At 47.1% G+C, this 72,089-nt stretch overlaps 1 protein-coding gene, 1 non-coding gene and 2 pseudogenes across 2 annotated transcripts; 3 read left to right on the top strand and 1 right to left on the bottom strand.

Annotated features, from left to right (window-relative positions):
* The first annotated feature begins 33,807 nt into the window (after nucleotides 1-33,807).
* Nucleotides 33,808-36,518, top strand: LOC146180386 (uncharacterized; annotated as a pseudogene).
* Nucleotides 36,519-44,981: 8,463 nt separating this feature from the next.
* Nucleotides 44,982-45,054, top strand: TRNAK-CUU (transfer RNA lysine (anticodon CUU)). Its single transcript has one exon. It is a non-coding gene; the product is annotated as a tRNA-Lys (tRNA).
* A 3,039-nt stretch (nucleotides 45,055-48,093) lies between these two features.
* LOC146180384 (uncharacterized) lies at nucleotides 48,094-52,154 on the bottom strand (annotated as a pseudogene).
* A 1,109-nt stretch (nucleotides 52,155-53,263) lies between these two features.
* On the top strand, nucleotides 53,264-55,233 carry LOC146180383 (uncharacterized). Its single transcript, XM_084580378.1, has 2 exons — nucleotides 53,264-53,983; nucleotides 55,132-55,233. The coding sequence occupies exons 1-2, from the start codon at nucleotides 53,264-53,266 to the stop codon at nucleotides 55,231-55,233; spliced, it is 822 nt and encodes a 273-aa protein (XP_084436504.1).
* Nucleotides 55,234-72,089: the final 16,856 nt, after the last annotated feature.

Here is a 72,089-nt window from a genome sequence, read left to right as displayed (position 1 = left end):
AATAGGCTTTCCGAACAGGTCGTGTAGCTTCTGTTTGCAGATATCCCAAGATGTTAGGTCGTCTTCGTGGGTTTCAAACCACACCCGCGCGGTCCCAGCCAAGTAGAAGATTACATTCGCAAGCATGAGTGTGGGATCCCACCGGTTGTGCTTGCTCACGCGCTCGTATAGGGCTAGCCAGTCGTCTACGTCGACGTCGTCGGTCCCGCAGAAGGTTCCGGGATCACGGGGATGGGCCATGACAACAGCAGGTGCGGCGGCTGTAGAGGTAGAGGCGTCTGTAGTCATTGTAGTGGTTCCGACATGGCGGACGCTGCGGAGATCCAGCTTGTGACAGGGGATCGAATTAATTGACCTCCACCAAGAGATGTTACGTGGAAGATCTACAGTCTGAAAGCTCTCCGCACAGCTAACGTTGATGAGGGCACTGATTTCACGACATTCAGCGTCGTCGTCTTCTCGGAGTCTGTTGCACTTCTTCATGCTCATCACGAACAGCGAATACAGCTGAGTAACAATATTATTATTATTATTATTATTTTCATTATTATTATACGCGAGGTTTCTGTCCTCGCTGAGCTCGCCTTAGGACACCTGCGTTACCGTTTGACAGATGTACCGCCCCAATCCAAAGTCTCATTCCTGACAATGTTGGAAAGTAAATTCAAAAATAAAGCGGAATGAGAAAGAGCCTGCACCAGCTAAGCTATATCAGGCTTAAACCAATCAAAAATAAATGAAAAGGGCCCAGTTGGCCAAAGTGTTTGATTTAGTGGAAAAAGCCAATTGAGAAAATAAAAAGTGGGCACGGTAACACATCTGCATCCTACGGGTTCAACGAGCACAGAGGGTGGGCTTGCCTCGCAGAGCTGGTTTATTTAATTTTTTTATAGGATAGTAAACAATAAATGTGCCCAAGGACACATGCATACACATAGCAACATAACACTAACACTAACACACACACACAAAAAGAAAGGATAATAAGATTTTAATATCAGAAATCAGAAGCGAATAATTCAATGGTCGTCCAGAGGAAGACGAGAAATTGATGAAATCTGGAAGGCAAGAAAAGAGGGGAACAGAACAAAGGCAGGAAAAGAGCACAGAGAAATGGCAACGGAATAAAGTGGACAGAATGTAAAGTAGAGGAAATTTAGGAGAATTTACAAGAATTAAGGTAACATGAAAAATTTGCCGTGTAAAATACCGATATTTGCACTATGTACAATATGTACAGTATCTACACTATTTACATTGCTATGCAAAATAGCGGTATTTACACTATGTACAATATGTACTGTATCTACACTATTTACAATTTATAGAAGCCAAAAAAATTAACATGATGAATATAAAATAAAAATAAAGCATACAGTCAAATAAAAATAAAGAATTTACACCATCTGAAAATGGCATGAGGGCGAGCACATGTCGTGCCCACCTCATTTGGCTCGACGAGCCCTCAGCCAAAGTCAGAATGATGTAAAATGATTGTAATTATTTAGTTTAGATTTTTTGAAATTTTATCGTGTGTAATTTGGAAGTGTTGAACTTATAAAGTTAACCAATCTAATTAACCACGCACAATTCTTGTTACTGTTTAGCCAAATTCTCCATATTATGGGATTGTTTTCTGGTGGTGCAGGTGGGATGAGGTGTTGTCTGTATTGTAATGTTAATGGACATGTGGTGAGATAATGAATGACTGTACCCTCTTGGGCACCGCACGGACAGTGTGATGAAGATGATAGGCCGAAACGATGAAGATAATGGGGGAATCGGCCATGACCTGTGATGAGTTGTGGAATTGATTTCGCAGGTGGAAACGAGATGGGGAGATTATTCGCATCGGGAATGAAATTGAAGATTCCCGTGCCCTCGTTATTTCTCCACCAATTGGCCCATCTCGCGGCCACAACTCGACGGAATTCTGCACGGACCACTGTTTTAGAAGCTAGATCCAATCTGGTCCGGCCCGATGTGTGTGCTCGCGACGCAACTATATCCGCGAGTTCATTGCCAAGCACTCCTGCATGTGCAGAGACATGAAATAGTCTAATCGGCCTTCGTATGATAAGTGATTTAAGCAACTGTTTAATTTCGCGAATTTTGATGTTTGAAGTTTTAGGTGCGGCTAGAGCTGCAAGGATCGACAGAGAGTCTGTGTATATGTGCACAGCCGTCCATCCCTGCAAGCCGTCTACATAGCGGAGGGCTTCCTCAAACGCTATTTGCTCTACGCAATATGCACCAGTTGCTCCTTCAACTCTGAAGCGGCCTACAGATGTTATTCGGCCCGCTGGTGACAATATGACGTAGGCCGCTCCGGCTGAGACAGAGGTGTATGCGCCGTCCGTGTAGACATGGTAGACGGGTGACCGCGCCTCGGCCTCCGCGCCGTCCCTGTCCAGACGAACATGCGCAAACGAAATAACCTCTGCCGGGTGCACGAGCGAATCATCAAAAGGCGCCTCCACTTCCGATGCGCGATGAGGTCGTCCAAAATTGACGTTCAATCTCTGCATGAAAAGCGCGAACTCTGCATTGAACCTGTCAAGATCCAATGCTAGCGGCGGCGCATGCATTAGAATTTGGAGCGCCCTTGTGATCGTTGTTGAATATGCTCCCGTTAACGCCAATAACGGGGCACGCTGCACAGAAAGCAGCCTAGCACGCAAACCTGAATAGGGAGTTTCAGTCCACCAGACAGGGGACGCATATGCGAGTGACGGAAGAACGACTTGTCGGTATAATACTCTTCTGTGCTGCGGTGCCGGTGTGCCGCTAAGGCGCATGAAAACACTGAGGCGCGCAGCAAGCAGTTCGGATTTCTCCTTGAGAAAGTCACCATGGGGTATGAAGGAGAGAGTCCGGTCGAAGACGACACCTAGTATCCTGACGGAGGGTTGAATTGCAAGCGCACCCCGCCGAGGCGTACCACAGGTAATGTGCGCCCCATTCTACCCCTTGGGGGAGAAATAAGGACGCACACCGTCTTCTCCCTTGAAATGTTCATTCTCGCCTTCTCCGCCCATGCTGCCACTCTACCGAGTGTGGTCTCTGCCAATTCCGTCAGTGCTTTGCGGCCAGATGCGGGCACAAGGATGACGATGTCATCCGCATACGCCTGCACCGACACACCCTCTGGCATCGGGAGCTCGAGCAATCCACTCACCACTATATTCCACAAAAGAGGTGACAGCGGAGAACCCTGTGGGCTGCCTAAGGTGGGACGCGCGACCGCGTCTCCCGCATGGGAGCGGAAAACCACCTCTTGGTCGGATAGAAATGACCGGACCAGCGCGCAGAGATTTCTCTGGCACCCCCAGTCACTGAGAGAACTCAGGACCAAAGGGTGCCACACGCTGTCAAACGCGCCGCGGAAATCGATGGAGATAAGCAGTGCGTGTAGGCCGCTATTCCGCATATCTCTTAATTTCGTTACGAGCGCGTGTAGAGCCTGAACATCTCTGCGCTGTCGCGTAAAGCGGAATTGGTGAGGATGTAGCAAATTTGTTCGTGATAGAAAGGGGTATAGACGGCCATACAATAAACGCCCTAGCACTTTGCCGAGTGCCGAATTCATTACAATTGGCCTATAAGAAGTGGTGATCTCCGGAGGCCGACCTGGCTTTAGCAAGAATATAATGCGTCCCTTCCGCCAAGCCATTGGAAAATGACCCAGTTTCAGAGACGAATTAAAAATAAAGAGGTAGAAATTTAGATGACGCTCCCAGAGTTCGCGTACAACGCGCGGTGTTATGCCGTCCAACCCAGACGCCGTTCCCAACCTGACTCGGGACACTGCCATTTCAACCTCGCCAGGTGTGAATGGGACGTCGTCCGGTCCACCTAGGGACGGCCAAGCAGCCTTGACACGCATCGCCCTGTGAGCGTCGCTATCATTTTGGAATAAATCCGACGCAACCTGACTATCTAACAGCGTCTGTGATGTTTCCAGCACAGACGATGTCATTGAGCCGTCCGGTTTCTCGATAGAAGGTAAAACGATGGGTGCTGGTTGTTTTTTGAAAGCAATTTTATACGGTCGCCCGAATATGCCTGATTTGATTGATTTCCTAGCCAATTCTCTTAGGTACGAATTACGGGCTTCCGATACCTGAGAACGAAACTTTGCCAATTCGGTGTAATAAATTTCACCGTAAAATTTGCGAATTTGGATTTCCGATGATCCTTGATAGCGCCTTCTCATGGCGCGCACCCTAGAACGTTCGATAGTAAGACCGGTCGTCCACTATTCATTCGAATTGTTAATCTGAAATCGGGAAGTCGGACGAGTTGTTGTTAAATTTCTTTTCCTAAAATGATCGAATATGAATTGAAATTTAGTAATTATTAAATCCAATGCCACCTGAGAATTCAAATTTGCTCGAACAATGGCATCCATGATGTGGGATGTAGAAAGTGCATTTAGTAACCGTGTTGTGCCTCTATATTTTAATCTGCGTTGTTTAGCGTGTGTTGGTTGACCAAAGCGAATTTCAATGTGTGTGTTCAGATAGTGTTCTGGAGTCTGTTACTGTCCACGTGTATCCTGCCCTGACAAGTGTGGGTGAAGCTAATGTTATGTCTAACCAACTGTCAGTATAACTTGTTGAGTATGTTGGAGGGGATTGAGGTTCGTTCAAAATGACCAGGCCGGAGCTCATTGCGAAACCGAGGAACTCCCCTCCTCTGGCATCGCACAGCTCCGGACCCCAGGCGGTATGCTTGGCATTGAAGTCGCCTGCCAATACCGCCGGAATCCCCTCCGTTGAGATGAGTGTGTGTCGTATAGTGTCGAGTGTAGGAGTCATAGGGCTGTGTGGTGGTGCATATGCTGATGTTAGTGTAAATGATGCCGTTGTTTGTGAGCATTTGATTGATGTAACATTTGATGAGCTGAACAATGGGAAGATGTCGTAGCGTGTTGCTGTGACTATTATGGCTGTTCTTGGGTTGGATGGCGCCTTGAAAATTAACCAATCTGATGGAATCCCCGGTATGTCGCCTCCTCTCGTATATGGATCTGAAATTAATGCAAAATCCATGTCGGTCTCTTTTAGCCTATCTATTAATACAGGTGCAGCGTTTTTACAGTGGTCTAAATTGACCTGAATAATTCAGGAAGAAATTTGTGAATTCATTTTAAAATTTTAAAGCCGAATAAGATTTTGGAAAGGGTGTTAATTATTGGTTGATGGAAAAATGCCAATTGTAAAAGAGGCGAGAGAAAACGAGGGGAAACGACACAATCCGGATGACAAGCCGTGTATCCAATAGTGAAAAGGAATCTAAAAAATGAAAATAGTGATTTTTTGAATTTTTGATCAAGGCGCCATCTCTGCGTGATTAAGATGGTTTGGGGGCGAGAGGGAAGGCCGAGTGCAATGTAGGGTTTCGGGGAGAGCTGTAATTGTTTTTAAGAAAGGAAAGAAAGAAAAATAGAAGTCGGAGGGCACTCCTTTGCCCAAAGCGAGAAGGAAACTATGAGTGTAGTAATTAGATAGAGATAAAATAGGTTGTGTGAACCAGCTCTCGTCTATGCAGTGGGGACAGGGTAAAGAAAAGATAATGTGGTTTTGCCGTTGCATGTTGCAGCAACGGCAATGAAAAGAGAGAAAATAAGGAAACTCGGCCTCCCTCTCGCCTTTTTTCCAACCATGTGCCTTAAGGATCGGTATAATCTGTCCTTTGTCGCATCCTTACTACTCTCTCCTGCAGTATAGGGCAGGATTTATCTCCTGTCCTGTGCGGCTGGCATTGTCTTCCGGCACGGCGGCAGACCGCGCACGCGACCGCAGCGTCTGATGCGGCTAGAGTGCACACCGCCGCCGTGTGGTTTCCTGCACATTTTGTGCAGCATGCACGCGACTCGTCCGAAGCCGCCCGACAATTTCGCCGCGAATGTCCGTATTGGGCGCAGAATGTGCACATGGGAACGTTGAGGTCCTCGATCGGCCACCTGCGCCAAGGACCACCCGATAGTGACTCGCCCCTTTTGTATTATTCTGCGGAAGGCCTTATATTTTTCTCCCTGCCTGGCTTTGGGAGAAAAATTTAAGGCTTTTCTCCATATCAAAGGGAAATGTCCCAAACTCAAGGCGGAAGAAAATATGAATAATAAAAAATTGGGTTTTAATTTCCGTAACTCTTGGACAAATCGTGGCGTTATGCCGTCTAGTCCCGATGCTGCTCCTTGTTTCACTCTGAAGACTGCTAAATGAATCTCCCCATACGTGAAAGAAACATCACCGAGTCCTCCCAAATTTGGTTCGGCCGCAAGTGCTTGAATCTCCGAATGTAATGGGGTATCAATGTCCAGCTTATCTGAAGCTACCTGATTGTTGAATAATAGTTGTGCCGTTTTCAAAGTGGACGTTGTTAATGATCCGTCCTTCCTTTGTATGAGGGGAAGGATGACCGGGGCTTGTAATTTACAGAACGCGATTTTGAACGTATGACCGAATATATTGGACTTTAATGAATCCTAGGCAATGTTTCTCATTTCGGAGGTTCGAGCATGTGCGACGTTGATTCTATATATTCTTAATGCCTGATAATATTCCTTGCCAAATTGTTGCCTCAATAGATAATCCTTTGTTCTTTGGTATCTGCGGCGTAAAGCCCTGACTTTTAACTTTTCTGATGCCAATTCTTATGTCCACCAATTATTGAAATTTGTCGTTGAATTTGGTTTGTTTGATCGTAATGATAAATTCTTCCGTCTTAGGCGTTCAAAAATATCATAGAATTTGGTGGCGACTAATTCCAGTGACTCAGGCAAACCCAAATAAGTGCCAACTACCGCATCGAAAAAGTGCAATTTGTATATGGATTTCAGTAATCTCGTTAATCCCGAATTTGTTTGTCGTGGTTCTGTGTTTCGACGTGTGTTACCCAATGTCACTGTTATGTGTTTATGTTCTCAAAATGTGATCGTGTCTGACACCTGCCATGACGGCCCCAAAAGCATCAACGCTGGAGATGCCATGGTGACGTCTATCCAGCTGTCAGTGTAGTAGTTTGTGTATGTGGGAGGAGATGCCGGGTCATTCATGATCACTAAACCAGAAGCCATTGCGAATTCATCTCCGCGCGCGTCGGATTGGCTTGGGCCCCATACTGCATGTTTGGCATTAAAATTTCCTGCAACTATCACCGGCATATCCTCCGTTAGTGTTAGTGCGTGTGTATGATTTCACTTCGGATCCAAGGTCACCCTTTCAACATAACAGTTATCGAAGTCTATGCACCGACCACTACCGCTGAAGAAGCTGACGTTGAGAGATTTTATGCGGACCTGCAATGCCTTTTAAACCGCACCCCATCATCAGACGTTGTTTTTCTCATAGGAGACTGGAATGCTAAGGTCGGGAGTGAAGAAATATCCAGAATTATAGGCAAGTTCGGTCTTGGCGAGCCAAATGAAGCTGGGCAGAGGCTAGTAGAGTTTTGTCAAGAAAACAACCTGACCATAGCACATACTCATTTTCAACAGCACAAGAGGCGCCTGTACACATGGACTTCACCAGACGGTCTGTATAGGAATCAGATCGATTATATTCTTTGCCGGCAGAGATGGAGAAGCGCTGTACAAGCAGTAAAAACAAGGCCTGGGGCCGATTGTGGCACCGATCATCAGCTTCTTGTTGCCAAAATTAAGCTTCCATTGAGGAAAACGCAGAAAACTAGAAGGCCTTTCAGGTATGATCTGGATCAAATTCCATTAGAATATGCTGTGGAAGTGAGGAATCTATTTCAAAAATTAGATCTAGAAGACAGAGAGCCCGAAGAGATGTGGACTGATGTTCGCGATATAATACAAGAAGTTGCTACTAAGGTAGTTCCAAAGCAAAAGAAATGCAAGAAAGCAAACTGGTTATCTGAAGAGGCTTTGCAAATAGCTGAGGAAAGGAGGATGGCAAAAGTTATGGGGAAAAGAGAAAGATACAAGTTTCTGAATGCGGATTTCAGAAAATAGCAAGGAGAGATAAGAATGCCTTCATGAACATACAGTGCCAAGCAGTTGAGGACAACAGCCAATTAAGGAACACAAGAGCTCTGTATCAGACAATAAAAGATATCAAAGGAAGCTTCTGTGCTAAGCTGGGCGTGATAAAGGACAAACGAGGCAATGACCTCATTGAAGCCTCAGAGATAAAGAAGAGGTGGCAGGAATACACAGAAGAACTGTACAAGAAGGACCCGAATGTGCAAACCCAACATAAGACGGTTGTGATTACTGATCTCGAGCCGGGCATCCTGAAGAGTGAAGTTGAATGGGCCTTAGACAGCCTTGCTAAGAACAAAGCTAGCGGAATTGATGGCATTCCAGCTGAGTTGCTCCAAAACCTCAACCATGACGCTGTTAACATTCTGCATACATTAGGTCAGAAGATTTGGACAACCCTGCAGTGGCCCCAGGATTGGAGGAGGCCAGTTTACATTCCCATTCCAAAGAAAGGCAGTGCCAAAGATTGTTCCAACTACCGCACGATCGCGCTTATTTCGCATGCTAGCAAGGTGATGTTGAAAATCCTCCAAGGAAGGCTGCAGCAGTATGTGGATCGGGAGCTTCCTGACGTGGAAGCTGGGTTTCGCAAGGGCAGAGGAACTAGAGACCAAATTGCCAACCTTCGCTGGATCATGGAAATAGCAAGAGAGTTCCAGAAACTCATCTACTTCTGCTTTATTGATTATGCGAAAGCGTTTGACTGCGTAGATCACAGCAGATTGTGGCAAGCTCTCCAAGAGATGGGAGTTCCGATTCACCTCATCTGTCTCCTCAGGAACCTTTATGAAGGACAAGAGGCCACAGTCAGAACTGGGCATGGTCTTACTGATTGGTTTCCGATTGAGAAAGCAGTGAGGCAAGGCTGCATACTGTCGCCCTGCCTATTTAACCTATATGCAGAGTGCATCATGAGGAACGCTGGTCTGGACGAGTCTTCAGCTGGAGTGAAGATTGCTGGAAAACGTATCAACAACCTTAGATATGCGGATGATACCACTTTAATAGCAGAAAGTGAAGTGGAACTCGAGACTTCTGATGCGCGTATAGGAAGAGAGTGAGAAGTTTGGGCTTAAACTGAACATTAAGAAGACAAAGATCATGGCGTCTTGCCCTGTCAAGTCCTGGAGCGTAAATGGACAAGAAGTGGAAGCTGTGACAGATTTTCTCTTCTTGGGCTCCAAGATTACCTCGGAAGGAGACTGCAGCCATGAAATTAGGAGACGCCTGCTTCTGGGAAAGAGAGCAATGGTTAGCCTTGACCGCCTATTAAAGAGCAGAGACATTAGTCTGCCAACCAAGATCCGTATAACTCGTGCTATGGTCTTTCCAGTTGTGATGTATGGATGCGAGAGTTGGACTGTGAAAAGGCTGACCGCCGAAAAATTGACGCGTTTAAATTGGGGTGCTGGCGAAGACTCTTGAGAGTTCCTTGGACTGCCAGAAGATCAAATCAGTCAATATTGTCTACCATAAACCCTGACTGCTCATTAGAGGGTCAAATTCTAAAGTTAAAGCTCAGCTACTTTGGTCATCTGATGAGAAGAGAGGAGTCGCTGGAGAAAGATTTGATGTTGGGAAAGGTTGATGGTTGCCGGAGAAGGGGTAGGCAGCGAACGCGATGGTTAGATGGCATCCTCGAGGCACTGCAGATGAAGTTATGTGATGTTAGGAAGATAGCGAGAGACCGGAAAGCGTGGTGTGACATGGTCCATAGGGTCACGAAGAGTCGGACACGACTGAACGACTGAACTGAACTGAATGTCGTGTAATGTTGGAGACATTGGGAAGCGAGGTGGCGCATAGGCACTTACTAGGAGGAATGATGCTGTAGTTGAATTACATACTAATGCAACCACTCTAGGTGTGATGAGTATAGGAAACATGTTAAAGGTCATGTGTGTAGCGATGATGGCGCATCGCGGCTTGGACGGTGCTGCGAATGTAATCCAATTCGTAGGAATGCCCGTAATTCTGTCTGCAACTGTATACGGATCTGATATAAGTGCATAATCGTAGTTACCATTGACCATGCTGTCTATTAATACAGGGGTCGCGTTTTTACTGTGGTCTGTTTGCTTGAATGAACGAGATTGAAAGATTAGCTGTCATTTTTGTTTAACGGAATCGGAATGTAGAATCGAAACTTTGAAAACCTGACACGACCCTCTGTATACAAAAGTGAAACAAATATTCCTCCGAAAAGGAAAAAAATGAACAATGGCCGGCACAGTGCTAACCGAGGAGATGGGAAAAAATATTAGGTATAAGAGTGAAGGTGAAATAAAAGATTATAAAATATAATATAAAAAAATATTCTTGTGCGTGTGCCAATCCTATGCACGGCTGGGCCGAATGATCAGCTGGAAGTTTTACTTTCCCCTCACTATCCGCCATGCCCTCCCACTTGAATACACTAAAAATAAATGTGGCCGTCAAATGGGACGCGCTCTGATGAGTAAAAATATAATAAAAGAAAAAAACCTCTTCCAGCCGAACCGCCAGAGTCGCGCACCAATAACTGAAACTAGAAGTGACCCATGAATACCGCGATGCGCCATCATAACTATACCTATAATCATTTCTTTACGAACTGTATACAAGGAAACCGTAGAAAAAACCTAAGTGGGGGAAACGTGGAAGCCGCCCCTTGAAGAAAGTTAGTTTTGGAAGCGAGAGGGAGAATATAACAGCACAGTGCTGTGTTAGAAACGGTGAAACTATCAAGAGGTTTATGGTAAGGTATCGGAAAGTTAGATTGAGTAGAGTAATCATAGAGAAGGTAGTGCTGTTAACATAAGGTGTTTTATAAAAAACGATATCAAGAGGCTCTCCGACGAGTGCATGCAATTGTGTGCAAAGCACCCGTCTTTGAGGTTAAGAATAAAAAACGGAGCGGCTCCCTGGTTTCCCCTTCCCAGATAAAAAGCTAAGTTTGTCCGTAATCTGTTCGGGACCGCAAGCGGGCAAGGCGTGCAACTAGGATAGGGCAGTCAGAAGAACCCGCCCTATGCGGCTGTCCCTCACATCCCGCCCTACGACACACCGCACAGGCAGTTGTCGAGTCGTCACGTGCGGTGCAGTGCAGTCGTTGATTGTGTGAGCATCTGCACATCGTGCGCAGACAGCGTGCGTTGCATCCGCACTTACTCTACAATTGCGCCTGGAGTGTCCGTATGTGGCGCAGAAAGTGCACATTAGTACGCGCAAGTCCTCGGCAACTAATGCTGACGACCGACCGATTGTCAGTCTACCTTTCGAAATTACTCTAGTAAAGGCGTCTGGCGCCATGGACAAAACGTGAGTTTTTGTTCCGTCGCGTGATCGGAACGTGTATCTGCGAGTGGTCGTTTCTGGGTCGAGGGTGCTGCCGGGATGTTTGGCATTTATATTAGCAATGACGGTGTCGTCGGCGACATCGGGGTCAACACCCCAGACTCTCACGTGAGGTCGTCGCCGGTCTACTACGCGAATGGTTAATGCGTTTCTAGTGACCTCGTTAGGTTCAACGGCCACTCACAGATTGTCTACCGTCTGGCGGTCACGTGCTAAAACTGTGACGCCAGCAGCGGCTTGTCGCAGCGTTACTGGCCCGATACCAGCATCCTCGGGAACTATGTTCGATTTTAGCGCCTAAATTAACTGGGCTGGCGTCACAGAGTCCGGTGCCGCGGATGTTAAATATGCGACATAATTGACTTGCCGCACAGGTGGAACTTGCGTCTGTTGTTGAGTCGGAAGCCGGGTGTCGGTGGTAGCAGTGCCGACGCGCAAGAAGTCCGCAAACGCGGGCTGAGATGTGGTAGGCCGCATAGCCCTGAGTCGGGCCTCCGCAGCTTCCGCTCGAGACCTGGCTTCGGCGGAGTCCTTCTCGGAGTACCACATGCCTCGGAGGATCTCCGCACGGCCTCGGGCGTCGGACGCCAGCGCCTGGTAAGTGGAACAGCATTCTAGCATTTTCGAAAAAAGTTTGGTAATAAATACCGTGGCCTGGACGCTGTTCTTATGTTCCGGGGCGTTCAAGTAGCCCACCAAGGTCTCGTGGTGGTCCGTGACGGTAGTGAAAGGGGGCATCGCGTCGTAGCCCAAGTTCAAGATGGTTTGCGGGAGCGAGCCCGCCGCAGGAGGTGTCGCTGACGCCGGGTCGCCGAGCCGCGTCCCGCTAGAGACGCGGTCATCGAGACCGCGGTCTCGTGGCGACGAAGTCGTTTGCCGCAAGGTGGTTGATGGTTCTTCGTTGCCGATGTCAGGCGCCACACTCGGACTCGAATCTGATGCCCCCTGAGGCACCTGAGCCATGACCGCATCACCATTGTCCGAGAACGGTGACCAGGATGGTGGCGTTCGAGCCACCGAAGTTCCCGGCTGCGATGTGTGGTCGGGCGATAATCCGCGTGGCGATGCCGCACTGAAGTAGCTCCCGCAGGCGACCCCGCGGGAGACGGGTTAGCGTTGTCCATGTCCGCGGTCGCGGGGTACCGCCTACCCGGCCACCACCGTTGCAGGCTGCGGCCGGAGTTAGGCCTCGCCACCGGTCAGCGAGCCCAGCCTGGCGCTAAGTCCTAAGGCCGCGGAAAGCGGCCGTAAAATCGGGAGTGACCCGGGGAGGTCACCCCCGAGAACCGAGTGCGCCCACGGATCGGAAGGCGCAGAAACCACCTGGTTCAGTTATCGAGGCGGTTCAGTCCGCCCGAGAGCGCTTTGAAGGGACGGCGCAGATGATGTTCGCATGGTTGGGCTCTGGTGACAAAGTCCCAACGCGCAAAAGCGGCCAAAAACCGCTAGCGGACCTAGCGGTCCGCCCGCGCAGGCCGCTGGCGCACGTAGAGGTGGAATCCGCAGGCCCTGGTGCGGCCCAGGAGTCGTAGAAGGCGACCGGTAGGCCTAGGGGCGGAACAGATCGGCTGCGAAAGATAAAGTAGAGCGAGGAGCGCTGCGCTGGCACAACCAGTCGTTTCGAGCTGCTCGAAACGACTGGCACGAGGGTGATCTCGGAGGCCATGGTACCAGCACGGCCGGTCTCAATGCGCGCGCTCCCTCCTCTCTTAGCGCGCGCATTGAGACTGGCCGTGGGTACTAGCCCCGTGGGGCCAGGAACTGCCACCCTCTCTCGGCGGCGCTGGCATCGAGGCACCCTTAGAGATCTACATGTCCGTCTTTTAGGCTGGCAACAGTCTTTGAAAGGGCACTTGCCGCCGCCCTTTAAAGACCAGTGTTGCCAGTTGAGCTAACGGCGCCCTTTTTTCCCCAACTGAACTGCTTCCATGTAGAGAGCCTGCAAAGACTGACATGCAGACTCTCTAGGCATCCCATATATGCATGAATTGACTGCTGACGTCATGACCTGTCGTAACGGTACATCGCGCGCCCCTTGTTGAGCACAACCAGCATTCCACTGAACGCATAAAAGTTCGCTGGCGTTCTACGATTCGTTTACAGGAAAAGCAACGCGCGGTGTTTCTCGCTGAGGATGAGCGGGGGAGGTGGAGAAGGGTGGCAGTTCTTGTCGCTACGGGGCTGGGACGGTAGGTCAACGCCGCTTGCGGCGGGGGCTAGCCAGCCACCGAATTTTATTTGTTGTAGGCTGTCATTGCACCCGCCACTGCTTCGGTGGTGGACGACGGCTGTTGTTGCGGCACGCGTCTTTCTCTCCCTCTTCTTTTTCGTTTCTTCTCTAATTTCTCTTCTGTTCGCACGAGAGGAGTCGTAGTGGAGGGCTACGGAGTAATTTCGACCACCTGGGGATCTTTAATGTCAGCGCAGGTTAAAGATCCCCAGGTGGTCAAAATTACTCCGTAGCCCTCCACTACGGCTCCTCTTTCTCTCTTTCCACTTTCCCTCCCATCTTCCTCCCTTCGCTTACGGCGCGGTTGCGGTGTCCACAGAAAAACAAGTGAGACAGTTACCGCGCCTTTCCCTTCCTATAAATAAATAAATCAGGCAGCGGAAGTGGCTCAGCTACAGAGCCAGTTGCAGGCCCGTGAATTTTTTTCCATTTTCATACGACCACAACAACAATACTAGCTGAATTCCCGCTCTCTTCACGGTAGACAAGGGGAATTATGAAGGGCGTTTCACGAGCACTGGTTGATCGTGACATTCCTTGATGTACATTGTCTTGTGTGTGTTTTTATTTAAATGGCAATGCTGCGCCAGGTTTTGAGCCGTCGCGTGGTCCCGGCGGATTAATTGATTGATTTATAGGAAGGGAAGGGCGCGGTAACTGTCTCACTTGTTTTCTGTTGACACCTCAACCGCGCCGTAAGGGAAGGGACGAAGGTGGGAGAGAATGTGGAAAGAAAGAAAGAGGAGCCGTAGGTGGCGGCTAAGGAGTAATTTAGACCGCCTGGGGATCTTTAACGTGCACTGACATCGCACAAATCATGGCAGGCGGAGGCCACGCTTGACCTTGAACAGCCGAGGGGGAGGAGGAGCAGAAAGAGAAAACTGACAAGTTATGCTCTTATGTCATACTCTTAAAGGAGGAGCTTAAGTGCCCCCAATAATGCACACCCTTACACTGATATGGCGTGATAGGGGAATAATGTAGGAGACAAAAGAAGTCGCAGCCATTGCTATCGCAATTCAAGTAGGGTTAACCAGAGTTAAACCACAACTAACTTTTTTCATGTTTTGATTGGAGTTTTGTGTTATGTCGTGAGCTTTTAAAGCCAGGCAATAAAGAAAAAAATTCACAGTGGCTTAGCTGTAGTTAAGCCTAGGAGATTGCGAAAACAAGAGGTGAAGTGTCTCCAATGGAAGACGACACCACCAGTTAGAGGGCCTAGATGCGCGACGCTCGCGCCCTCGAAGGGTGAAGAAAACTCCGCCATATTATGGCCCACCCTTCTCATAGCGCATCAGGAGCGTTCCTGTTATCTGCAATCCCAATCTTGAACGCGTGCCAAGGAACGCCACGCGACAGGAGCGATGGCAAACGCACACTTCTCGGAGAAAGTGTGAGATACTGCACCTTCCCTCTAGAGGGTTCATCTTGTTTAGTATTCCTGCCATTTGCAATCGCAAACTTGAACGCGTGCCAAGGAACGCCACGCGACAGCCACCGCAAAAGCGGTACACATTTGCGTGGGCTCAAATCTCTGATGGGGCTGGGTCAGTTTGGTCACCGCCGCTTGCGGCGGGGGCTAGCCTGCCACCGAATTTTTATCTGTTGTAGGCCGTCATTGCACCCGCCACCGCTTCAGTGGTGGACGACGGCTGTTGTTGCGGCGCGCGTCTTTCTTTCCCTCTTCCTTTTCTTTCTCTCTATTTTCTCTTCTGTCTGCACGAGGCAGCGGAGGTGGCTCAGATACAGAGCCATTAGCAGGCCCGTGCCTTTTCTTTTCCTTCTTCCTACAGCCACAACAACAACAACAACAACAAAGAGGGAGGCGTAGAAGCGGCACTCGCCCTTTCAAAGAATGTCCCCACTATAGTCTCCTAAAGTCTCCACCCTCCGTAGCGGCGGACGAGGGCGCACGCATCGAGGCATCCTACCATGGATGGATGGAATATAGAATCGTACCCTTTGAAACGGGGTGGTAGCAGTAGTTATCATGCTCATGTTTCTCCCTATATATGAATTATTGTTTTAGATTGGTTAACTATACCATCATTCTATTTATTAATATTGTTTCTACATTACTAACATTATGTCACATCTCTGCTTGTAAGCCACCAATCAAGTCGTTTTTTTCTAGCTTCCACCGCCGGTTTATTCACCCGGCCACTGGTATCTCTAAACCCCAGAGCTTCAGGAACATTGACTGCGCCTGCATCGACTTCCGGATGGATACCATTACATTCGAGTATAATATGGTCAATTGTTTCACTGGAGTTACCACATACAGCACATACGTCATCTTCATTGTTAAATCTTTTTGTAGCTGCATGTTCTAAGGCACCCTGATCTAGCACTGCCTTTTGAGTTATCAAAGAAAGCTTCCTTTCTGATCTGCCTCTTCCACTTTCGGTATAATTCCAAACTCTGTTTCTTTCCCATCGAATTTCTTCAATCTTTACCTTCTGTGTTTTTCACCTGTTGCTTAACGCTCTTTATTTCTCCGTCCTTGTGACTAGCACACTTACTGGTTAGTGTCCTAGTTTTTTTCCACCATTGGGAGCCAACGGTTATAAGGTATAGGTATTTAAATACTTTAGCTGCCCATCTGTTACTGTCCAACTTCCTCAGGCGTTCCTCATATATTTTACTCTGAGCCTCCCGTACTTCGAACGATGCCCAGCTCGTATCTCCCTGTACCGCCTCATTTGTGGTTTTGCCGTGGGCACCTAGTGCTTATCGTCCGACGGCTCTGTGATTTGTTTCTAAAGACGACTGTACCTCTGATGTTAGGCACAAAACCGCATTTCCGAAAGAAAGTCCGGGCACCATAATTCCTTTCCATATACCCCTCAAAGCCTCATACGTGTTGTATCCCCACAATGCCCTATGCTTCATTATCCCAGCATTTCTTCGCTCTTTGGCCTTAAGTGATTGCTCATGCTTTCCAATGTATGCCAATCCTTCGTTTACCCATACCCCGAGATATTTATATTCTGCTACTCTGGGTATTTCATGGCCTTGTATTTTCAGACGCTGATCAGTTGAGCCGTTGAAAATCACCAGACCTGACTTAACAACGCTAAAACTAAAGCCTAGAGCGTCCCCTTTGTCTCTGAAATACTTAACTAGAGTTTGCAATTCTTCCAGACTCTGAGCTAGCAGCACAATATCGTCTGAATACATCACACCGGGGAGGCGCTGCTCTACCGCCTTTCCACCTGATCTATATGACAGGTTAAAACCTAATGTACTTTCTTGTATGCTCCATTGAGGGTTAATCATATAAAGCATGAACAACAGCGGTGATAAGGACAGCCTTATCTTAATCGGTTACATACTTTGACATCTTCCGTACTTCTTATCCCTTCCCATGGATTTTCTACTTTGTTATCCCGGTATATTTCCTGTAGGAACTCTGTTTTCTCATAAACGGTGCCTTCTTTTATTATGTTCCACAGGAGTTCCCTATTTACGTTGTCGCAAGCCCCGTTTATGTCCAGGAAGGCCAAATACAAATATCTATTGTCCACTCTAGATATTTCGATGCATTGGGTAAGCACGAACAGGCTATCATCTAAGTGCCTACCATTTCTAAAGCCGTTCTGAAGTTCTCCGAGTATCTTGTTACTTTCTACCCATACTTGCACCTTTAATTTCACCGCTTGCATGGCCAACCTGTGCATAAAAGATGTTATGGTAATTGTCCTGTAGGATTTTATGTGCATCCTTTTACTCTGCTGCCAGCTGTCGGGAATTTGCTTATTTATTATGACTGTTTCCAAAGCTTCTAACAAAGTTTCCTTACATCTTGGACCAAGTTCATTAATCAGCTTGACCGGAATTCCGTCTATTCCTGCAGATGTGTTTTTAGGAATATGTTTTTTGCTTTTTTCCAGTTTGGATTAGTCAGTTCTAAGCTGCTTTGTATTCTGCTATCTTTTGTTGCTTCCTGATTTACGGAGATTACCCTATCGTCGCTCTTAAATGACTCGGCTCTAACTGATGTAATGTAGTTCACTGCGTTGTCTCCCTTTAAACAATTTCCCTCGTTATCTTGAATCCGATCCTGCTTTCTTTGATTCTTTTTACCTAGCCAGCCTGTATGGTTCCAGAATTTTCTTGCTCCGCCTCTAGAGGCAACGCGTATGTCAGCCATCCAGCGATCGGTGGACTGCTTTACTTTACTTTGGACGAGGGCCTGTACATCAAGTTTCTTTTGTCGATATGATTCCCATTTCTTGTCGATTTCCTCCTGAGATACATGTGCTTTCTTTGCCTCTCGGTTTTGCCTTGAAGCATCCCGTCGTTGTTCAATTGCTTCTCTGATTTTCTTATTGCGCCAGCTCCGTGGCTTTCTCTTTCCATTCCTGTGGTTTGCTACCATCTGTCAGACCAAAGCGCACCTATTGGGAGAAGCGCGAAACCTCCGGCGTGGCTACGAGCCACGCTACGCTGAAGATCGGATTTTCGCATCGCTTATGACGTCACACAAACTTTTAGACTACAGTGCACCTAGTAAGAGAAGCGCGTAACGCCCGACGTGGCTACGAGCCACGCTGGTAGCCCATCTCTCGCACGGGTATGACGTCAGTAGTCACGTGGTGTAAAGCGTAACTACCGGACCAGGCTACGCTGAAGGCTTGAAACCTGGCGTAGTATTGCTTTGCCAATAAACATTCGGGGCAGGGCGCAGTTGCTAAAGCGCTGGACTGGCGATCGAAGGGATGGAGGTTCGATTCCCGGCGGAGACAAGGTATTATTTATTTTTAGCTCTCGCTCTTGACAGTGTGACACCACTGTTGACAACGATGTGGGATTAAAGGCTTTCGTCTTAAAATGAAACATCTCGAAACATCTGTTTCGGGCAGAAATTGTTTTCATCACTGCTCATAATAACACAACACAACTACATGCACCCTGTGGACTCTGTTTTGACTGTCTGGTGCCCAGGCTGTTTTCGTAACAACGTAAATGGTATGTTCAAAACGCTTGATCCAAAAAGCAGATCATAATGGAACTGTCCAAATCTACAACAGCCACTTAGAGAGGAATGACTTTATTGTGATGTTTGGCATAAATCTCGTAAGACGAAAGCCTGTCTAGGCTCAGTGAAAATCTCGCGTCGGCGAGGAGGAGGAGGAGAAGGATAAATGTTTATTAACACTGAGGAAGTCAGGCCTGCAGAAGCTTCCCGGCTACGTCGCCGGATCCCTCGAGCACTCGATGGCCCGCAGTTGGATTAGCGGGCTTGAGCTGAGCATAGCGGCCTCCCACTGCTCGCAGGTGGAGAACTGCAGATCTCGCGGAGGGGGGTCACGTCACTCTCGTGGGCATGTTCATAGTATGTAGTCTAAGGTGGCCCTCTGGTGGCAAAGATTACAGTAAGGGGTGTATAATGCAGGTTATGCATTTGGGTGGGTGGCTGGATTTGGAAAGGAATGCGTCTGTAATTTTCGCCAGGTAACCTCTTGTGCCTTTGCAAGAATTTTGTCCCGGAGGGTGTAGGGTACGTGTTTGACGGAAGTGTAGTGTATTTTTCTTGATAGTGAACCATACGGTCTCTTGCCGACCTAATGAGGGGTTGTTCCGTCGCCTGGCTGACGAGTTATCGAGCGAAGTTGTGGGCGGCCTCATTACCAGAAAGGAAGCGGTGTGCTAGTGTCCACATTAGCTGTATAGAAGGGTCAGTCGTTTGAGAGCCAAGCAGCAATTTGAGTACTACAGGGGATATCCTGCCTTTGCTGTAATTTCGTATTGCGGTTTTCGAGTCGTTAATTATATGAAGAGCTGAGGTTGAGTTTATAGCAAGGGCGATCGCAGCTTCCTCAGGATCTTTGGTAATGACCGAACCTGCCGTGAGCTGTTGACCCTGATAATTTATTCACAATCGTGAATGCATTACAGACCGCGTGTTCGGCTGCATCGACATAGATTGCATCTTGTTTGGACGCACTCTCAGCGCTTGAGGTGAACGGACGCACAGGCATGAGCTCCGTGTTTTGACACCGATATCAGCGATAAATTGTGCCATCGACCTCGAATTGTTGTTGTATCGAACTGCGGAAGTCACAAGGACCACGAAAACAATATGTTTCTGGGCAAGTAAACCTTTTTCCGCCTTTTTTGGAAAGATTGTAGTTTCCAACCACGGGGCAGTTTAAGCCTAACGAGGCCTAGTGAGCCGGCAGCAGCCAGCGCTGCTGCGCAGGCGACGTTCGCGCAACACCTGGAGCCACAATATTGAAAATGGAAATCGTCGTAGAAGGAGAAAGTATAAAACCCGAGGAACGCAAGGTGCCAAACCAATGGTTCGTCAACTATAAGGCTCGTAATATGCGCTTGGAGGAAGCGCGTCGATAAGAAGAAAACGAGAAAGTGCTAACCAAGCAGAACGAAATGAAGATGGCCGCGAACTCAGTGGAAAAACAGCACGTTCGTATAAGATATCATTATAGAGAGCCGAAGAGATCAATATTTATTTATTTATGTATTTATTTATTTTATTTATTTATTTACAGATACTGCTAATCCCATTCGGGATTGTTGCAGGTGGGCATATGTTAATACAGAGGAGTGTATATAGAGCATATAAGGAACACACAATGACATGATCATATGTACAAAGCAAATCAGAATGTAAAATGCATAGGGTACAAAAATGGTGAAACATATTATACAAACAAAAACAAATATGAGGCAGATATGAACGAGAATTATACATGTATTACGACACTACACTAACAGAAGAAAAAAACATAAACGTACTGTTTTCACATGTATACGCGTAAATGAGAAGGAACAGAACAAGAACAGAATCGAACGGGAGGCATACCGAAAATATGAGCATAAAATAAATTTTTGCTAATATGTTAAATATCTTTCCACTGCGGTTCCAAACTTAGTAAACGAAGATAAATTAGTAATAGATGAACTCTGGCTGTTCCACTCTCTTGTGGCTAAACGGAAGAATGAGTATTTGAAGCAGTCAGTGTGGAAGTGATATTCAGTTAGCGTATCTGAATGCTTATTACGTGTCGGTCTAGTTGCAGAGAAAGCTATGTATTTAGCAGGATCAACTTTTAAGTGTCGATGAAGTAGTTCGTACAGGAGTTTGAGGCGTGCAATTTTAGCTCGGGTTTGAAGTGTTTTTATTCCCTGTCTTTTCATTATTTCAGTTGGTGAGTCAGTTGTTCTGTATTTATTGAATATGAACCTTACTGCCTTCCTTTGTACTGCTTCAATTTTATTTATGTCTTGATTGGTAAAAGGAAACCATACGACATTTGCATATTCGAGGACAGAGCGAATCAGTGTATTGTAGGCTAGTAATTTAGTTTTATAGGGAGCTATTTTAAGGCGCCGCCTGATAAAGAATAGTCGTTTTAGTGCAGTTGAGGTTATATAACTGATGTGGGCGTTCCATCTGAGGTCACAAGTTAATAATAGGCCTAAGTATTTATGTTCATTAACTGCAGCGATAGGGGTGCCATTTATAGTGTACTGAAATCTTGATGTATGCTTCTTTCTAGTTATTGACATGACAGCAGATTTTGTTGCATTAAGTGTCATCTGCCAGTCAGTGCACCACTTGCTAATAGTTTCTAGTGCGCTGTTCAGAGCTATGTGGTCATCGAATGAGTTGATTTCTCGATATATAATGCAATCATCGGCGAAAAGTCTTATGTCAACGTTAAGATTAGTCACTATATCATTGATGAAGATTAAGAATAATACAGGTGCCAAGACGCAGCCTTGAGGTACGCCTGATGCAACGGGAACTATATTAGACGTTTGATCATTGATAAGTCGCGTGGAGGCCTGGCGAAGCTCATGACGAACGGAACGCTGGCGTTGGGAGACATAATCAAGCTTGCGGCGGGTATAAATCCGAAAAAGGAAGGAGATAAAGACTTTGTCTAGCCAAACCTGAAGCAACAGACGATTCTGATAGCCACGACAAGCAAAAGCCGAAGATTGAAATAACTGAGCCTGAAAAAACTGTAAGTCACTGGGGAAGACAGGTAGGTTACGGCGTATCCTGCAACACCACACAAATGCGGCAAGGGAGTGATATACGACGTCCCGTTATTCTCACGGAAGAAAATATGATAGGAAGACTGAAGAGAGAAGATAATCCAGAAATCTACGCAGTCAGAAGTCTAGGGAAAGAATCTAAGGTTGTGATGATAATGTTCGCCCAGGAAGAAGTTCCGAGATGGATCATTTTCGGAGGAGTTCAAGTAAAATGCTGGCTGTACAAGAAAAAGTACGAGGTAAGTTACGCATGCGTAATAATGGAACACAGAGCTGACGTATTCCCGGACCCTAAGAACATCAAATGTAGGACGTGCGGAAAGGAAAACCCACCGGATGGCCACAGGAGCGAACCAGTACGCCAGATGTGCGGCAAGGGACACATCCTAGGAGGCAGCAAATGCAAATCCATCTACCGTACTCCATACATCGTCAAGAAGCGGCGCTGGGAGAAAATCATGGAGATGGAAGAACGATGGAGGCGAGAACAAGGGTTGCCCCAATAGCCGATCCACAAAAACGGATCCGAGTACAGAATAAGAGAAGACTCTTTCCCAAGACTCTGGGAGGGAAGTGGAGGGTATATCTCGAGGGGAACCGCAAGGGGATGAGATCGAGAAAGAAGGAGAAGCAGGTCAAAAGACAAGAGTCAGTCAATGGGGACAAGCAGCTCCAGTTGGCCACAACAAACTAAAAAAAAGACCGAGGATGGAGCCAACCCCAATCAAACCAACAACCCATGGGGAAGAGACAACACGCCGGGAGAGAAAATCATCAGCTTCGCAGAAGGGTCGCAACCTGGTAAGGGGAATAGTCAGGATGAGAAAATAGGTTAATGAGGAATATCGAGGAAATGCAAAAGATAATAGAAAAACAAGACGAAACCATACGTAGACTTGAGAAACAGCGGAATCCAACACAGGCACAAACATAGACGCAGCAACCCACAGCTGTAGGAGGAACAGTAGGTGGAAACGAGGCGGGAGCTAATAGTTACAAGGACATGAGACCTATACAACCGCCGCCGGCAAAGAGCAAAACCAATGACACGGGGTTTTCGCAAGACCTGGAAACTAGAGTACCAAGATTGAAAAATGGCTTCACGAACCTAGAGAGTGGGATCACAAATTTCACAGATTTTATGGAACAAATGAACAAATGCACAGATTCTGAAGCAAAATGAAGGGATGCAAAAACAGGCAGAGAATATTAGCCTAATACAGGTGGAGTTGGCAGCCAACAAAGGGTGGCAGCAAAAAGCAGAGGAAGCGATACTTCAGCTTCAAGATTGACAGAACGAAGAATTTTAACAATCAAATCTGGCAATGGAATTGCAGACGTTTTAGACGAAAGAGGCTAGTGGTACAACAACATCATAAGCAATTAGAAAACCATCCTCTCGCAAAAGCGCTGCAGGAAACAGGGGGTTCTGCTAAATTGGCAGGATACCATGCTTTTTATAGTAACAAAGCAGATAAAGCGAGGGTGACAAGGCTAGTAAGATGATCTCTGGCAGCTCTGGAGCTCGAGATAGGATCCAGGGACATTGAACACGCGTCTGTGGAGGTATTAGCCTGGAGCATCACAGAGTGTAATATTCCCTACTCAATGTCTACAGCTCCCCAAAGCAGAAAAAGATCAGATTCCGAGCAATAATAAAAAAGGCTAAAAATATATGCGGAGCGCAGCAACTACTCATAGTAAGGGAATTCAATGCATAACATCAAGCATGGGGTTGCAGTAGACAATGCCTCAAAGGCAGGCAACTATGGGAAGATATTCAGGAGCAAGGCTGCGCTTTGTGTGTGTGTATTCGTGCATTCCTGTCCCGTTTCCTTCGCGCAGTTCTGTTTTGTTATAACCATGAACCGACTATCTCACGTCTTTCAAGGCTTTACACTGAATAACAACCCAGACAGCCGGACGAGGATAGCAAATATTGTCAGAAAGGACACGTCTCCGGACCTCACAATTCCCACGAACATAGAAGGTCTAGAGTGGTACAACCTGCAATTAAATCCAGGCAGCAACCTTTATATCTGTTAAGCGGGGATCCAGGCACTGGTAGCGGACACTGGTAGCAAGCAGAACCGGAGCGGTGGTGGCTTAACTTGGAGGCAGCTGCTGCGCAAAAGCACTTCCTTTTCCTCTTGTTGTTGTTGTTCTCCTCTAATTTGATGCCACATACCTACACAGGGGGATCGGCCAAGAATTGGGGTGCAGAGATGTTAGATTTTGAGTTGTATAACTACATCGCAAAAATAAATAGAAATAAATGCTAGGGAATAGAGAAGGAAATGTAAATATCAAAAACCAAAATAAAAGAGAGTAAATACTAACGCACGCAGTAGCAGAATGCCACAATTTTTATGTACAGATTAAAAATTCAAAGCATATTAGCAAGGCCGACGTTTTGTTTCCATTGAGAAGTTTTGAACAGCGTTAAAAACAGACCTGTGACTGTACCCAAGCATGGTGGCACCGAACGATAATAAAATCTGGCTGCTCAAATTAAGACTCAGCTGTTGTAACGGCTTCTCTAAATACCGTTTTCTCATCATGGTAAAACGGCGGCGAAATAGCAAGAAATGTCCTATTGTTTCCGGTTCCCCGCTGACTGCGCAGACGGGAGTAAGCGCCAAACCAGACCTGCGCATATAGAAATTTAGGGGCGGAATACGACAGCCCAGCCTGGTTAGAGAGACTTCAGTCTGCCTTGATTGACATGATTTCCTATTCCAGGAATACTTGAGATGCAGGTAGTCGTCCGATGATAAAACAGATCCAGACTGCGTGCCTAATAAGGAGCGCCTCCGAAATCATACAGCTGTTATGTACTCTGTTGCCTGGAGGATGGGCAACCGAGGGCCATCCAGAGATTCTTTAGCTAGTCTATCGGCAACCTCATTGACTGTCACGTTACTGTGGTTTGGTACCCACACTATATGTATGAGGCTCAAATGTGAGGGGAGCAACGAAAGAAAGGTGTTTAATATTGGCGAATCCAAATTCGAAGAGAGCGACAAGCACAAGGAATAAGAGTGTAATTACAGCCACTGTGGAGTGTGGTGGGTCTAGTTTGCGCAGCGCAAACACCATCGCCAGCAACTCCGCCTGGGAAATTGGGCTAAAATCCGGAAGACAGACTGAAAAAGCCCAGTCTAAAAGCGGACAGTATATTCAATGCCGGCCTTTCCACGAAATTGAGAAGCACTAGTATTACCTGCGGGGTATGAAATCGAGGCCATCTGACTACAAAAAAGGAGTCTGGCTCGCAACAAAAAAATTGATATGGAGCGGTGGAATTGTGATTCATATATCTTTAGATACGTCTGAACAGTCAAGAATTGTAATCTAGCTAACAACGGTGGTATTCTGGCTTCAAGGTATATTACATTGTTAGCCACAAATTTAAGGAGCCCAAGGCATAATCTAAGCGCTTCCCGCTCTAAAAGAACAAGCGGACAATTTTTGTAAGCAGGTGAACCAGAAAACAACACAGATCCAAATTCTATGATTGGGCGGACACACATAACATCAATCATTAAAAGAGCGTCTCGCCGCATACCAGACCATGGATTGCTTAACCTGCGCAACATACCCACAGTACGAGCCCCTTTCGCTGCAACATGTTCAATGTGATCCCTCCAAGCCAGATCGTCACCGTAATCACCCCTAGATACTTCAAAGACTTAACTTGAGCAATTATATCCTGCTTAAATGTTAGAGAAAAATTTACCAGATCCTGAATTTGCAAAAACAAGGAAAGCGCACTTTTTAATGTTTAATGTAAATCTTAAGTCACATAACCAATTCTGAAGGGAGCTTAGGTACGATTAAATGTCAGGTGCAGCCGTAAAGAACGCGATGCCATCCGCATAGGCATACGTGCGAACGTCTTGATGAGTGGGAATTGAACTCATTAAAATTTTAAAGAGCACGGGCGAGAGAACTGCCCCTTGAGGAACACCTCTGGTTTGTTGATACCTGCAGAATACACACCATTCAATGAACAGTAAAATTGTCTGTTTTGTAGAAACGTAGATATAAACTCAATTAAATATTGTGGAAAACGTAGAGTTTCTAATCTGTGCAATAAAATTCGGGGTTCTACAATATAATAAGCCTTCTCTATATCGAGAGTCACCAATGCAGCATGCATTCTTTTTGCGCCGCGCAAAAAGAATTCGACTCTCAAAGTCGGTATGCGCATTCCATATTGAACATTTTGCGCCAAATCCGATTTGACAGGGACTAAGAATGTTTTTGTTCCACAAACTCGGTAACCCGTTGGAGTACGACCCTTTCAATTAATTTTACCAAGTTTGATGTTAAAAATATTGGTTTGATATTTTCCAAAGTATAGCCACCATCATTATGTTTCAGTAAAGGAATCACTTTGGCTAGTGTCCAGTCACCAGGTATCCAAGAACGAATAATGGAGTAATTTACCAACTCTAACAAGTAATTTGGACACACCTCAAAGAGGATCTTTAACATTTTTGACGTTACTCCATAACCGCCAGGCGCAAATGTCATTACAATCGAAGAAAGCTGAGAAAATATAATTTTAGGGACATCGTTAACCGTATCCACTGGGTCTACAAACAGTGGGGCCCCACGGCCCATTTTAGCGTTTCAAACCGCGCGCTTTTTTCTGTTTGTGTTGGTGTCCGCCCGGGCAGCGCGAGTACGCATGAGCGAGATGCCTGGAGCGGGGGCGGCATGTTATCGGCGCGAGACAGAGGGTAGATAAGCGCGTCGGAAGCATGGCTCGGGGCTTTTTCGCCGGGCGGCCGGCAAGAGAAGGGCGGCGTGGCAGCGTCCCAAGCCGGCGGGATGTACACGGACGACGGAGCGGAGTCCTGCGAGGCGAAGACTGAAGCGGCGCCTAAAAGAAAGCCTTAGGAGTGTTAGCGTGAGTGCTGCCACGCGAGTAGCAATGCGTTTGTACCGTCATCAATGCTTTGGCCCTATTACTCACCCTATCCGCGCCGCAGTGTGTTTTGTGTTGTCGCGGTGAAGCCCTGACAATGTTCCGTTTTATTCTGCATAGTTAATTGTCGCGCACTTCGACGGCATGTTTCCAACGCAGTTGTGACCAATGCTGTTTCTTTTCTATTTTATACTTTTCTGTTGATCCGGAATAAACCGGTGTTTTTAAGAAAGACTTGGTTTTCACTCGTCGGGCGAGACCATCGCTCGCGGACCCGTATTCTAGTAGGCGGCGCCTTAATTTGCCGCACAACATGGGGCCCGAACCCACGACCCTGAGATTAAGAGTCTCACCACCAGGCCCTATCGTGGCTTTCAAGGTTGCAAAATCCAGCTGGCCGTCTAGCCCGCTGGTCACTCCCTCTCCAAAAGTATAATTACAGGGTAGAATACAGAAGAGGCACTTTCAACAAAGTGGCCGATGCCCTGTCACGAGCTCCACTTCCTGGTGAGGGAGAGCGAGAACCAGCGGTTCATGCTGTGACAGCTCCTGCCGACACCTGGGGCACACTGGTGTCCCGTCAACAGCTCCTTGACGCTCAGCTCTCAGACGACCAGTGCAACCAGATACGCCAAAGCCTGAACAGCGCCAACCCTGCAGGCAGCCGGGCGCTTAACGGAAGCTGCGACAGCTACGTGGAAGCAGAAGATGGCTTTATCCTGCGGTATATACCTGCTGTGGACACCGAGAGTGGTGAGTCCGCATTTCGTGTGGTCGTTCCTAAGGGCCTACGTAAGCATTTTCTAGAGTACTTCTACGATACACGCCTCGCAGGTCACAGCGATGGCAAGAAAACATGACAAAATGTGTCGCGTTGCAACATGGCCCCGCATGAGAAGGGATGTCCTGACATTCGTCCGCACTTGTCATACCTGCCAGACCGCGAAGCCGAGGGGAGGGAAACCACCGGGCCTCAGGCAACCTGTAGAGAGCCGATACCCATGGGAAATTGTAGCTTGCGACATAATGGGTCCCTGTCCCAGATCAGTGAAAGGGAATCGCTACTTGTTAGTAATTACTGATCATTTCTCGAAATGGGTAGAATTGTATCCCCTGAGTAGGCTAGACTCGAAAATAATTTGGGATAAGCTACTAGAAACATTCACTCGCTTTGGTTTCGCAGCTCAGCTTATCACTGATAATGCCACGTATTTCACCGGTAGGATATTCACTGCCACTTGCAAAGTTCTTGGCGTGCAGCACAAAAAGACTACGCCCTACCATCCTCAAGCAAACATTACAGAGAGAGTGGATCGAAATCTCAAGATTATGATGGTGGCATTCACGGAGCGGCACAAGGACTGGGACGCTCGTATCCAGGAGATGGCCTTCGCCACAAGAACCACGCTAAACCGGTCAACAGGTTTTACGCCAGCGGCCATTCTCCTTGGTCGTGAGCTCAGGTTCCCTATTGAGCATGCTCTGAATGGCTATGATGTACCGGGTCTTAGCCATTCTAAATGTGCGCATGGTCTTTCCAGCCGCTTGGCCGAGACTCTGAAGGAGGTAAGGGAAAACTTGGACCTTGCCCGCCTGGAACGCTGTAACTAGTAGAACAAGGGAAGGCGACCTTTGGAATTCACAGTCGGCGACAAAGTCCTTCGCCGCACGCACCCACTAAGTGATGCAGCAAAAGGGTTTGCTGCTTCTCTCGCTCCACGATGGACTGGCCCTTACACGATAACAAAGCGCGCGTCTCGGATTTCTTACTTTATTCGCCATGTGCAGGGTGGTCGAGAAGCCGGACCAGTCAACGTGGCCGATCTCCGAGCTTACCACGGCCGTCCACTAGCCACATAGAACCACTTGACCTACCAGGCACTACGGGTACCCACGCTCGGCGGATACCTCCAAGCATGCGCCCCGCCAGCGCAGTACCAGTTCCGTCCTTATCCCGCGTTATTTTTGTTTTACACCTCGGGAGGTGCCCGTCTTGAGAGGGGGGGGGGGGGAGTGTGGGGCCCCACAGCCCATTTTAGTGTTTCAAACCGCACGCGCTTTTTTCTGTTTGTGTTGGTGTCTGCCCGGGCGCTTATTACTAAACCATATCCCGTAGGAGCACTCGAGCAGACGACGCTCCGGCGCATGATTGCTCTGAGTAACGCCACCTGGCGACAAATTGTGGATATATTGTCTGAACGAATAATATGCATTTAAAGGCCGCCGTTCCCGTCGCTATTCTGGCGCACTGGGTTGACGTACAGCACTCACCTCTGCACTTATTCCCCTGAAACATCTGTTCTACTCCTGTGTTGTCATTTTCTTCTGACTTTTTTTTTAATCCCTTCATCGCATTTATTTCCTGCCTTCAATGAGTGTATGTTGCCTTTAGGTAGCGTTCACAAACACCTTTCAGTATGGGAACGGTTACACTAAACAATTACTTTCATCATTATTATTTCCTGCCTTCAGTGAGTGCATGTTACTTTTAGGTTGCGTTCAGAGACATCTTTCAGCAACAATAGCCCTTTACAGCGAGTGTATGTTACTTTTAGGTTGCGTTCAAAGAGACCTTTCAGCAATAATCGCCGTTTAGCTCGCTGAGAGCGTCGTGTGCTCCAGTGCGCGTGCGCCTACGGGATATGGTTTGGCAATACGCTGCCCGGGCAGCGCGAGTACGCACGAGCGAGCTGCCCGGAGCGGGGGCGGCATATTATCGGCGCGAGACAGGGGATAGATAAGCGCGTCGGAAGCATGGCTCGGGGCTTCTTCGCCGGGCGGCCGGCCAGAGAAGGGCGGCGTGGCAGCGTCCCAAGCCGGCGGGATGTACACGGACGACGGAGCGGAGTCCTGCGAGGCGAAGACGGAAGCGGCGCCTATAAGACAGCCTTAGGAGTGTTAGCGTGAGTGCTGCCACGCGAGTAGCAATGCTTTTGTACCGTCATCAACGCTTTGGCCCTATTACTCGCCCTATCCGCGCCACAGTGTGTTTTGTGTTGTCGCGGCGAAGCCCTGACCCATGTTCCGTTTTATTGTGCATAGTCTATTGTCGCGCACTTCGACGGCATGTTTCCAGCGCTGTTTTCACCAATGCTGTTTCTTTTCTATTTTATACTTTTCTGTTGCTTCGGAATAAACCGGTGTTTTTAAGAAAGACTTCGGTTTTCATTCGTCGGGCGAGACCATCGCTCGCGGACCCGTATTCTAGAAGGCGGAGCCTTCAAAATATAGGGGATTTGGGAAGTGTTGACAAAAACGCTTTTCTAAACCTTTAGCGATGTTTTCTACTGTTTTGAGAGCTTCTTTAGGAGTCGAAACACATGAGGGTAAATTTTCTGAGACAGGAATCTTTTTCCGTAACTTTAAAAACCTGAAAAGTGCACGTCGGTTATTAGATTGTGAAAGGTAATTGAAATGCTCAGTATCATAATTATCTTTCGCTTGTGCGACTGTGCGTTTAAATGTAGCTGCAAAAAATTTATAGTCATGACAATTTTTGGGACAAGCAGCCTTTCTTCTTCTATAATCACGCGAACAATCTGCATTCCACCATTTTGTTGATATATTGCCTTTTGATGCACGTACTAAAAATTCACACTTCTTACGACAGGATGCAATAGCCTGGCATAAGGTTTGCGATTTTAACTCTTCCGTAGCCTCAACCACTGACTCAAGAACCGAAATAAAAAATGAGTGAAACTGGTTATAATTAACGTATTATCTCAACTGAGATGTCGGCGGAGTTAAGCAGCAATTAACCTCAAAAGGATAGGTATATGGTTGCTAGAGGTGCCACCATCAACAGTCGACTAATTGAGTATAAAACACTAGTGCTGGAAAAAGTAAATCTATCACAGATTGACTGTGAGCACGTACAAAAGTTGGTAAACAAGAATTCATGCAGTTAAGGTTATTGTTTGAAAGCCAATCCCACAGACGCTTGCCGCAGAGATCCGTCTTGTAACCCCACGAATCATGGCCAGAATTAAAATCTCCAGCTAAAATAACCGAATTTTGACAATGAACTAGGAAGTGGTCTAGAGATCTCGTGTCCTGAACACCATTGGAGAAATAAACATTCGCTAATGTAAACGGACTGGACCCTGGAATATCAAAATCTAAAGCCAACAATTCAGAATCTAAAGCGGAATAATGAAAAGAAATCTTAGCCCTATGACAAAATTTTGAAGAAACTAGAATTAGTAACCCACCACCTCTTGACTGCCGATCTTGTCGAAATGATCGATAATTTCGTAAATGAAAATGTTTTTCAGTTGTAAGCCAAGTTTCTTGCAAAACAAGTATAACAGGATTCTGTTTTAAAGAAAGATAAACTAAACCTGTAGTAGCTGAAAGAAGAGATCTGCAGTTCCACTGAAGAACTTTTAACGTTCCTATATTTTCTTGCTAATAGATAGCCTCATTTTGTAGAAGCAGTGCTCTTGCTAGACAAACTCGTTCTGAATCAAGAAAGGCGGGCTGCACCATTATGAGAGTTTTTGCTCATCTTACAACTGGACAGTTTATATTAATATAGAAACAATAGTCCTGTATGTTATTATCCTCGAGATTCATTTCATATTTGTCCGTGTACTTAATTATGCAAAGTATGTTGCAAATCGTAATTGTTTTGTGTACCCGTGATGACGTTTTATGTGAAGTAATGTGGTTTTCACATGCAGGCTCAGACATGGGGGACATCCATCGAGTTGTGCTGGCAGTAGATGAAGAAGAGTGCTTTAGCATTGCAAGCATGGAGAAAGCAATGGCACTACTACTTGGAGCGTTCTTCGTGTTCAATATCTCCTATCCACCTGGCGCCTTCTTGATGTAAAAAAAATCTTTTTATCGGGTGTTGTAATTTCTGTACTGGTTACATATTTAAGACATAAGTGTTACTATAAGGATAAAGCCCTTTAGTTGCTAGGACATAAATAGAATTTCATCTCTAGTTTTTGAGCAATTTAATCATTGCTGAGGCTTTGTATATATTAGGGTTCCATAGAAAAACTTGCACAACTGATATTATTTATTTTGATGACTAGGAAAGGTGAATAAACACTCTGCACTTGGATCAACCATGCCATCATGAAACTGTTTGATGGCAATTGCTGAAGGGACTTGTAGAGCAACTGCTGGTTCATTCTTTAGGTGTGCCTGACTATCATGCGTAAAAAAATTACTTAGCAGGTATTAGCATGGCAAGACGCAGTCTTAAATAATTTACACTAGTAAATATCATGCATATTAGTAATGCATTTTACATCATGTGCTTAATACATTTCTGACTTGCATAAAAGTTTCTGAAAATGCACTGTCGCACTTAATATGCACTACAACGCACAAGATGCAGTAGAAGCTATGTTCTTGGCACACACTGACTATAGCCTTGCTCACAATTTATTCATTCAGTTGAAGATATGGATAACAGAGTTCATTTATTATTTTTACAAGTTGCGTGCTCTCCCTAAATGCTCACTAATTTATTGTTGCATGGATGCCAGAATTGATTCACTCGTGATGCGTTGCAACTCGTATTGAGCATGACAGTACATTCTATTTACTTTGTTGAATAGGAAGCAACCAATTTGTTAATGAGATCTAATAGCCTCCTTTACTGAACTCAAGGTGATGTCCACGTAAGTACCTGAAGGTTTTGAGTTCGTGTCCTGTGTTTTGGGCTAATATTTAAGGCTTTCACGGTAATAATGTGAAAATGTTGTTTCATTGCTGTCGCTCATCGTCATATGTAGAGGCTGCTTCGATTTATTTAGCTGCATCTTGAAGTAAGTTAAGTCTTTTGCCCTAACTGCAACCTACTACTATTGAAGATTACCCTCTTTTCCTCTTGAAGCATGTATAGTAGGAAATGGTTCTGTATAGTTGAGCATATTAAGAGTGTGAACATGTCTGCCATCAGGATGTCCCAAACATGTTTCTCTTCACCACTTCAGCATACTCAGCCTCAAAGAAGATTATGCAGTATAAACATTCAAGGCATTCTAGACAACTATATGCCAAAATATATGAGTCACATTATATAGGACATGGAAAGGAATTTTGAGTATGTTAAGAATGATTTTCCTTGCCCCCTCCTTTCTAATTACTCTTGCTTCGTTAGTGTTGGAAAAATTAAATAATTGTTAAACCTAGCTTGCCATTATTTTGCAGGTATATCATGGGCACATCTTCCATATATTGTTATAAACTGAAGCAAATTCCCACATTTTTTTTCTAAATTCAAATTCATCTAAGAACAAGGGTAAAGAGGGCAGACCTTAGTTCGCAGGTAGAGCCAACGTTTCGAGAAGTGGACTTTTCTTCGTCTAAGCCCAGACGAAGACAAGTCCACTTGTCGAAACGTTGGCTCTACCTGCGAACTGAGGCGTACCCCCTTTACCCTTGTTCAGTGCTCCATCATACCGTGTAAACCATCTTCTTCCTCTCGTTCTACCAAGGCCGGTGATGGAGATATTTGAGGTAACATGTGCTATCGTAATCAAACGTAATGAGTGGTATAAATAAATCAATATTTTTGTTGAGCATTATAGCGTTTAAAGTTCGATTACGCATAGATACAGGCTACTAAAAAGTCGTGGGAAAGGTGAAAAAAAAATTGGGAATTTGCCTCAGTTTATAAGAATATATGGAAGATGTGCCCATGATATAACTGCAAAATCATAGCCTCCTCTATTTTTTGGTGCCTGCCGGATGCGCCCTCCGCGGCCGTCGACGCGACTCTGCTGCTACGCCACTTAGCGCCGAGTGGTGGCGCTAGTCACGTTGGGGTTCGTCTGCATTCGCCGCGACTGCACCACGCAGTCGCTCCGTCGCGCGTATTTTGATCCTTATACACTCATGATTCACTCTCTTTGGCTCACACGTGCAAAAACTTAACTTTACTGGCATTCGTTATTGTGACAGCACTGCTTAGACGCTAAATTCATGCGTCAGGGACCCAAATATCGGTGACGATCAACGCATGCGGTACCATCGGCTCCCTTCTAACGGTGAGCCAAGAATTGTTTTGTCTGGATAGCAATAATGTTGTTTGTAGCCTGCCTAAATCTGCCTGTGGCGTACTCTGTCTGTAATTCGATCAGTATTAGTGGTCCCATTTTCTCAGACTGCCAGCCCTTAGTTTTGTTGTTGTGCTTGTGCTCGATGAACTTGTGCTTGTACGGAAATTTTTAAGTATACGATTGTAATATCAAAGCGCATTATTAAGCCGCTGACAGTTGCCTTTGCAGGTACTTAATGGCATACTGCTGTGTGCCACGTTGCCGCTCAGGTGGGAAAAGCAAGATTCCAGGAATCTCGTTCCACGAAATTCCGGTGGACACGGCGCTACGGGCAGTGGTTGAAAGCCATACGGAGGGACAACTGGGTGCCGAACACAACCTCGAATTATTCAAGAGTGTGTAGCCGGCACTTCAAGGAAACCGACTTTGCGGAGGGCAAACGGCGCCGCCTCAAGAAAGGTGTAGTGCCCTCCTTGTTTCCAGAATACCCTTCGTACATGAAGCCAAGGCAGTTACATCAAAGGAGTACAGAAAGCATCAGGAAAATGGCGTTTCCGAAAACCAACGAAAAGGAACCTGAGCCTACTACAAAGCGGCAGAAGTTCCAGGACGGCACAGAAGCAGAAATGTCAGAGGACAATTCTCTAGAGGCCAGCCCGTCTTATCCAGAAAGAGATGAACAGGCCAAACCTGAAAATGAAAAGCTCCAAATAGTACACATGCGAATTTTTCACACCAAGCAATTCAAGTGAATGTTGGAGTGTCCAGCTTACTTGCAAATGAAAGAGCAAGATTGAAACGCAGAGAAAGGGATCTCAAAAAACAGGTTGAAAAGCTTCGACGCACTGTAGACCACTACAAAACAGAGCTTGAAAAATTGAAAAATGATTGCAATTTCGGTAATCTGCAGTACATTCGTCAGCAGGCAGAAGAGAAGAATATTTCAGCTCTTTTTTTATGGGATCAAATTGTTAACTTTAGCCGCAAAAATCCAACTTGGACTGAAGACGTAGTGCGCCATTGCATCGTGCTGCGCCACCTCTCCACAAAAGCTTACGACCACGAAAGGAGGGAGATGCTACTCAAGCTACCTAGCAGAACTACCCTTTTGAATTACCTTGGGAGCAGCTCGGGTGAGACAGGTGTCAACCACTTAGTGCAAGCCAGGCTGAAGGCTGAATTAGGGAAGCTTGATGCACCCCAATCTAGAACCTGCTCACTGATAGTAGATGAGATGCGGATAAAGCCCAAGCTTCAATACAAGCAGCGAGATTGCTTCGTTGGTCAAGTTGATATGCGCATAGCAAATTCACCTGACAGTGATCTTGTTTTGGCAAACTCCTTGCTATGCTTTGTGATAATTGGGCTCAGCACTACTTATAAGATTCCTGTTGCATACTTTTTTACGAAAGGGTTAAGCGGCTCTCAGCTATCGAAGTTGCTTCTCTATGTGATTAAAAAAGTGGAAGAATTAGGCTTCGAAATAGTGCGCCTGGTGACAGATAATCACAAAATCAACGTAAGTGCTATGAAAGAGCTCTGTGGTGGGTTTTTGACCTATAGAATCCAACACCAATGCAATCCCGACCGAGAACTTTTCCTAAGCTTCGATTACTGTCACATAATGAAAAATGTGCGGTCCCAGTTTTTGTCACGAGACCTCGGCAAAGCTGGTGAGGTGTATTCTTCCCACCTAAAAAAAACTCTATGAAATGCAAAAAACATGGCTGGTCAGGCCAGTGAGGAACCTAAGCAGGAAACACGTCTACCCCAATAACATTGAAAAAATGAATGTTAAGAGGGCAGTGGAGGTATTCTCTTCCGAGGTTACTTCAGCACTAGAAGTTCTCATGACGCAAGCGGGCCATAGCTGCCATCTTGCTTTTGCTGCTGCAGGCCCGACAATAACCTTCATGCGAAATGTGTATCGATGGTTCCTTTTGCATGATACAAGCAACACTGTGCAACATGTCCAGCAACGCTTTCCTGATGTGAGGCACTACGACAGCCCAGATGATGATCGCCTTGAGTGGCTAGAAATCACGTTTCCCCTGTACATGGAGGAGTTGAAAAGCAATACATCATCTCCTCGTGGATTCCTTATGGCTGAAACATATGAAGCGCTCCTGCTTACGACATACTCTACTGTTCATTGCGTCCGCTACCTTCTCACTAGAGAAAAGTTTGGTTTTATATTAACAAGGAAGTTTAGCAGTGACCCCATCGAATCATTTTTTGGGACCCTAAGGCGGTCGGTGGGTTGCAATGACCAGCTGGATGTCCGTTCTGCGATCTCGGGGCTAGAAAAAGTTTTGAAGACGGGCATCGCAGCTGTGTCGCTGGACAGTAACGTTCTTTGCGCTGAAGAGCCTGGACCATCCAAGGGTGTTTTACTCTAAACTCCACAGGTGTCGAAAAACTCAGCTGAGCTTCCAAAGCAAGCTGTAAATGTACTGGAACATCTAAAGCAGCCAGATGTGGCAAGGTTTGCAACACTGCAGGTGTCAGCAACAGTTTATGTTGGTGGATATATCTCCCGTGTTGTTAAGGAGCATATGCAATGTGATAGCTGCAGTGCAATCGTCACCAAACCTTTGACAAAGCAGCCTCTTCAAATGTTCACTTTTCACCAGGACAGAGGTGGATTGTTATACCCCTCAGATAGCCTGCTTCATGTCCTAGAGACCCTGCGGATATTTGTCCAGACAGCACTTCAAAAATGCCCAACGCTTCACAAACCACTGCAAACGCTCTGTACCAGCTGTTTCAAAGTCTGGCCTCTTTCACTGCGCCAACAGCCAGCACCATCATGATGTAGCTAAGTTGGTATGCTCAAGATTCATAAAGCCGCTGCTCGTGAACTATGCCTTTGCAGCCACTGATAAGAGTGGCATTCACAAAACTTTCTTTCAGAAACCATTGTCACGGAAGTATGTGAAGTTGTGAATTGATTCTTCAGTGTGTTTCCTTTCTAAGCTGGGAATAATTTTTTTTCTTGTAACATACTTTCAGAAGCCGCTGTGAAGAAAGTATGTGAAGTTTCAAATTGATGCTTCACTGTGTTTCCTTTCCAAGCTGGGAATAATTTTTTTCCTTCTTCTGTATGGATGTAAAACGAAGTTTGGCTTTTCTGTCTGATGTGCATGCAGTGTTTACGTACCTAAAAATTAGAGGGACGCTCAAGCTTTGCCTTAAGAGAAAATGCCGATATAGTGCCTTTAACACCACCTTAATTGTTATTCGCGGAATGAAAATTTTTATTCCATGAATTACATCATTAAGTATTCGCTTCTCATTCTGAGCGTTTTGACACGTTTGAGCCCCCTTTTTAATATTTTCATTTCATTATTTTTTAATTCATCAGTTACATTACTTGACATTGCCTAGCTATACCACACAACAATCACTAGAAACACAAATTACCATGATAGGATTTTTTTACGCAGCCCCCGATTATATCCTACATGCGGTGCCGACAACAGCTGCTACCTAACGAGCTGTAAAAGTTCTCGCTTAAAATGATGCTTTTTAGACGTGGTAAGTACAAGTCCCTTGCGTTAGCATGCATGTGCTATTCGCGTGAATATTCATGCATGTACCCTTCAGCATACGTTTCAGAATCAGCCATCTTGGAAAAATTATTCGTGGACGCTATTACACTGGGCAAGACATTCACAGAAAAATGCGGAACCTGCTTCACGAGCGGCGCGGGACCATCAATGCGCCCTTGAAACTGCATGCGCAGCACCCCTACGTGAGTGGCGCCCCCACCACGATGAGTGGTTGCGTCGCGCAACTGCAGCGACGGCGCGCTCCCATTGTTCGCTCCGGGATCCGGCAGGCACAGAAAAAATAGAGGAGGCTATGGCAAAATAATGGCAAGCTAGGTTTAACAATTATTTCATTTTTGCGACACTAACGAAGCAAAGTAATCAGAAAAGAGGAGGCAAAGAAAACAATTCTTGACATACTCAAAATTCATTCCCATGACATATTTCTATGTCATATTTCCATGTCATGCCAGACGAAGACAAGTCTACTTATCGAAACATTGGCTCGACTTGCGAACTGAGGCGTACCCTCTTTATTCTCGTTCAGTGCTCCTTCATACCATCACTGGCCTTGCCATTTTTAGACAAATTATTGAATATATGCTGGAACTACTCCATGCATATCTTTACTTTCTGGCTTCTCCCACCCCTCTGCTTTTTAATGCACCATTGTTAGCAGCATCGCTTACCAAATCAATCTAATTTATTTTATTATTCATAATTTACAGGTACTTTGGAAAAATAAACCCTTTCAAGGGCCGAGGAAAAGGACCAGCCAGCGGTATTTCACAGAGGTCGTTGAGCCTGCTACGGGTGTTTTTAAACTGGTGAGTTGACCTTTGAATGGATCACAGTCACTGTTATGTGGCTTGTGCTACTGTGATAGCTTATAGCAGTGACTAGAGTTAATGCACATCTACACAATGCATTAGGATATCCTTCACTCATCTTAGCTCAAGGAACCTCATTCCTACATGACAGGCTTTTTAAAGAAAGTGTTGTTCAGTGTGACTTGATTGATGCACCATTAGACATGAAAGGCTAAGTTGCAAATTGTGTAGTGCATTAAGAAAGAATTCATTTGTATTATAAATCCGTCTGAGAATAAGGCGAGGAAATATTCGGCGGCAGCTGGTAGTTGCTGTGGTAGTTAATTGCAAAAAAAAAACCTTTACTGTGATTATTTCTTGCAGCTCTAAAAATTTGAATATCTGTAGTTGCTGAGATTTGAAGCAGGCAATGTGCAAAACGACCAACTATGAAGCATTCAAAGGCGAAATATCTGACCTGTGAGTTTTCCGACTCTCGTTTATTTCGACATTTTCATGGAACCACAGCAGTAGTCATAGAACCAATGTTCTAAATTTTTCCAACCTTTTATATTCGCCGCAGTTCTGCAGCAAAGAGCCGAACCACTATATAATATGCAGAATGGAAAGTCAATTATTCAGAATTCAAGGGGGCCGAAAATGTGATCAGACAGAAAATTTAATCCAGAAAGGAGCCTAATAAAAGCAAGTCTTTTATCATCAGTGGGTTCATTCAGTACATACGAATGGCTGCAAGCTCTTACTGTTCTGAGATATCGTCCACTGCCAAGGTTTGCACTGCTCAAAGTTCGCAGAGCTCACATGTGCTCGCAAATACAACATTCGTGATTAATTCATCATTAAGAGATGAGGTAAATGCCTTGAAGTTTTGAATAACCCTATGAAACTGACAAGAACTGCCAAGAACATACAGCATCACAGTACTTTTGCCTAATGAACGCTCTGAATATTATTAAAAACCATGCGCCAAGGACCATTTTTTTTCATTTAGTCTAGCGTTCTGCTTTTGCACACATTCTTGGAAATGTTAAAGAAATGATCCAGAATTTTGAGTGCCTTCGCACACGTTTCTGCAGTGCAACGCAGTAGCAGTGGTGGCTTTTCGCAGCTATAACTGCCATGTTTTGAAAGTGATTAGCCACATGAACTACAAGACTATGCAGGGAGGTGTCCCACAAAATGTGGTCGTTCAGTGAGCTCAAAGAAAAAATGTGTAGCGCAAAAAGACATGGACACAAGTAGGAGAAACATGCAGTGCAACAAATAATTATTTTAGTAAAGAAATGTTTTTATACCTTCATATCACAGTGGACAATCAGGAATGCACTGGCAAAGCGTATCTGACAGATACACAAGTTCCCTTGACAGCAGTGTGACCGAAGGGTTCCTTGCATAATTTTCTTCCGAAAGGGACGATCCACTGGGCTTCAATTATTTCACGTGTTAACCTGTTTTTATGCACTTTTAAAATCGCACGTTTTCTGAGATGGGGAATGCATTCACACACATGGAATTGGGTCGATAAACCTTTTCCGCACATGCTCTTGACGCCCAGCCCATGGTCCCAAAGCTTATCACTCAAGCATCTGCCCACTTGTGCTACATATTGTTTGCCATAGCCCGTAGGAGAGATATATTGGATAGACAACATTTTCAGTGCAATAAATGGATTTTTCTTCTTCATTGTGCAGCTAACTGTCTCATTGAGTTTTGAAAACGTTTTCGTGCACAGATGACTCAACTTATAAGGAGCCGAAAAATAGAACTCTGCCACTGGTTTGCTGGGCTCAAAAGAAAATAGCGCAGTGATCTAGCAGCAGAGCGGGTTTTTCGGCTCCTTACAAGTTGAGTCGTCTGTGCACAAAAAATATTTCTGAGCTCAATAAGGCGGTTGGCTGCTGCACAAGGAAGCTTGGGGAAAAATTTGTTTATTGCTCCGAGAATGTTTCCTACCGAATTCCTCTCCCATGTGGCAAACAATATGTAGGAGAAATGGGCAGATATCTGAATGATAAGCTTCGGGACCATGGGCTGGACGTAGAAGAGCATGCGCGGGAAAAGTTTGTCGACTCACTGCCATGTGTGTGAATGCATTTCCCATCTCAGAAAGCCTGTGGTTTTAAAAGTGCATAAAAACAGGTTAACACGTAAAATAATTGAAGCCCAGTGATTGTCCCTTTTCAAAGAAAATTATGCAAGCAGCCCTTTGGTTGCACTTTGTCAAGGGAACTTGTGTATCTGTCAGATATGCTTTGCTAGTGCATGCCTGATGGTCCACTGTAATATGAAAGTATAGAAACCTTTCTTTACTAAACTAAACATTTATTGGAAGTTCGCACTGTGTGTCGACCGCGTGTCCATGTCTTTTTCTGCTATGCTTCTTTCCTTCTCACAGTGGCAGGTTTATTTTGAGTCTAAACTTCGTCGAAGCCCATGTTTTCCTTAGGCTTGCAGAACCACTACAGCCATAGTCATCGATTACTGCTTGTCGTCTATGTAAGCAATGTGCTGAGACAGTCAAGCATCAGAACGGAAACAAAACTGCGAATCTCTTGCTCCACCATGTTGGCAATTGGAAGTTTATGTAAAGTCATGTTTTTGTACAATATTTGATTTTTCTAACCTTCCTGCAGCCCTAGTGAATCTGAAAAGTTGGTTGCCGGTCTTGTGGCGGTTGCAAATGTTCCTTGCGGGAGGGACAATTTGTTTCTCGGAGCTGGCCAGTTGAGTGAGATGGTACTTATTCATTCAACTAAGACTGTGCCTAAATTGCAGCATATGAAGTGAGTGCCCCGTAAGTGAAAGTTTGACCTTGAGGAATTATTATTATTATGACTAAAGATGACTTTAAGCGTTTGCGTTCTTTAACTGAAAGAATCAGGTAAAGGAAGAAAATTGACCCCTGTAGTTGCCTTCACATGGGAAACATAAAAGTAATTGCATGAAAATAATCTCAATGGTTTAGAGATGAAATGGTAATGAAGTCAGCAAATGAAGCCATTCCTTCTGACCGTGTAAATTTTTTACCTGAACTACGGTACTATAAAGAATTTGACTGTCATCTCAACTTTTTGTGGTTCATCTCTGTTCAAATTGTTTATTTTCTAAGACTTTGGGAAATAACAGCTGGGATAAGTGGACTTGGAAACTGGAATGTCAGGCTAGCTTGACAAAATTACTATCTCTCGCGAGTCAGGGAAGAGGCTGGACAAAATGACTCAAAGTTCATAAATACGAGTCGGACAGATTTCTGTTGTCTCATTTTATAGAAATTACTGGTATGCAGTGATGGTAACAAAAGTTGCCCACGTTTTGAATGTTTGTATTTTGTACATCCGATGTTAGTTTCAGCGTATGTTGGATGCTTTTCTTATGGCCCCATATTGTTCTATTTACCCTTAATATAATCATGTATCTAATATGAGTATACGTCATATTCTGTTTTCTAGATACACTGTGCATGATTTTGGGAAGGATCTGCGAGCAGCAAGCTGCAAGTTCAAAGTGTATTTTTACATTGCATTTTAGCGCATTTATAACAATAAAGGTTTTTTGAAAGTGCTAATTTTTGTGACTTCTTTAAAGATATTCTGCGAGTCACTCTGCAGCTTGACAGCAGCAGAAGTCGAAGTCCTTTATTAAAAATAAAAAGGAACAGATCCAATGACAAAGAGAAGCAGTTGAACTTAGCTCTTGAGGCTCGATTTCAGAGTGGCACAAACTTAAATTTTGCTCAGCATCTTACAACCGATGCTGTAGGAAATTCTAAATAAATGTGTTTCAGATTCAAATAGCTGAAATGATATTGATGAATTCTTATAGCATTATATTGATGGCTTAAATATGCCTTATGTTGAATGATAAAAAATATTTAACTGAGGCTGTACTGTAGAAAAAAGTACTTAATGTCATTGGACCGTGAAGTGAAAACATGCGAAGTTGTCATATTGACGCTTTAAATGTATTTCAAACTGACACAACAACCGTCAATATGACGGCACATTGTACAATGTCACATTGATGACTCCGTTGTGTTCCTGGTTCACAAGCAGTACATCAAAATGATTAACAACACCATCATGTGGAAATGACAGCCAGCCATCATACTGACGGCCTAATTGTATTATACCAAATAATGAAATGAACCGTCATTTGAGAATGACAATCAACTGTCATATTTACAACTAAAGTACAATATATTGAAATGAGGAAATGCACCGTCATTTAGAAATGATGGCCAACTGTCATATTGACGGCTTAAATGTATTCCAGTTTGACAAGTAAACATCAAAATGACTAAAAGCACCATCAGCTGAAATGACGGATAATGCTTGGAAATAGAGCTGCCAAGAATTTTCCGTCATTTTGACCAATTTTTTTTTACAGTGTATGATTATGTAATCCTGGCAGCAGCAACAGCCTGCCCCAAAATGTTTTCCTTTGGTTTAGAGCCTAGCTATTGCTTTTTTGATTTTGCCTGTGGGCGAGGTGGTGACGGGTTTGACAACGGGGATCCACTACGGATTCGCGTATCTGTCTCTCCCATATCTACATCATGAGCCTCGTCTGACTTGTCGGAATTTTGCATAGGTGATGCGGAAATAGATTCATTTTGCGAGCAAGACATTGCACCTAAGAAGTGCTGTACTGATTGTGAATCCCCAGGTGCAGCAGGAGCAACCATAGCAGTTTACACAGCTTGAGAAATGTGAGCTGCCAGAACACTAGATATGCACTCTGTGACTGTTGTCACAATCCTATCCACCATTTTGGTCATGGTTGCTTCCACAGCAGTTATTATGGCTTTAGACATCAAGGAATCTAATGGTGCTCCAGAACGGGCTGACACACCTGCACACCCACGAGCTCTCTCTTTAATTTCTTCAATTTCCTCAAGCCTCTTCCTCTTTCTCGGCTATATGTCAGCTTAATCGGAGCTTCTTCTTTACATATCACAGTAATTAATATAGAGGGAGGGCCGAAAGCGCCAAACATTAAGGAACGCAAATTCACTGAGTGGGACAAGTTTAAAGTCTGAAGAACCACTGAAGGCTCCGCCTTCTAGAATACGGGTTCGCGAGCGATGGTCTCGCCCGACGAGTGAAAACTAAGTCTTTCTTAAAAACACCGGTTTATTCCGGATCAACAGAAAAGTATAAAATAGAAAAGAAACAGCTTTGGTCAAAACTGCGCTGGAAACATGCCGTCGAAGTGCGCGACAATGGACTATGCAGAATAAAACGAAACATTGGTCAGGGCTTCTCCGCGACAACACAAAACACACTGCGGCGCGGATAGGGCGAGTAATAGGGCCAAAGCATTGATGACGGTACAAAAGCACTGCTACTCGCGTGGCAGCACTCACGCTAACACTCCTAAGGCTTTCTTGTAGGTGCCGCTTCAGTCTTTGCCTCGCAGGACTCCGCACCGTAGTCCGTGTACATCCCGCCGGCTTGGGACGCTGCCACGCCGCCCTTCTGTGGCCGGCCGCCCGGCGAAAAAGCCACGAGCCCTGCTTCCGACGCGCTTATCTACCCTCTGTCTCGCGCCGATAACATGACGCCCCCGCTCCGGGCAGCTCGCTCATGCGTACTCGCGCTGCCCGGGCAAACACCAACACAAACAGAAAAAAGCGCGCGCGGTTCGAAACGCTAAAAGGGGCTGTGGGGCCCCACACTCCCCCCCCCCCCCCCCCTCTCAAGACGGGACACCTCCCGAGGTGTAAAACAAAAATAACGCGGGATAAGGACGGAACTGGTACTGCGCTGGCGGGGCGCATGCTTGGAGGTATCCGCCGAGCGTGGGTACCCGTAGTGCCTGGTAGGTCAAGTGGTTCTACGTGGCTAGTGGACGGCCGTGGTAAGCTCGGAGATCGGCCACGTTGACTGGTCCGGCTTCTCGACCACCCTGCACATGGCGAATAAAGAAAGAAAGCCGAGACGCGCGCTTTGTTATCGTGTAAGGACCAGTCCATCGTGGAGCGAGAGAAGCAGCAAACCCTTTTGCTGCATCACTTAGTGGCGGCGAGCGGCGAAGGACTTTGTCGCCGACTGTGAATTCCAAAGGTCGCCTTCCCTTGTTGTACTGGTTACAGTGTTCCAGGCGGGCAAGGTCCAAGTTTTCCCTTGCCTCCTTCAGAGTCTCGGCCAAGCAGCTGGAAAGATCATGCGCAAATTTAGAATGGCTAAGACCCGGTAAATCAGAGCCATTCGGAGCATGCTAAATAGGGAACCTGAGCTCACGACCAAGGAGAATGGCCGCTGGCGTAAAACCTGTTGACCGGTTTACCGTGGTTCTTGTGGCGAAGGCCATCTCCTGGATACGAGCGTCCCAGTCCTTGTGCCGCTCCGTGAATGCCACCATCATAATCTTGAGATTTCGATTCACTCGCTCTGTAATGTTTGCTTGAAGATGGTAGGGCGTAGTCTTTTTTTGCTGCACGCCAAGAACTTTGCAAAGTGGCAGTGAATATCCTACCGGTGAAATACGTGGCATTATCAGTGATAAGCTTAGCTGGGAAACCAAAGCGAGTGAATGTTTCTAGTAGCTTATCCCAAATTATTTTCGAGTCTAGCCTACTCAGGGGATACAATTCTACCCATTTCGAGAAATGATCAGTAATTACTAACAAGTAGCGATTCCCTTTCACTGATCTGGGATAGGGACCCATTATGTCGCAAGCTACAATTTCCCATGGGTATCGGCTCTCTACAGGTTGCATGAGGCCCGGGGGTTTCCCTCCCTTCGGCTTCGCGGTCTGGCAGGTATGAGAAGTGCGGACGAATGTCAGGACATCCCTTCTCATGCGGGGCCATGTTGCAACGCGACACAATTTGTCATATGTTTTCTTGCCATCGCTGTGACCTGCGAGGCGTGTATCGTGGAAGTACTCTAGAAATTGCTTACGTAGGCCCTTAGGAACGACCACACGAAATGCGGACTCACCACTCTCGGTGTCCACAGCAGGTATATACCGCAGGATCAAGCCATCTTCTGCTTCCACGCAGCTGTCGTAGCTTCCGTTAAGCGCCCGGCTAGCTCAGTCGGTAGAGCATGAGACTCTTAATCTCAGGGTTGTAGGTTCGGGCCCCACGTTGGGCGCCAAATGAAGGCTCCGCCTTCTAGAATACGGGTCCGCGAGCGATGGTCTCGCCCGACGAGTGAAAACTAAGTCTTCCATAAAAACACCGGTTAATTCCGGATTAACAGAAAAGTATAAAATAGAAAAGAAACAGCATTGGTCAAAACTGCGCTAGAAACATGCCGTCGAAGTGCGCGACAATAGACTATGCAGAATAAAACGGAACATGGGTCAGGGCTTCTCCGCGACAACACAAAACACACTGCGGCGCGGATAGGGCGAGTAATAGGGCCAAAGCATTGATGACGGTACAAAAGCATTGCTACTCGCGTGGCAGCACTCACGCTAATACTCCTAAGGCTTTCTTGTAGGCGCCGCTTCAGTCTTTGCTTCGCAGGACTCCGCTCCGTCGTCCGTGTACATCCCGCCGGCTTGGGACGCTGCCACGCCGCCCTTCTGTGGCCGGCCGCCCGGCGAAAAAGCCACGAGCCCTGCTTCCGACGCGCTTATCTACCCTCTGTCTCGCGCCGATAACATGCCGCCCCCGCTCCGGGCAGCTCGCTCATGCGTACTCCCGTTGCCCGGGCGGACACTAACACAAACAGAAAAAACCGCGCGCGGTTCGAAACGCTAAAAGGGGCTGTGGGGCCCCACATGATATATGATATTTCCGCGACTTTGTGTAAAAAAAAACGTTTATTTTGCATAGTCGACTTGTGGCGCAACAAACCAATGCTTGTGAGCAGTAGGGTGACCTGAATCAATTTTCACGTAGTATATCACTATATGCCGAAGATAAAGTAGCGTGAAAATTATGCGGGCACATCAAGGTGTCATTTTTCTCAACGTTAAACAACCAGCCATAATATAATTCTAGCCAGTGAGATTATTTGTCCTCTGCTTATAGAGCAATGGCAACAACACAGAGACAGTCAAGACATTTTATTTAGCAGTCGGTCGGCAATCTGTCTACTTGAACGAGTTGACTTCATGAGAGGCGGCGTGATTGCAAGGGACCTGTGCAGATTAGAGCATAGTTTTACTGAGGTGCTTCATCCACATAGCATACCCCTCCCTACCTATTGATCTTGCCACCGAAAGATCCGCCTTGAGTACCTCATTTACAAGCATTCTGAGTGGCACTAGGGCTTCATCAATACACAGCTGCATAATAATGTCTGCAACTTGACATTGTCAACGCACTCGAGGAAATCAGCGAGGAAAACATCAATGCGCAGATGGTGCCGTATATGAAAACTTAATTAACCAGAAGAATCCGCGGCAGCCTATGCACAAATGCATGGTTAGAAGTAAATTGACCAAAAGACCCACGCGAACCAGTCAGGAAACAGTTCACCATTAAGCTTCTTCCCAAAAATATGCATGCTGTATACACCACAAGGGCAGGAGAACGGCAGGGCTTTGGCTCTCGAAAAAATTACAGGCTGCAACCGGCTGTGATTATACGTAGCTGCGGCTTAGTATCCAGCTCCATACAGACCACCTACTGTAGCAGAAACTACTACATATTGACAGGCAGATATAACCATCAACGACTCCAAGACAGCGAACTCAATTTTTTAAGGGGTTAAATTGCAAATATTACAACCAATCTTCTTTATAAAATTTTCAGCTTCATGCGCATACCATGATTAACTTCGTGTTTTGATATTCATTGCCATCGTAGCTTACGGAGTGTAAGTGGAAGCTGAATGTTAAAGCAACAAATTCCACGCGATCGCTCTTACATATGGCAAGACTACATATACGTCTTTAGAGTGCATAGTACTGTTGCTTTCAGAAATGTCAGGAAAATGACGGTGACTACTTCCAAGCCATCGTACGCATAATAAAAAAGAAGCGAACTTCTTTTTGTTTTGACTGGGAGTTCGCGGTGGCGCCAACACACCGACACCAACGGCGGCTAACCGAAGTGCTCCTGCGATGTGCCCTTCCATACAACATCGAAACGGACCGTGCTCAGCTCGGATACCCACGGTGGCGCAAATCACCGAACAGCGGGGGCGTGCCACTCTGCTGCTCCTGTGGGGGTGTGTCCACAGCCTGAGCCCCGAAAGGCCCAAGTGCTTGCTTTCCCGCGACGGCTCCCTGGCGGCAGAGAACCGACGCGGAAGGGGGCACTGTTAGACCGCTGCCTGACGATCGCAGCACCCCCCCGTTTGGCTCGGTTTCCCCACGGTGGCGCCACTCACCGACATCCGCGACATACAGCTATGATGTCCTGTGGAGTGGGCCCCCCGGGGCTCAGGTTGGAGACGCGCAGGCGCACTGGCCAACGTTTTCTAGCCAAGGAAGCTCTGGCGCCGCTTCGGAGTCCGCGGTGTCGCCACACACCGACACCCAAGGGCCTGCTAAGGTGCTCCTGCGGGGTCCTGTTTCGACAGAATATGGAAAGCACTTGGCTCGGAAACCCACAGTGTCGCCACTCACCGACACGCCACAAAATGGGCGTGCTCCTGTGGGAGGATGCTATTGCATATACAGGGGTTGTAGACAGCTTCGGCCAACCTGGGTTGCCAAAGCCACCTGCCCGTGCTTATCAATATGCATCCCTCTAGAGTCAGTTGGATAGTTGCCACCTACAGGCTATGTCATGACGACGATGGAGTAGTTGTCCAGTCGGTAATAAACCAACAGAAATCTCGGTAGTTATCTCAACTTGATGAGCGCTGCTTTCGCGAACTGCAGTAGTCAGCTCTTGGTGCGAAGTCGCATTTTTCCCATTAGTATACAAGTGAACAAAAATGTTCAAAGCGGTAGTTTGATTTCCCTTTCCGCCTGGGAGACTGTCGCGTTGTTAATAACAACCGTGTAAGCAATATAACGTATTATGAAATCATTAAATATTTCCAAGACGATTCCTTTTCAAAGCGCCGCGTTACCGATATGCCTGAGCGTGAACTGACCACCGTCAAGTGCGCCAGGCGCTTGCGCTAACCACAGAAACATATTTATTTATTTATTTATTTCCTCAAAGGTCTCGGTTGAGACATTACATGAGGGAGTGGACGGTATCTGGCAAACAATGGTAAAAAATGTTAAGATGAAAGGTTGGCGACGCTCTGCTTGAATTCTAGTGGGTTGATGATAATGGCAACTTCGGTGGGTAGGTCATTCCAGTCTCGTGCAGTACGCTGAAAAAATGACTGCTGAAATGTCACAGTATGGGCTTGTAGGGGATACACTGCATTACTGTGGCTGAACCGGGCGATGCGGTGGGCTCTTTTTATGTAGTGGTTATCAAGAGGCAAATAATGGAAAAATTTATGAAAAAGGTTAAGACGTACTATCTTACGGCGCGAGGCTAGGGGGGACAAGTTGAGTCGAGCTTTTAGTGCTGAGATGCTTGAGTGGTAGGAATAATTTGATAGAATGAATCGTGTTGCGCGGTTCTGAACCAATTCGAGGGCGCTAGTAAGATTAACGTGGTGCGGATCAAAAATAGCGTTAGCATGCTCTAGCTTGGGACGCACAAAGGTTTGAAAAGCAAGCTGTTTAATAGGGGGAGGAGCGAGTGAAAGGTTACGGCGTAAATAACCTAGAGCATAATTAGCAGAATTTATTATGTGATTAATATGACAGGTCCAAGTTAGGTCACGCGAGATATGCACACCAAGATATTTGAATGATTCGGATGTTCCAATCTGCAAGTTATTAATATAATTAGGCGCTACGTAATTACGACGACGGTGAATGGACATTAACACGGTTTTAGAAATATTTAATGACATGAGCCATGTTTTAGATCAGTCCTGTATGCGAATAAGGTCAGTTTGTAATGCGAGATGGGCGGTGGAGTTAGTAATGCTTCGGTAAACGACACAGTCATCGGCAAAGAGTCGGATATGAGAAGAAATGTTACACGGTAGGTCATTAATATATATCAAGAAAAGGAGGGGCCCGAGTACCGTTCCTTGAGGTACCCCTGAGAGCACAGGTGTAAGGATGAAGAGTGCGAATTGGCATATACGAACTGCTGACGGTTAGATAAAAACCTTCGAATCCAGTTCAGAACACATGGATGAATATTAAGGCGCGATAACTTTAGTAAGAGGCGACCATGGGGAACCTTATCGAACGCTTTTTCGAAGTCTAAAAATACTGCATCAGTCGGGATATTACGATCAAGGTTTAAATGTCAGTCGTGCAGGAAGAGTGACAGTTGGGTGTCACAGGAATGATTCTTGCGAAAACCATGCTGGCTTGAGTGAAAAAAATGAACGGTCGATAGCAAGGTAGCAATATGCGAGTATAAAACATGCTCCATTATTTTACAAGAAACGCTTCTTATGGAAATCGGGCGGTAGTTTCTCGGCTATGATCGGCGTCCTTTCTTGAAGACCGGGATGACCTTGCCCACCTGCCAGTCGCGTGGAATCGAACCGGTGTTCAGGGATTCCTGGAATATGAGCGATAAGAACAGGCTACACGTATGTTCAGTATTTTTTAGCACTTTGGCGTTGATACCGTCCACTCCAGTAGATGACGAGTTCTTCAGTGACTCAATTACCTTGACTATGCCGACGGGATGAAATGTGATATTTTGCATGAGCGGGTGCGTAAAATATGGTGGATCTGGAAGATTGTCAAGGGGTTCATTAGTAAAGACCGAACTGAATAATGTGTGTCAGGAATAGGAGATCCAGAGCTACTGTTAAGTGAAATCTCATTACATTGATTAGGGCTAATGGTTTTCCAAAATCGTTTTGGGTTAGTCTGCAGCATAGATGGTAAAGTAGTTGAAAAAAACTTCCGTTTAGTCTGAGCGGTTAACTTGTATTCTTTTGCGACAGCATGATACTTCTGCCATGTGGAAGAAGAGTTAGACAGCTTGGCCGACCGGAACAGGCGTTTTTTCTTATTATTGAGTCGTTTGAGTGACACATTAAACCATGGTGATGTTATTCTTTCTGATATAGTAATGGTTGGGATGTAAAGACTTATAAGCCGATGCATCTCTGTTTTGAAAAGTAACCAGTTTGACTCGAGAGAATGTAGCGGAAAGTTAGCAGCGAAGGTGTCGAAGTAATCTGATAATTCATGGTTCATGCTAGCATAGTCTCCTTTATCATAAAGCGTAAGTGTTTTTTTATTTTTTTGTTTCTTGAGTACGTTGCAATAAAAAGAAATATGTATCGTCAAATGATCGCTGAGACCGCGCAACAAGGTGATAGGAGTAAAATTATCAGGATGCGTTGTTAATACGAGATCTAGAACGTTGGACGAGTGGTCAGTAACGCGTGTGGGATCAGTGACGAGTTGAGTTAAGCCAAAAGTCATATCCGTGTTTAAGAAATCGCTAGCCGGGCTGCTTTTCGATAATGTAGCGGCGGGATTAGACCAATCTATTGTGGGAAAATTAAAATCACCGAAGAGAAGGATAGGGCTAAGTGAATATGTTTTAGTTAACACATTTAAGACATCATGAAATAAGGGGGTGAAAGAACTGTCAGCATTAGGAGGGCGGTAACAAATACCAATGAGGATGGGCGGATGTGTAGTAGTGCATCGAAGCCAAATCATTTGCAGTTGTGAAGGGAGGTTAACAAATGAACAATGCAGATCCCGTTCAGTGGCGAGCAATACACCCCCCCCCCCCCCCGCGCGAGTTATCGGGTCTATCCTTCCGGAATATCTCAAAATCTGGGAGAAATGGAAGAATCTCAGAATCGTGAACTGATGCGTTAAGCCATGTTTCAGTTAGTAGTAAGATATCGCATGAAGATGAACCTATTAAACTGCACAATGAATCGCGCTTGGGAACAACACTTCGAATGTTAGCAAGCATAAATGATAAAGGCTGACGATTCGGCGAACGAGGTTCACAATTTGGTTTTAATGGTGGCTACAAGCTGTCCTCAACGACATGGTTAGAAACATGGTCGAAATGGTACGTTTTTTCACTTGTGACAAGCTTTTCATTTCGCAACTTTTATTTCAGTTTTCGAGCCTTTCCAAATTCGATGAGGTGTTTCTGGGCAAGGCGCGTGCTGGGAAAAAGATCTTGAGCAACCGCATATCCTGTGTCTTTGAATTTCCGAGCGGAAGACAGGACTTGCTCTTTGTCTTTAAAGTGAGCAAATCTCACAATTATAGGTCTGCACCTACCAGTTTGGAAAGTCCCAAGGCGATGTGTACGCTCAATGTCGCGTGTCTCTAACTGGATGTCTAAATACTGATTAATGTGTGCAATGATGATATTTTCAGAATCTGACCATGTATCTTTATCTTCATCTTCAAGGCTGTAGAAAACAAGGTTGTTTCGTCTGGACCGATTTTGTGCATCATTTACCCGGGCAGACACAGCATTTATCTGCGCCGTGTCCTCAGTGCTGATTCCATGCAGTTCTTTCAATTCAGTCTGCATGTCATCAATACCAACACATGCTGTCTCAATTTTATCTAGTCGCGCCTTAATCTCGCAAAACGTTTTATCATGATCAACTAGTTTCATTTCAATCGACTTTAGCTGCGCTAGCATTGCTGTCTGCCCAGTTTGAATTTCCTTCAAAGCATCAAGAATCTCTTTGTCAGGGCTGGGGTTAGATTCTATATCACCAGCTACCGTAAGAAGTTTTAACAACATATGTGCACAGTCATACGTGATGGACCGGAAACGCCGTGGGCTCGGCAGCACCAAGAGTGCACGGTAGCTACTTGGCTTAGCGTAAAGGTAATAAGGTTTCATTACCTGCACCAAGAAGCGTAGAACGTTAGCACGGGCCATCGCTGGAGTGCTGCCGAGCCCACTGAAGGGCGTGCCGCTCCGAGCTGCCTTTTTAGCACTAGAACACGCATGCGCAGTATGTACAGGGGCGGTTCCGGCGTTCAGGCGGCTCAGGGAAAGTTATGATGCTTGAAGATATGGTCCGTGGCCGTGTAGAAATTGCGCGGACCGGGATGCGTTGTCGATGGGCTGGCCATTCGTAGCCGAGAAAGGCTCAACTGTGTGAAGTCCGGAAAGCAGGATTGTTGCGTCTGGACTGGAATTGACGACGGATGCTAGGCACGGGACCCGGGGGCTCGAACACTCCAGCAGCTACGAGCTCGAGAGTCTGAGGAACTGCACCAAGAAGCGTAGGACGTTAGCACGGGCCATCGCTGGCGTGCTGCCGAGCCCACTCGTGCTGCCGAGCCAACAAATATTAATGCGATGGGGTCATGGGCCCCGTGACACAGAAACGCCGATGTTAGTGTTGCTCTTTTTTGTAACTCGAATATCTGCGAGGAAGCAAATAAATAAAAATTGTTCTCAGCGTACCAGACATCCAACTCCGGCCCTTCAGTGCGAGACGAGCACGCTATCGATACACTACCGAGCAAGGTTGCAACACTCGAGTGAAGTTACATTAGTGTATGATTTGCCGTTGGGCTGTATGCTAACGAAGAGCTGTGCCGTTAGAAAGGAACCATTAATTAAGTAACAATTAGGCAAGTAACAAAGTATGATTCCGCTAGTTTTGCGCTTTGCTTGCATGCAATATTAGCGCCAGTGTCATGAAATTGTAGCATAGCGCATGGTGGTAGCGCGAGTAGAGAAAGAGTAGAAGGGAGAAGTGTGGGGTAAGAAGAAAAAGTAAAAGAGAGTTGGAGCGTTTTCGCTGGTCTCCATAGTTCTGGCTCTATGTTTGGGTTATTTGTGGCAACGGATCCAGGAAGGTACACGGACCTTAACCGCTGCCATCTTTTGGATGTGCGCCGCGATCTTCGAGAATCATCCAGTGAAAACGCCTCTGACAGCCACGCCGCCGCACTAGGCCTCGCCTCATCGAGGCGACCCTGTCCGGCGCGCCGCGTTCCTCAGTCCCCAACAACCATGGAGGAACCAGTGGATGCAGAGATACCCAACCCACAAGACTATCGCTCTGGTGAGTGGAAAACTGTCCTACGTGCTTATCGAGCTCAAACCTCAGATTCAAACGCGGCCTCAAAAAAAAAACATCAACGGCCTCAGTTCACGTCAACCCTAACGGAAGCAACGCCGCCGCACCGTCGGACGCTGCACCTGGAACCTCTCGAGCCCCGCTCCAGGAGACGCCGCACTTACTACGCATGACGCGCGCGGTTGTGCACAAAAGTAAACAACTTGCCGCGCTGCCGGCAGGCACGATCCGAGTCGTATTTCGCCCGAGAGGCGGGCTCTCCCTGGAAAAGCCTCTAGCTCCAAGTCTCTTGCAGGCACTGCATGCAACTCCGAGATGCTCAGTGATGGGCGAACTGCACATCAGAGTTCATCCCACAAACAATACCTTCACGGTAGCGACGGTGGCGGAGGCAACAGCTCTCGCCTTAGTGAACATGCAGGAAATCACTATAGATGGCAAGAAATTCCCGGTAGCCGCGTATATCGCGGCACCTCCAGCGGCAGTCAAGGGTGTTATTTCCCGTGCATACTGGAATGAAGCACCAGATGAAATACTAAAGGACTTGCAGTATCGCAACCCGGAGGCCAATATCATAGCGGCTCGACGGATGGGGAAAACGTCGTCAATTCTAATAACATTTGCTTCTGGTCCGGTACCCCACACCATCAAGTACATGTGTATTGTACATCGATGCACCAAATACAAGGGCAGCCCTGAAGCTTGTACAAACTGCCGGAAACCTGGTCACAGGTACGATGTGTGCCATCTCCCAAGAAGCGGACTCTGCCCCCGATGTGGAGAGAATCACGACAGGCAAGAAGACACTTGCACGCCGAAATGCATTCTTTGTGGTGGGAACCACCTTACCGGTACAGGCTCATGCAAAGCCAGGGCCCCCCAGCCTCGACGACGGAGAGCGCCGAAACCCAAAACAGCAGTGCCCACGGCAAAGGACTTTCCACCCCTAGTGCCTCGTCAGGATCTCCAGCCAGCCTGGACCAAAGCCAGCAGTACACCCCAAACATCACGGCGGGAGGAAGAGATAGCACTCCTGCGGGAAGAGGTAAGGCATTTAAGGGCAGCCGTTAGCTCTATTCCTTCCACATCCAACCAGCCCCCTCAATCGCCAACACCCCAATCTTTCACACCCCCTCCCCAAAAAAAAAACGGAGACCAGAAGACGTTCCAGACATTGACTCCAAATTCAAAGACTTTGCCCAAAACCTAGAAGCCAAGATTCTGGCTCAGACTCAAACGTACATTGAAACCGCCATGGCTAGGCTTACAGAAACAATTATCAGACAAGTAACCACAGCCATTATGCAACAGATTCCAAAAATGATTGCTTTAATGCCTTCGAACACCCCAGCTGACAACCCTACACCAACTTCCATCCTTCGCCCTCCTACCCTCCAGCATGGCCCTGTCGACAGGAGGCAGTAACCCCCGACTACGCATTTTGCAATGGAACTGCAGGGGGTTTCGCCGCAAACGAGACCCCCTGCAGCAACTACTCTCTGCTTCCTCCACACACCCCGATATATTAGCGTTCCAGGATGCTGGAACAAAGTATCACTGCCAGGATACGCTCTAGTACCCTCTGACATCACTCCTAACCCTAGGGTTACCACATATGTTCAACACTTAATTCCATACACTTGTCACGAAACACACTCCCCGGTGGCTCACACATATTTAGAATTAATCCAGTCTACTCAGAAATCCTATCCCCTATTCATCCTTAACTGTTACCTCATTCCGAGACAGCCGGTCGCCGAATTAATTGCTCTCATTAAAGCTGCATCCACAGTGGCAAAAAAGGACCCCCTCATTATTATAGGCGACTTTAACTGCGCACATGTAGACTGGGGCTACATGCACACCAACAAGAGAGGAGCGGAATTACACAACACCCTTCAGATGCAGGGCCTCTCTATATACAGTGATCTCAGCACACCTACAAGAATCGGCAATAGTGTCACCACCGATACTAGCCCTGACCTTACATTCGGCCGAAACCTTCCAACACTGGTATGGAGCAACTCGAATGAGACCCTGGGCAGTGACCATTATAGAATAACTATAGAGCTTGACTTTGCCAAAAAAGCTAAAATCTACCATGTCCGGCAAACTAGCTGGGATAATCTGCGTAAGCACAGAGAGGCCAGAACATTAAAGACCCCCTTTAACCTCCACACATGGATGACACAGCTCAAGGAGAATGTCCAGGCTTTCACGCAAACTTTAGACACCACCCCCGAGACTCCCATTGCAGATGTGTGCAATGGGATGTGCAGATGTGCAATGGGTTAATGCACCTTCTCGAAGCACAGAAGAGTATCCTTGCGCGCTGGAAAAAACATAAGCATAATCGAAAGCTTAAACTTAAACTGGCGCAAATTCAAAAGCAAGTAGAGGAGCACAGCGCCACCCTCAGTAAACATAACTGGCACCAAATATGCGATGGGTTGCGAGGTAATCTCTCCTCCTCCAGGGCCTGGCATCTTCTTCGACACATGATAGACCCCGCACAAAATAAAAAGGAAACTCGGCTTACCCTCAAAAGGCTTATCCATAAACATCGATGTAGTCAGCAATCGCTCTTAGCCCAACTGCAATCAAATTATACTACTGTGGGCCAAGCAATATCCTATCCAGACTACATAGGCCCTGATCAACCCTCCCTCGATGCCGCCATTATGGAGATCGAAGTTAGATCAGCCCTCCTTAAGCTACGCAACTCAACCCCTGGAGAGGACAAAATCACCAATGTCATGCTCAGAAACCTAGATGACCGTTCTAGTTCCCTGCTCACTGAATACTTTAACGAGTGCTGGGAAGCGGGGCAGCTGCCGGATGAATGGAAGCACGGTAAAATAATATTCATTCCTAAACCAAACAAGCCCATAAATGCCCAAAATCTCCGCCCCATCTCCCTGACATCATGTCTGGGGAAACTCTTTGAGCATGTCATCCTCACCCGTCTTACGCAACACATGGAATCCCATGGACTGTATCCCCATAGCATGCTAGGTTTTCGAGCTCATTTATCGGCGCAGGACGCCCTACTACAGATTTCAAATGCTATCCTCAATGATATGCCACACCACACCAGAGCAATACTGGCAGTTGACCTCACCAAAGCATTTGATAAGGTCACGCACAGTGCTATCCTGCAAGGCATTCAAGAGCTGCAGCTAGGGCCTAAGGCCAATAACTATATCAGGGCCTTCCTGAACGGACGCACCGCCTCCCTGCATATAGATGATATACACACTTGGTAACATTGGCACCCCGCAAGGCGCAGTGTTGTCGCCATTCGTTTTTAATATTACCATGATCCCGCTGGCAAAGGCTTTAAGCAGTATCCCACACTTGGGACACACCATTTACGCGGATGATATCACGGTTTGGACCACATAGGGCTCGGATGGAGACATAGAATCTACACTTCAAGAAGCTGCCACAGCTATATCTACCCACACGGAAAAAATTGACCTTGAATGCTCCCCGACAAAGTCAGCACTCTTTCTACTCCGGCCGCGGCGTGTTCCTACCGCCCCCATAACAATTTATCTGCACGATACACCCATACCACAAACTCCCAACCTCCGCATTCTTGGTCTGAACTTACAGGACACGGGGAAAAACGACCTTACCCTGAAGGCACTAAAACAGTCTACTTACTCCGTCATCCATCTTTTGAGAAGGGTTTCACACTCGCGAGCCGGCCTAGATGAAGCTGACAATTTAAAGGTACTACATGCCTTTGTGCTCAGTCGCATTCTTTACACCTCCCCTTACCTGAACCTCTCCTGTGCAGACAAAGATAAAATCAACGCCCTAATCCGCTTGGCTACCAAAGCAGCGCTCAATCTACCGAAGACCACTAGCACGGACAGGCTCTTAAAACTCGGAATGCACAACAATATACAAGAACTTATAGAGGCACATCGGTACACACAGTACCTTCGGTTGGCTGGCACGCAAACAGGACGACATATACTGGATACTCTCGGCATTCGCATACCCGCACATGCTGAAGAGTTAAACCCTCTCCCTCAGGCCGTGCATTCAGCGCTTATCCTCAAACCTCTTCCTAAGAACGTCCACCCAGAACACCATCAATCCCGCCGCGTCGCGCGAGCCAAAGCTCTCCATAAACACTATGGGACTGCAGAGGATGTCCGCTGGGTGGACGCCGCATGTGGTTCAGACCGTTCGGTAGCTGTGGCCTACAATCCAGCAGCCCCCCCCACTCACTCACTTCATAGACCCTCCCTGTAACTCGGAAGAAGCAGAGGAAGCGGCTATAGCCTTAGCAATTGCCCAAACAGATGCGGCTTACATACTTAGCGACTCCAAAACAGCCATACTTAACTTTGCCCGCGGACGCATCCATCCTCCCGCGTGGCAAATATTGAGAATGTGCACCCTGAATTCTGACAGGCGTATTGAGCTTATATGGGTGCAGGCTCACTCTGGCAATCCCGGAAATGAGGCCGCCGATAACATAGCCCGAGGACTTATTAGCCGGGCAAATGGCGACCCATGCCGGGATTTCTCGAGGGAGCGGGCACATACATTTTCTGAGCTCACACAGCAAGCACGCCTTGCCCGTCGACTCTACCCCCCTCCCCACCCCCAGCTGTCTCACTCCCAACAAATCCTCTTCAAACCCGAACGCTTCTCACCCCTCAATGCCTATCCTACTACCGACCCGTTTCCCCTGAGTGCACTCTCTGTGGAGAGTTGCACGGCACCTTGGACCACATTCTTTTCGGCTGCCCTGCCGATCCTCCCCCGCAGGGACAGCCCGCCATCGGATCATGGGAGGAATGGGAGGCCCTCCTTACGTCGCAGGACCTGGACATACAACTTCGCTGTGTGGACCGGGGTGCCAGTGCCATGGCCCTACGTGACCTGGACACATGCGCGTAATGTGAGGTCCGTGCGGTGGCCCTGGGCCATAAAAGAGTCCAAACTCGCTCGTTTAATAAAGTTTTTTCCTCCTCCTCCTTGTGGCTATCCCCGGCACCCAAGCGTCTGGAGAGGACCTCCACGCATCGATACCACACCCACAGCTATGGCTTCGCGGAATCCACAGCACTGGATCCGGCGTTGCCGCGGACTTGCAGGTGAGTGGAAACCGCACCGACCACTGAGCACGTTTAGACTGATCCTGGACCCTTAATTGCATCCCATCTGGCGAGCCTGGAAGATTCGGGCGTCATTTCCCGCCGTGCCTGATCTGAGCCTCTGTGAGTTGTGAAAACGCAACTAGAGAAGTTGACTGCTATCGGGACCAAACATGGATTGTCGGGCTTAGAACTTCGTACCTGGATCGGGAATGAACGAACAGAACTGCGAGCTGATGGCGCAGCCGAACGAGAAACAATTCGCAAAGCCACAGAAAAGGAGAAGCAAGTCGCCAAAAGTAGAATGGAGGAAGCGGAGATAGAGAAGGAGGTATTGAAATTAATTCTCAGGCTGCATGATTGTGCCCGCACTGATATGAATACTGATTCCGAGGTCACTGGTGCGCCTAGCTCCTCCAATTCTCTCACCTCAAAAATTACCGTCTTTGTTCGACGAATGACGTGACGATCTTCATGCTTATTTCCAGCAATTCGAGCGTATGGCTACCCAACAGCAATGGCCTGTTGAGAAAGGGGCTTGTTACGGTTCTCCACCGACAAGTGGGACACCTGACGCGGCCACCGCATAGCAACAGGCAGAACCGTGAGCGGATCGGCCATTTCGGCGCCGTTCATCGGCCGCGATACGCTTCCTCCCGCAGGCAAGTCTCGACGTTATCTTGCCACGCGCCAAATGTGTGTGCGTGCGTGTGTGTGCAAATGCCGGCCAAGCCTGGAGCTCGTGAGAGAGTGCGCCGCTCTCGCCCGTCTGCAGGAGGTGGAGGAGATGCGGTCGGACCACCTGCTATTGAGTCATCCCTTCGTGCCCAGAGCTTGTCGGGCTCTCCATTTCCTGTGAGGGGTTTCCCTTTCCCTGTGAACTGGAAAACCTATAAAAAGCAGTAGCCGACTCCGCTGTGAGAGAGACTACATTGACGCGCCGTCGGCACGACGCAAGACACCAGCTGTGTGAGAGTGTCTGTATTCTCTCCGGGTCAGCTTCTCTGCCCGTTTCTTCAATATGTTGCAGTAAAGGTTGTTTCTTTAGAAGACGCCTCGTCTTTGCTTGGACCGTTCATGCCGTCCGCCGTCCACGGAGCCGCCAGGCCAACGCTACCGAGGGGCGCGCGACCCGCATGTAATAACTGCTGGCAGCGGTGCGATACCCAGGCGCACGTAAATACAAATCTAACAGGCTGTAGCCGTTAGTAAGTGTCTAACTGGAAAGTCTTTGCATTCATCAACCGTATAACAGCGGAAGACTCGCTTGATAATATAAGGGTTAAAAATGCCTTGTTGCAGCGGTTCCATTTCACTGCACAAGGATATCAAGAGAACGGGCAGAATATGGTTAAACAGGAAAGCAGCTAATTGCTCGCATCTCCAATTACTTTGATCACTGGATAAATATGGCTGAGTTTCCCCAGACGTTTGAAGGGATAAGGGAGTTAATGATTGCAGAGCAATTCCCGCGACGTTGCTACCGACAGCTCGTAGTCTTTCTCAAATAACGGAAATGCAAGACTGATTGATCCTGCTGAAATGACGGGCAATTTCATTGAAGCCCAGAACCTTGCCAACATTGGTATAGTTGGGGATGAACTGACGGACCGCGAGAAGCACTACGCTCCCCATGGAAAAACACTACTACCACGGTTTATCCTCTGTCATAATTTGGGGCATATTTCCACAGACTGCGACTTGCTTCCATGGATGCGCCCGAGCGGAATGCATGTGGTCGATTTGGACACAACGCCAACGACTGTCGAACGCGACGAAATTAGAAAGCTGTTTCGTGTGCCTTGCGAAATATGCCAAAGCGAGCTTCGGGACACACGGGTTCAGAGCTCCTCTGTGCGGCACAGTCGCATACCCCCCTGAACACGGAAGGTTAACCACAAGAGCGTTCTTTCCAGCAGTCGAATTGTCGGTTGCTAAGTGCCGCATGTTCTCTCATGAAGTCGACGTCCTTAAAGACACAAAGACCATGATTATTCGACAAAATTTGGTGCCTTTAGTCTCGTTCACAGGGAGAAGCAGTAGCGTTTTGGTTTTGGATGGACGAGTCAAGGTCTTACCTGAGGCTGTGACTCAGGTGCGTGTACCGTTTTTCATCGGAACAGTAACATCCTTATGTATGGATGGACCTCTCTCCGATCTCGTGCTACGCAATATAGCAGGCATAAGGGCGTCGCGTGATCCGGGTCCCGCATGGGAGTACACTGCCGCTGTTACTTTCTGCAGTAGCCAAAATACAGCAGGAATCAGGTGTGTCATCAAAGAGGCACTAACTCCGATCTTAAAAAGACACAAAAACCGAGGTAATTTCTGAACAGCACAATGGACTAAGCTTAAAAACCTGTTTTGCGAACGTTTTCCGGGAGTTCAGTTCTGGTATCGGAAATGTGCATTACTTTTGCATTACCGTCATTTTACATTATTTCCTGGCAGACACTTCAAGCAACTGATGGCGCCGGATAAGCTTTGGCTAATCATTCACCACTTTGGTCATGAGATTATCATGGCTTATCACCAAGGAATTAGCCGGACCACTGACCGAATACAACATGTTTTTTACTTTCTGGGCGTGCATGGCAACATCACCAGTTTCGTTAAATCATGCGATATATGCCAAAAGACGACCCCCAAAGGTAAAGTCGGCGTGGTCTATTTGAGCAACATGCCTCCGATTACGGCACCGTTCCAACGGTTAGCAGTTGATTTATTAGGTCGACTTTCACCGACGTCAAAAAAAGGAAACAGCTACTCGCTTATTCTCGTTGACTTCGCTACACGTTACCCAGATGACATGGCACTTCCTGCGAGCATAGCTGACGCATTCTTGGAAATGGTTTCCCGAGTAGAACTTCCACAATAGATGGTCACAGATGAAGGCCAGAGTTTCACTTCAGAACTTATGCATTGGTGCCATATTAACCGCCTGACTGTGAATGTTACTAAGACTTGCTTTCAGATTTTCCATCCCCCTCAGAAGCCATTGCACTACTCACCACTACTATACTTCAGTTCCACTGCCGTCACGTCGCAGGACCGAATTTCGTTTATGGGTGTTGTTATTGACCCTCACCTAAAATTCCATTATCATATAGCGGAAACTTGCAAGAAACTTTTATACGGACGCGCACTAATCAAAGCCCGATCCTATTTCCCAATCCACATCAAACACACGCATTCAAAAGTGTTGGGAAGGGGAGAGATACCCGGAGAGTGGAAGAATTGAAATCTAATCCTCATTCCCAAATCAGGAAACGAACTCAAACTAGAAAGCCTTAGGCCAATATCGTTAATTTCCTGTGTTGGCAAGCTCATGAAGCACGTCAAACAGAATAGGCTCAGCGGATACTTAGAAAGTAAGGAACTCTACCAAGACAGCATGCTTGGATTCAGACGACTATCTGCAAACGACGTAATGTTACAAATCAAAGAACGAGCACTGGAAAGGAGGACTAGTGACTCGAAAGTCATAGTGGGACTGGACATCAGCAAAGCGTTTAACAGCGTCAAGCACCAAGCGACCCTGTTACACCTCAGTCGTCTACATTTACGAAGCAAGCTATACAACTATATCAAGAGCTTCCTTGCGGACCGATTTGTGAATATAGAAATATGCGGCACAACAAAAGATAACATTAAGATAGGCAACAGAGGGACACCGCAGGGATTGGTGCTGTCCCCAACCTTTTTTAACATTGCAATGATCGGGCTGCCAGAACGACTCAGAAAGATAAACGGCCTCTGCCACACTCCCTATGCTGACTACCTCACCCTTTGGGTCGACGAGGTAGAAGACACCCTACAAAGGGGAATCTGGGAAACGGAAAGCTATCTCAGTCCCATAGGGTTAAAATGCTCGCCGGAAAAATCGGAGATGCTAATCATGAGCAAGCAGCAGGTTAATATCCTGCACCTGGTCAACAACATCCCGGTATCAATGGTGGACAAGATCAGGACACTGGTATGTGGATACAACAAAATGGAGGAAACACAGAAACAATAAACAGACTAGAAGCCAGGACCAACCAAACTTGCAGGCTTCTCAGAAGGATAGCAAACAAAAACGCGGGAATGAAGGAGGCGAACCTTCTTAGGCTTGTCCACTCTTTCATCATTAGCTGGCTCACCTACGCTATCCCGTACAAAGACAACTAAAGCAGAGAGAGACAAGGCAGACATCTTCATCAGAAAAGGTGTCAAAACAGCCCTAGGTTTACCAGCGTGCACATCAACCGAGACAATCCTTAACCTAGGAGTGTCAAACACCCTGAAGGAAATGTACGAGGCGAAACTCACAGCCCAATATATTAGACTAACTGGCAGCAAAACGGGCAGATCCATCCTTAGGAAGCTGGGCTACGAAAACCCATAATCGCGAGAGGGGATAACCGCCATCCCCAAAGAAATTGTCAGCAAGTTAATAATATACAACATCCCAAGACACATGCACATCCTACACAACGAGGAACGCAAGAGCAGCCGAGTTCAAAGACTCCGAAGCTCCCTCCTCCAAAAACAAGGGGTAGTGTACACTGATGCTGCAGAGTACACAGAATTACACTACGCTACAGTAGTAGTCAGCGACAAAGGCGAGCTGATCTCGAGCTGTAGCTTAAGACGATCTTCACCAGAGGAGGCAGAGATGGCGGCGATTGCCCTGGCAATCACAATTTCATCAAGCAAAATGAGCATCACAGATTCCAAAACAGCAATGAAAGCCTATGACAACCATAAGGTGTCCAAAGAGGCCAGCAAAATTCTGCAAGCAGGCAAAGAGAACGGACCCAACGACCTAATTAAAATAATATGGCCACCTGCAACGAGATCGCCAACAAGTGTGCCCGAGGACTCACCCACTGGGCGCCAGCGCAGGCAGACTACTCCCTGTCCAAAAAGAGAGAGTGAACCAAATACAGAGAAATTCTAGCCGTGTGCTGTGCGATGTCAGAGCGCGTTAAAGATCCGCAGGTGATCGACATTACTCCGTAGTCCTCCACTACGGCTCCCCTTTCTCACTTTCCACTTTCACTCCCACTGTCCTCCCTTCCCTTACGGCGCGTTCTATCTATCTATCTATCTATCTATCTATCTATCTATCTATCTATCTATCTATCTATCTATCTATCTATCTATCTATCTATCTATCTATCTATCTATCTATCTATCTATCTATCTATCTATCTATCTATCTATCTATCTATCTATCTATCTATCTATCTATCTATCTATCTATCTATCTATCTATCTATCTATCTATCTATCTATCTATCTATCTATCTATCTATCTATCTATCTATCTATCTATCTATCTATCTATCTATCTATCTATCTATCTATCTATCTATCTATCTATCTATCTATCTATCTATCTATCTATCTATCTATCTATCTATCTATCTATCTATCTGTCTATCTATCTATCTATCTATCTATCTATCTATCTATCTATCTATCTATCTATCTACAGAATGTCCAGGAGAACTCCCCCCCCCCCATTATAGATCTCTCACAAAACAGGAAGAAGTAATCTGGCGTAAACTGCAGACAGGCTCCTTCGCAAACCCGTATATCCCACACAAATGGCATCCTGAGGTGCGCTCTTCCGAATGTAAAACCTGAAGGCATAGCTACCCTAAATCATATGCTTTGGGTTTGCCCAGCGCTAAACGGCGATACATGGAAATAAAGAGCCATGGGAATCCTGCCTTCACAGCCAGGATTTTGGATTGGAAAACATTTATTGTCAGCAATGAGCGATTTGTGGGCGCTACAATTAGATGGCCTCAAGACCGTTGCTTTCGGCGACCTTTGTGGCCTGATGTGGCCAGTATAGCCTCCCACCGTTCAAAAGAAGGGAGCCAGGAAGAACAAATATAAACACAAGTCATCCGTCAAGCCCAGGCCGCTGCCGGAAGCCAAATGATTCCGGCCGACGTCTAGGGGGCAAATAGACGGTGAAAGGAGAGCTTCATCTCACCCGAACATCCATACTCTCTGACGAATGCAAATAAAGTGCTTTCTCTCTCTCTCTCCCAATCTACACGTTACTATCACTTTACTCCGCATTCATCTACAGCCACTTAAACTACGGCACTTCACCCTGGGGTAACGCCTATCATGTTCATCTTTGGCCATTAATAAAACTGCAAACGCAAGCCATATGCATTATAACCTCCTCCCCTCGAATGCCACCGTCGCACATTTTGTTCATGGATTTAACTGAGCTACCCCTCTCGGTTCTCTATATTTATAATATCGGCATTCTATTCTTTTAGATTCTTCGCCATCTCCCTACTTAGCATTTTTCCTTCCGGCACGATAACAAACAACAACGTTACACGGGTCGCTGTAAGTAAAATTTTCTACTACCTAAGGTGAGTACTAACTACGGGAAACAATGCCTTCAACTTTCATCCATATCATTTTGGATTTCTATGAACACTTACATTTAGCAAACTAATACACTGTGGCGAATTTGCAGGGTCGCAGCGGAGCACCAGAACAAGATGACCAGCGTGGCAGGCTTCTCATTCTGAACAGCTCGTCCCGTGCTTGCGCTCCGAGCACGCGCTGTATATCATTATCTTCCTCTAACACGGGCTGGTAACGCTGACCTCAGCGCTCCGCTTTAAACATCGGCGGGCGCTATAGGGCCCCCCGCTATAGGGGCAGATATGGGGGTGCCACGGCGGCAAGCAGGCCTGCAGATAAGCCGGAAACATCTGAGGGGAGCTCATGTGGAGGTGTCTCGAGGTACGCGGGTTAGAGGCGATCTAGAGAGACGACCTCTTCACGACCATCTGGCAGGATTGTCGCTGACTTTGTCGTTCTGTTGAGGACGCGGTACGGGCCATCGTATGAGGGGGTAAGAGGCGCCTTTACAGCGTCTCGCCTGAGAAACACATGAGTCGAGCAAGCAAGGTCTGGGTGCACAAAGACTTGATAGGCAGATGAGCAAGGCGGCACTGGGCGCAGATGCTGAAGGCAGTCTTGTAGGCGATGAAGGTATTGTAGGGCTGGGATGAGGAAGCCGAAGGAACGAACAAGTCTCCGGGAAGCCGCAGGGATGTATTGAAGACGAGTTCGGCCGCTGAACAGCCAAGGTCACGACGCGAGACGGCACGTAGGCCTAGGAGCACCATAGGCAGGTGGTCGACCCAGTGCTCGCGGTCCAGGCGCGCAGTGAGGGCAGCCTTGAGCTGGCGATGGAGGCGTTCGACAATGCCGTTGGCACAGGGATTGTATGATGTGGTGCGGCAGTGTTTAGTGCCGAGTAGCCATGTGAGCGAAGTGAAGAGGGCACATTCGAACCGGCGGCTGCGATCCGTGGTAACAATGCCGGGGCAGCCGAAGCTGGAAACCCATGCTGAAACGAAAGCTCTGGCAGCTGTTTGCGCAGTAATGTCCGGAATTGGCGCGGCTTCGGGCCAACGGGTGAAGCGGTCAACCATCGTCAGAATATACTTGTAACCCTGAGAGGGGGGAAGCGGTCCAACCAGGTCAAGATGAATATGGTCAAAGCGCGATCCAGGCGGCAGGAAAGACTAAAGGGGAGTCTTGGTATGGCGTGTCACTTTGGCGGACTGGCAAGCAAGGCACGAGTGGTCCCACTGGCGAACGTCGGTGTTAATGTTCGGCCAGACGTACCGCTGGGTAACGAGGCGCTGCGTAGCTCGAATGCTAGGCTGGCAGATGTCGTGAAGGGAATGGAAAATGGCACGACGAAAGCCCTCCGGGATGAACGGTTGCGGTAATGCCGATGATAGGTCGCACCAGAGCGATCCGGGTACACCGCGGTAAAGCCGATGATAGGTCGCATCAGAGCGACCCTAACTCGCACCTCCATCCGTTTCGCCTATTCAAAAATACTGCGCCTTTGAAATTATGTTTCAAACTTAGATACTCATGGTGCCCTGTGTCAAAAAACTGGCTGTGATATAGTGTCGCGTGAACCCATATCGTGAAGCGATAACTCCGCTCGAGGAGCGCGGCGTGCCTCTATATATATACGAGATTTCTGTCAACGAACGTGTATCGTCACACCGCTGCTCACCTTTGACCTTGACCATGGTGTTGGCCTTGGACTGTGAGTTTAACCTCAACCTAAACCTTTGGTGAGGAAAGAGCTACCCAAAGTGAGTGTTGCTTAAGTTATAACTTGACATCGAAAGGTTTTGAAGGTCACCGGAAGCATTCGGTGACCTTGGCTTTACTTCGCGTAGTGAAGCTATCGCTTGAAAACTACACTCTGGGTCCCCCTTAAAATCAGAAATCTGCATTGTAAACTTTCGCCTCCGTGTATTCGTATTGGTTATGAGCCTCCTTTTAACTCCGAGTCTTCTGCGTCGTCGTGTGCGCTCCCTTTGTTTGTAAACGCGATGTTGTATACGAGGCTGAGGCTGATAAAACTTTATTAACAATAAGTGGAGGATTTAGGGAAGTCAGCTAGCGTCCTGCACGCCGTGGAGACCTTTGGCGACGCCGGCCCGTTCGAGGGCCTTGAACTGAATGCCAGAGTCGTCGCTGAGCCTTAGCTTGTCCCAAGCTTCTTTGGAGGGAACAGGCAAGAGTTCTGAGGGTGGCTTATGGCCTTTGCACGCCCACATCCTATTGATACGTGGCAAGGTTAGTGCACGAAGGTTAGTCCAGGATGACACAGCACATAAAGCACAAAAGCACAGAAGCGTTAACCTTCTTCTAGCACTAAACGTTGCTACCACTTTGTCGTCTGCTGTGTCACTGTTGCTGATCGTTGTCTTCTTTAACGTCCAGCGATGCAGGGCATATATGTCACATTAACCCCCCACGAAAAGCACAGTCCCGGTGCGCATTAGGACGAACTACTGCAGGGGTAGTACGGCTTCATTATGGCGCCATGAACAATCTCGGTGCCTTGCATAGAGGACTGTCGCGGCGGATGTACTGTGGCGACATCGTATGTCACAGAAGTGACTGACCGTAAAACAAGGCAGGGTCCTGCGTAGCATGGCAAGAGCTTCTCACACAGCCCAACTTTACGAGCGGGAGTCTAGAGAATGACGAGAGAGCCCGGAGAGTAGTGGACATCCCAGTGGCGAGAATCATGGCCCGTTTTTGAGAATTTTGGGAGGAGGCCAGTCGGCGGCGAGCAATAACACGGGCGGCGTCAGCTCGGGAGATGGCGTCACGAACGTAGCAACTGGCGTTAGCGGTGGGAGGCAGTATGCTGTCAAAAAAAAGGGGAGGGCCGCGGCCGTATAGAAGATAAAACGGTCAGTAGTCCGTTGGATCGTGACGAGAGGAATTGCACGCGAAAGTTACAAACGGCAAAGTAATATCCCAGTCACGGTGATCATCCGACACATACATTGACAGCATGTCCGTAAGCATGCGGTTGAGGCGTTCAGTGAGGCCGTTCGTTTGTGGATGGTAAGCGGTGGTAAAGTAGTGCTTAACTGAACACTACCGAAGAATTTCTTCGACTACTCGACCAGGAAAGCAACGGCCATGGTCAGTCAGCAGCTGGCGTGAAGCACCATGGAGCAGGATGACGTCGTCGAGAAGAAACGCAGCCACGTCAGTTGCACAGCGGGTGGGTATCGCTCGGGTGACAGCGTAGCGCGTAGTATAATCCGTGGCCACCGCAATCCACTTATCCCCGACGCAGAAAGTGCGAAAAGCCCAGAGGAGGTCAACGCGATCTCGGGAAAACGGGTCTACTGGGATGTCGATCGGCTGCAGGGATTCAGCAGGCATACCTGAGGGCTTCTTCCATCGCTGACACCGGTCGCAAGAAGCCACGTAACGACGAACAGAGCGATAGATGCCTGGCCAAAAGAAGCGGTGCGGACGCTATCGTACGTACGAGATACGCCAAGATGCCCGCTGTGGGTGTGTCGTGCAGCTGTTGAAGAACGGTGGTACGCAGCTGTTTGGGGACTATGAGCAGAAGCTCGGCGCCATCCGGTCGCATATTCCTTCCGTATCAGGTGCCGTTGTGGAGCACAAACAGAGCAAGGGTAGCATCAAGGTGATCAGTGCTGAGGCGATTGATAATGCGGCAAAGCTTCGGGTCTAAGCGCTGCTCATGGCGAATGTTTGAAAGGTCAGAGATGGCCAACACCTGTGTCATCGTCGCACTCGCTCGCAGGTGGCGGATCAACCGTGTTGCGGGACAGGCAATCGGCGTCAGCGTGCAGCCGGCCAGAGACTTGTGGACGACAGAAAACGTGTATTCCTAAAGGCGTAGGGCCCAACGATCCAGGTGACCAGTAGGGTCCTTCAGCTTAGAAAGCCAGCATAAGGCATGATGGTCGGTGATGAAGGAGAACGGGCGGCGAAGGATTGAAGTGTGCCAGGGCGGGCGGGTTAGTGACAGCTGCAATGAGCGCAGAAAAGGCTTGGGATTGTTCTTGGTCCCAGCAAAATGGAGCATCGTTCTTCAAAAGATTAGTGAGTGGACGAACCAACATACTATGTTGGGCGAGTTGGTATTTATTCATTATTATTTTAAACAGCGCTAACACAGCGTTAAATAGGTGAATCCATGGGTTGTTTCACGTAATTGTTTCGCTTTCTTCATGTTTGTTTTTTTTGGGCCTTGGAGTAAAGGGCTTAGGCATAGTTGTGAGTCAGCGCTTGTACTGTGGCTTTCTTTTATCTTGTCCTTTGTCTTCGTGTTCGCGCTTTTTAAAATAATAGTGAGTGGACGAGCCGTCTCCGCAAAGTTGGGTACAAACCACCGAAAATAGGAGCAAAGCCCAAGAAAACTACGCACGTCACTGGTATAGCGGGGTGTAGGAAATGCACTTACAGCACGTATTTTGTATGGATCTGGTTGAACGCCACGGTCGTCGACCACATGACCGAGCACCTTGAGTTCACGTCGGCCGAAGCTACATTTCTTCGAGTTCAGCTGAAGGCCAGCTCTTCGGAAGATGCCAAGAATGGCATGAAGGCGATGGAGGTGGCTTTCGAATGTAGAAGAAAATACAATGACGTCATCGAGATAGCACAAGCAAGTCGTCCATTTCAAGCCGCGCAGGAGAGAGTACATCATGCGCTCGAATGTTGCGGGCGCATTACACAAGCCGAAAGGCGTCACCTTGAAATGATACAGGCCATCGGGAGTGACAAAGGCGGTCTTCTCTCGGTTCCGGCCGTCGACTGCGATCTGCCAATAACCGGAACGGAGATTAATGGAAGAGAAATAGCTGGCACCGTGCAAGCAGTCGAGGGCATCATCTATCCTGGGGAGCGGGTAAACGTCTTTCTTTGTAATTTTGTTGAGGTGTCTGTAATCAACGCAGAATCTCCAGGTATTGTCCTTCGTTTTAACAAGCACGACAGGCGACGCCCAGGGACTGCTCGAAGGCCCTATATGTTCTTTGCTAACATCTTGTCCACTTCATCTTGTATGACGCATCATTCAAAAATGGCGACTCGATAAGTTCTGTGAATTGGGCGGACGTCTCCGATGTCGATACGATGTGTAACGAGGGACATTTTTCCTAAGGGGCGGTCACCAAAATCGAAAATATCGCTGTACGAACTCAGAAGACTCGTAAATGCTGTAGCACGGTCAGGGCGCAAATTAGGTGCAGCCATTCCTGATATACGGGCCTCCGAAGATGGGGACGGTGCAGGTCGTGTCGACACTTTAGCAGTACGGTCAGGTAAAAGAGCGGCAACTGTGACGTCAGACAGTGGGGTCAGTTCGGCGAGAGTAATGCCCTCAGGTAGAACGTGCACAAAAAGGCCGAAGTTCAAGACTGGAATATAAGCGTTGTTATTTTGTACGCGCACGATGTTATGAGGGAGAGTGATTCTACGCTGAAGTGTCACATCGGTTGTGGGGCAAACAACGTAGTCGCCATCAGGAACGGAGGGGAAAGGTGACATGAGCACATACACTGCAGCTTCTGGTGGCATACGAGTAAATGTAGAGGAGCGGAGACGGAGCGTTGAAGTATCGGAGGCCTGTTTGTCAGGACAAAGTGGCAGGTCCAGATGAAGCAGTCCAGAAGAACAGTCATTGAGCGCGGAATGGGCAGTCAAAAAGTTGAGTCCTAATATAATGTCGTGAGGGCATTTGTAATTTTCGCAGTACACATGCCAATCACAGTAGCTGTGTTGCCATCAGCCACGCGAACGGTAGATGAGGAAGCGGGTGTGAGGTCTTTGTTGAGGCGTTGACGGAGCGAGGAACTGAGGACGGAAATGTGGGCGCCAGTGTCAATAAGGGCAGAAACTGAGACTCCGTCCACAAAAATGTCAATGAGGTCACATCTGGGTGCGAGGGTCAGCTCCGAGAATACAGTCCGGGTCGGTAATGCAGCGTCACTCCCCGCGCTGCACTAGCTAGTTTCCCGAGTTGGCGCCGGCGTATGATGGGGAGGAGTTGCGACGAGGCAGCGGTGAACGAGATCGACGAGATCGTGGATATGGAGATCGGCTGGAGTGACGGACACTTGAGACGGCTTCGGTGTGAGGTCCTTCTTGTGAGGAGGGAAGTGTCCAGGTCCATCATACGCGGGGCGGAGCTGTTCAGGTTGGGCAGGGAAGCGTTGAGGTCTGTAGTAGTACCGACGGTCAGCGTTGTAATAAGAACGAGGGGTGGGGAAGGTGTGACTGCGGCAATAAAGTGAATTGTGGCCGGCTCGACAGCAAATAAAACAAATTGGCTTGTCATCTGTGGTTCGCCACTCTGCAGGATTGCTACTAAAATAGCGACGTGAGAGAGCTTGACTAGTGGTTGAAGCAGCCACTACAGGAACAAGATGCGATGATGACGAGGGCGATACGGGGTTGGCGGAAAGACCGACGTTGGCAAATTCCTCGCGGACAACAGCCTGTATCATGGCCACGGTGCCGGGCACTGGAGATGAAAGTGGTGCTGGAGCTAAGGCCTCGAGTTGTCTCCTGACGATCCGAGTCATTGTTGTGGACTGAGAAGGCTGTTGCAGAGGAGCGAGATCATCGCAGGATGATGTAGCTGCCGTGTTCGGAAGGCGCTCAAGGCGACGTACCAGGCGCCGTTGTTTAGCCTGCGCGAATCTTCGGCAAACTTGAAGCACCGACTCGACGGTAGAGCAATCCATGCAGAAGAGGACGTTGAACGCGTCATCTGCGATGCCCTTGAGTATGTGCCCTACCTTTTCACTTTCCAGCAGGGAGCTGTTCGCCTTGCGACACAACGCGAGCAGGTCTTGAATGTAGGCAAGGTGGATTTTGAGCGAGACGAAAGTTAGGTTTTGGCTGCGAAAGCCCGCCTAATCAGCTTCCCGAACAAGTCGTGAAGAATTTGCTTGCAAATGTTCCAGGTCACCAGCTCGTGCTCGTGATTTTGGAACCACGTGCGAGTGGTTCCCGCCAAATAGAAAATCAGATTGTCCAGCATAATGGTCGCGTCCAAGTGATTGTTTCTGCTGCATCGCTCGTATTCATCCAGCCAGTCGTCAACATCTGTCTTGTCTTCGCCATTGAAGATGGGAGGCTGGCGGATTTTTGTGAGGACGAGTGGCTGCGCCGATATTGTTGCGGTGGTAGGAGCTGCCTCACAGGTCATAGTGGCCGTTGTTGACATTGTGATCCCAGGTAAGTGGCGGCCACTGCGCAAATCCAGATTTCTGCTGCTGAAATGGATTTATGTGTGCACACGGGGATTTTTAGTCACCTCCACCAAGATGATACGTGGCAAGGTTAGTGCACGAAGGTTAGTCCATCGCTCGAAGTTGTCTTTTTCCCAGCAAAAGCGGCCGAAGGGATTATTATTCTTATTTATGAATTTTCATATGTAGTTTTGTTTGCGAAGGGTCCCCGTCTGTAGGAGTGTCCATATGACTTGTTGTCTGGTCTGTGTTTTATGGGGTTGTGGAAGTGTGGGAGTGTTCTTCTTATTGCTTTGTAATGTTCGTGGTATGATACGACTGGCTCACCAGAAGGTTCCGGTTCCTGATTTTGCGCCAGTGCTCGGCCGGCTCATTCTCGAGCGTATTAGAGGGAAGCTTCATTTCCCGCGTTCCTCGCATGAGCTGG

Source organism: Amblyomma maculatum, chromosome 9 (assembly GCF_055883805.1).
Source record: "Amblyomma maculatum isolate TAMU_Amacu chromosome 9, ASM5588380v1, whole genome shotgun sequence".
NCBI lineage: Eukaryota > Metazoa > Arthropoda > Arachnida > Ixodida > Ixodidae > Amblyomma > Amblyomma maculatum.
The sequence above is the reverse complement of the archived record's forward strand: the minus strand, read 5'-3'. Positions and strand labels throughout refer to the sequence as shown.

Bases quoted from the DNA above. Each gene is read 5' to 3' on its own strand.
- LOC146180383 (XM_084580378.1), top strand. From the start codon at position 53,264: ATGGGCGAACTGCACATCAGAGTTCATCCCACAAACAATACCTTCACG. The intron at 53,984-55,131 runs GTAAGGCATTTA...TGGATGACACAG, and splicing joins TAGCACTCCTGCGGGAAGAG to CTCAAGGAGAATGTCCAGGC.